The 72,089-nt window shown below is 43.4% G+C and overlaps 3 protein-coding genes across 3 annotated transcripts; 2 read left to right on the top strand and 1 right to left on the bottom strand.

Moving 5' to 3' along the window:
* The first annotated feature begins 16,098 nt into the window (after positions 1–16,098).
* On the top strand, positions 16,099–23,730 carry LOC129857462 (transmembrane protein 106B-like). The gene is made up of 8 exons (XM_055925726.1): positions 16,099–16,239; positions 17,042–17,252; positions 17,486–17,549; positions 17,687–17,846; positions 19,684–19,824; positions 20,312–20,361; positions 20,448–20,501; positions 22,169–23,730. Exons 2-8 carry the CDS (start codon positions 17,048–17,050, stop codon positions 22,287–22,289), a joined length of 795 nt encoding a protein of 264 aa, XP_055781701.1. The 5' UTR covers positions 16,099–16,239; positions 17,042–17,047; the 3' UTR covers positions 22,290–23,730.
* Positions 23,731–35,469: 11,739 nt separating this feature from the next.
* On the top strand, positions 35,470–37,890 carry LOC129857461 (von Willebrand factor D and EGF domain-containing protein-like). Its single transcript, XM_055925725.1, has 5 exons — positions 35,470–35,881; positions 36,089–36,184; positions 36,425–36,529; positions 36,817–36,912; positions 37,554–37,890. The coding sequence occupies exons 1-5, from the start codon at positions 35,641–35,643 to the stop codon at positions 37,661–37,663; spliced, it is 648 nt and encodes a 215-aa protein (XP_055781700.1). The 5' UTR covers positions 35,470–35,640; the 3' UTR covers positions 37,664–37,890.
* A 181-nt stretch (positions 37,891–38,071) lies between these two features.
* Positions 38,072–68,712, bottom strand: vwde (von Willebrand factor D and EGF domains). The gene is made up of 31 exons (XM_055925723.1): positions 68,255–68,712; positions 62,903–63,093; positions 55,558–55,789; positions 55,037–55,102; positions 54,070–54,302; positions 53,540–53,629; positions 53,211–53,361; positions 52,784–53,001; positions 51,977–52,050; positions 51,559–51,832; positions 51,021–51,223; positions 49,794–50,662; positions 49,430–49,566; positions 49,124–49,288; positions 48,666–48,770; positions 47,686–47,800; positions 46,872–47,134; positions 46,179–46,398; positions 45,774–45,908; positions 45,379–45,642; positions 44,681–45,112; positions 41,262–41,357; positions 41,003–41,098; positions 40,660–40,755; positions 40,412–40,507; positions 40,203–40,298; positions 39,936–40,031; positions 39,644–39,739; positions 39,432–39,527; positions 39,214–39,311; positions 38,072–39,139 (listed from the first exon to the last, which is right to left on the bottom strand). The coding sequence occupies exons 1-31, from the start codon at positions 68,325–68,327 to the stop codon at positions 39,125–39,127; spliced, it is 5,391 nt and encodes a 1,796-aa protein (XP_055781698.1). The 5' UTR covers positions 68,328–68,712; the 3' UTR covers positions 38,072–39,124.
* Between the last annotated feature and the right edge of the window lie 3,377 nt (positions 68,713–72,089).

Below are 72,089 nucleotides of genomic sequence, written 5' to 3'. Positions count from 1 at the left end.
TTGGCACGTCTAGCCACTGGGATTTTTGCCCATTCTTCAAGGCAAAACTGCTCCAGCTCCTTCAAGTTGGATGGGTTCCGCTGGTGTACAGCAATCTTTAAGTCATACCACAGATTCTCAATTGGATTGAGGTCTTGGCTTTGACTAGGCCATTCCAAGACATTTAAATGTTTCCCCTTAACCACTCGAGTGTTGCTTTAGCAGTATGCCTAGGGTCATTGTCCTGCTGGAAGGTGAACCTCCGTCCCAGTCTCAAATCTCTGGAAGACTGAAGCAGGTTTCCCTCAAGAATATCCCTGTATTTAGAACAATCCATCAATCCTTCAATTCTGACCGGTTTCCCAGTCCCTGCCGATGAAAAACATCCCCACAGCATGATGCTGCCACCACCATGATTCACTGTGGGGATGGTGTTCTCGGGGTAATGAGAGGTGTTGGGTTTGCGCCAGACATAGTGTTTTCCTTGATGGCTTAAAAGCTACATTTTAGTCTCGTCTGACCAGAGTACCTTCTTCCACATGTTTGGGGAGTCTCCCACATGCCTTTTGGCGAACACCAAACGTGTTTGCTTATTTTTTTCTCTAAGCAATGGCTTTTTTTCTGGCCACTCTTCTGTAAAGCTCAGCTCTGTGGAGTGTACGGCTTAAAGTGGTCCTATGGACAGATACTCCAATCTCCGCTGTGGAGCTTTGCAGCTCCTTCAGGGTTATCTTTGGTCTCTTTGTTGCCTCTCTGATTAATGCCCTCCTTGCCTGGTCTGTGAGTTTTGATGGGCGGCCCTCTCTTGGCAGGTTTGTTGTGGTACCATATTTTTTTCCATTTTTGAATAATGGATTTAATTTTTGAATAATGGATTTAATGGATGTTCAAAGTTTCAGATATTTCTTTGTAACTCAACCTTGATCTGTACTTCTCCTCAACTTTGTCCCTGACCTGTTTGGAGAGCTCCTTGGTCTTCATGGTGCCGCTTGCTTGCCCTTGCTTAGTGGTGTTGCAGACTCTGGGGCCTTTCAGAACAGGTGTATATACACTGAGATCATGTGACAGATCATGTGACACTTAGATTACACACACATGGATTTTATTTAAATAATTATGTGACTTCTGAAGGTAATTGGTTGCGCCAGATCTTATTTAGGGGCTTCATTGCGAAGGGGGTGAATAGATATACACACACCACTTTTGCGTGTTTTATTTTGGAGAATTTTTTGAAACATGTTATTTTTAAAATTTCACATCACCTAATTTTGACTATTTTGTGTACGTCCATTACATAAAATCCAAATAAAAATCCATTTAAATTACAGGTTGTAATGCAACAAAATAGGAAAAAACGCCAAGGGGGATAAATACTTTTAAAAGGCACTATATAAAGTATACATGAGCACTGAACATACAAACAGATACACACGTGTGTGCACACCGATACTGTATACATTTGTTTGCACACACTCTAACACACAAACAAACTATGCATTATGCATTATGCACATGCACACCCACTCACACTCTCGCTATCGCTCTCTCACACATCTCCCTCACACTCAAACACAACCTCACACACACATGCACACCCCTCCTGCAGAGAATTGTCCAGACTGTGCGATGCATGTGAGTAAGATACTGCACCTTGGAGTGCACTAGAGTCCCAGCCGTGTCCTCCCAGTGAGGCAAGGAAGGACTTCAGGAGATTAAGAGCTTACCTCATCTGCCTCGACCACTCTCAGCTGTCCTCATCTACTGACCATGGGCCAAAACCAATTAGTCTGATGACAGGCTAGCGTCACAACACACACGCAGTATGCTGGGCAGATTTTTTTCCCAAAGCCTGCTGCTGCTGCTACTTCAAAATAGCTCCACATTAATTAATGGACTGTTTGACTAGACTTTCAACTCATTGATGCGACTTTGATCAGTGCCCTCACTAAAAGCTGGGGTCAAACAATCAATTACATAATGGACTACTCGACTAATCAATGGCAGTCGAGTCACATCCATTTTTTAACTAATCTAAATGAATCTATTGATTAATCAAAATTACAAATATCTATTTTGTCAATGAATGATAATTAATTGGAATTAGTTGTACTGTAACTACCAGTGAGATCATAAATGACAGTTGTGATCGACATATCTGTTGATCTTCTAAAATGTAAAAAATATGAGCATATGAAAGATAAATGGTTCTATTGAGAATAAAAAGCACCTTCCATAATTATTTTCATATAGATGCTCAGATGGAGTCAAAGTAAATATGGGTCAGTAGCATTGAAAAACAAGCCAAAAGAAGCCAGGAAAGAACGAGGTCAGTTGCAGTTCTTTTTAGTGGCCTCCCAGCCAATCCACCCAAAATAGAGGAAATGACCCAGATGTCATATCACAGCCTCCACTTCCCGTCATCATGTTGAGCACCTGCATGGCTGGCCGTTTAGCAGAGGTTCAATAATGTACGGAACATATCATGGAGGACGGAATCATCAATAATGTAGGTTTCTCAAAGTTTGCAGGTTGAATAACTCAAGTTTAACCATTAACACCATGCAAATGGTGAACAAAGTGAAGGGGTTACATGCTTTTACGATAAGGATATTAGTAATTTTGAGTAATACTATAACAGCAGGAGCCTGCATATGCTCTTTTTGGTGATAGTAATGCTTTCTAGGAATATAATTCTGACACCGCTGACTTGTGGCTGGTTTTTCTTTTGAAGGCGCAGCCTAGAGGACAGGCCTACAGCCAGACACTTTTCAATGAGTGCTGCCATAGCAACGGCGACGAGAGCAACTAGACCCAATGGTAATGTACTGTGACAAGCAGACAGGATGGCAGTGTGTGTGTGTGTGTGTGTGTGTGTGTGTGTGTGTGTGTGTGTGTGTGTGTGTGTGTGTGTGTGTGTGTGTGTGTGTGTGTGTGTGTGTGTGTGTGTGTGTGTGTGTGTGTGTGTGTGTGTGTGTGTGCATGCCAGTTTGTGATGCTCATTAACTACTCAACACCACTCATTTGTCTTTGCTGTTCAGAAGGAGAGACTTTGGAGCAGGGATACACTATAGCTAGTCCTGAAGCACTCCTACAGGGCGTGTGTGGGTGTGTGTGTGTGTGCACGCGTGTACGTGCATGTGTGCGTGGCGTGTGGCGCAGGAAGGCACGGCCAAGGTTCTGCCCCCACAGGCATCACATTGGGCCCCTGGGGGACTCCTTAGTGAGTCCAAACAGAGAGAGGTCCAGTGGGTCAGGTTCACCAGGCATTACCTCGACCTACAATCACACAGCCTGCTCTATTTCCATCTCCTGCCACTTCCTTATACTCTATCGGTCTCAAAACACACCGCAATTTGATCTATTAAAATGCCGTCATGGAGATTAGAGCGACTTCAATCACATTCCACCCCCCCCCCCCCCCCCCCCCCACACCAGCCTACTAGTCGAAACATGGTATCTGCCTTGCACAGTCGTACATAACACAAAAAGAATCACCGAAATAATATAGACTGTAACCTCAAAACCCTCGTGATGCCCAATAACCTACTGGCTAGATCATCCACATCTGGCCGAAGTCCTCCCCAAGGCACCAGTCAGTTCCTCTCCTATAGTCTCAATCCCAACAGGAAGCTAATGCTACAGTCTAGCAGCTGTGGTGAAACACAGATAGCGTGGCATGTTAATCCAACCTCTGGCCTGACGCTCCAAAAAACGTGATTAATGTGCAGCCCTCCAGATTGTCCGGCTAAGTAATTGAGCGTGGACATGTCGGGACCAATATTACACCCCTTAGAATGTAGGTGATCAACAGCAACAAACAACATCTCAGCAAATATTAAAGTAGGTAGTGTAGTATGTGTGTCAAAGGTCACCGTAGCATGTAAACAAATACAGTTAAGTACAACAAAAACATATGAGGGCAAAAGCATTTTTGGGGAAGGTTAATGTGTTAACTTAATGAGCCATGCTGAGCATCAAGCATTAGTCGAAATCCCAATAGTCCAGGGGGAAAGTCTGCATTGGCCATGACCAAACCCTCTGAGGAATCGCAGATCTAAAGAGTCATATTCTAGGAGAGAGCAAAGCAAACCAAATCAGGTCAGCACTACAAGGAGTGTCCCATTTCATTCATTCAAAGAAGGAGGGCAAGAAAAAGAAGGGCAGTAAACGAACCATTTAACCACACACTAAAAGCCTCATGCAAACCACGCTCTAATCCCACATACACCCAAACACTGTCATAAAATCTCTCCCCAGCTTTTCTCAATTTGGTCAGAATGTGATTGGATGATCCTCTATGGAAACAGATGTACTGTACTGTCATTAACCAAGATCAATCTAGGGTTAGCTATGTCTGACAACAACCTCAACACACACTGTATTCTGAACAGTTTATACTATATAGGACACATTTCAATACAGAGTTAAACTGTTTCAATACTGTAGATCCCCTCAAGATTACCTGTCTCCTTGTAGTTGACTCCTTGATCCCTAAAACAACATTTTACATTGATAATCTACAATTCTGTAAGTGGTGTTGTAGTTATTTGAACCACAGTACAGAACTGTGCAGCAATAGCCTTTTTGATTGAAAAGCCAGTGAATATTCTCTGAGATTGTTGAGAGATGGGGTTGAAAAAAGGCAAAAATGCCCCCAGGACTCATCTGAAAACTGTATGATTGCATGTTGAGTAATCACAGTTTATCATAATTATTAGGAGGATTCAACCAAGAGGACTAATATTCATGCTTCCTGAATTTCCGAGGGCTCTGTATCTTGGAGGCTTTTGACTTTGCCTGCAATTACCAATTCATGTAAACTTGTTCTAACCAATCGCAGAGGGAATGGCAATGTTAATATTTCATTGCAGTTCGATATTGATAACTTACAGAGCAATTAAAAACAAGCACATGGCAATTCAAGTGAGGATATTGTTTTAGGGAAAATGTAGGAGTTCTTCCTCGTCCCTAACGTACCATCGCTAATACCAGTTTAAGCTTGACTATTCATTTTTAACCTCACTGCGTAGTTTATAGAATTGCAACGGCTTATGGATGGGATTGATAACGTCCAGACCTCTTAAGGCCAATTCCAGAAATGTAAAGAGCGAAAGCATGCTGTCACGCCCTGACCTTAGAGAGCCTTTTTATTTCTCTATTTGGTTATGTCAGGGTGTGATTTGGGTGGGCATTCTAGTTTGTCTATTTCTTTGTTGACCGGGTATAGTTCCCAATCAGAGGCAGCTGTCTATCATTGTCTCTGATTGGGGATCATACTTAGGCAGCCCTTTTTCCCACCTTCAGTTGTGGGATCTTGTTTGTGTGTAGTTGCTTTCTGCACTGCATATAGCATTACGTTCGTATTTGTATTTTGTTGTTTTCGGTGTCATTTTAATAAAGGAAAAATGTACGCTTACATTTTTGGGGGGAACACACGGGTTGGTCGGCGAAGCCGAGGGGTGAGTTTGAGAGCGAAGAGGAGTATTGGGATAGACTGAGCGAGGAGTATTTTGAGATGGTTGAGGGGAGTGATGAGGTAGAGTGGGTGGTTTAGTGTCTGTAGCAAGACAGTCGCCGTGAGGAGCGTGGGACCAGTCAGGCACCATATTTTGCGGAGATACGCAATGTGTCTCCAGTGCACATCCACAGCCCGGTACGTTCTGTGCCAGTTCCTCGCACTTGCCGTGCGAAAGTAAGCACCCAGCCAGGACGTTCCACAGTCCGGAACCTCCAACGACGGTCCACAGTCCGGAACAAACTGAGACGGCTCACAGTCCGGAACCTCTTGAGACGGCCCACAGTCCAGAACCTCTTGAGATGGTCCGCAGTCCGGAACCTCCTGGGACGGTCCGCATTCCAGAGTCTCCAGCGACAGTCCGCATTCCAGAGTCTCCAGCGACGGTCTACAGTCCAGAGTCTCTGGCGACGGTCTGCAGTCCAGAGCCTCCGGCGGCGGTCTGCAGTCCAGAGCCTCCGGCGGCGGTCGGCAGTCCAGAGCCTCCGGCGGCGGTCGGCAGTCCAGAGCCTCCGGCGGCGGTCGGCAGTCCAAAGCCTCCGGCGATGATCCACGGTCCGGTTCCTCCGGCAACGATTCACGGTCCGGTTCCACGAAAGCGGAGGGATCAGCGTGCGGAGCGGGGGCTATGTCCCGAACCGGAGCCGCCACCGAGGATAGATGCCCACCCGGACCCGCTCCTATAGAGTCAGGTTTTGCGGCCGGAGTCCGCACCTTTGGGGGGGGGAATACTGTCCCGCCCTGACCTTAGAGAGACTTTTTATTTCTCTATTTGGTTAGGTCAGGGTGTGATTTGGGTGGGCATTCTAGTTTGTCTATTTCTTTGTTGACCGGGTATGGTTCCTAATCAGAGGCAGCTGTCTATCGATATCTCTGATTGGGAATCATACTTAGGCAGCCCTTTTTCCCACCTTCAGCTGTGGGATCTTGTTTGTGTGTAGTTGCTTTCTGCACTGCATATAGCTTTACGTTCGTTTTTGTATTTTCTTGTTTTTCGGTGTCATTTTAATAAAGGAAAAATGTACACCTACCGCGCTGCACCTTGGTCTCATTCTAACGACGGACGTAACACATGCTTGGTATTTACATGATTAAATTCCACATTCTTATTACGTGGTTGATAATTTCAATTAACATTGGTTGCCTAATGCCCCGTTACTGATTTATGATTGACAGTTGAAATTGACAGGTGCAAATGAACTTAGCAACAAATGGACTGAAGGGACTGCAAAAATCACCTTTGCAATATGGATTTCATCCGCACCCTCTGCACAGATGCTGATAGTTTGCTGACACCGGGAGAGGGCGGATGTGTCTACAAGGCTCTCCCTAAGGTCTTATCAGAGACACACAGGCAGCCTCAGACTGTAGCCTGTCTGGAATTGCAGTGCCAGAAGACTCTTAACTCTCCACCTAAGACTGGAACTGAAGGGTTTTCCATACCCCTTATGGTAATCCAGAGTAAATTGTGTACAAATATGATTGTGTTTGTGGTGGGAGCTGAGTGCTTAGGATGCTGTAGTCGTACGGTAACAGGAAACTCAGACTTAGTAAGAGGAAGCCACCTCTCTAATAAGAGGTGGAGGAAAGTAGGGCTTGCTCCCCTTACAAAAAAAGACAGCAGTCAGAGTGCAGTATAGCTGCAAATACTGCATCCAAAATAACACAGTTTTTTTAATACAGTAATTTTGCAGTGTAATTGCAGTTTATGTGCAGTATAACTGCATTTCAAGTGCAGTACACTGCAGTTATTCTGCAATTACTGCGCCCAAAATACCACAGTTGACTGCTGTTACTGCACTTTTACTGCAGTTTCAAAACAGCTATCTTTTTTTGTAAGGGTCTCTCTGGGCTTGTTAAATCTGTACATGTAAATATGTTTGAGCACCTCAAGACTCCTTCTACATTGGTCTGCATTTTAAGAACATTTTGTACATTATACTCATTAGCATCGACTGATTTCAGGAACATTTTGTACATTATAATCATTAGCATTGACGGATTTCGTCATGCTTGGAGCTGCCTCTAATTTACTTAGTGTGGGCACAATGACGAAACTAGTGGCAATAGCAAGTAGGCCACGGCTAAAACACTGTTAGGGCAAAGTATTTTGAAATGTTTCTACTTGACAGTTGTCCTAATTCACAATTTTTTCCACATTATTTAGAATAGCTCATGGGAATAAGTACAGAGATTGGAATAAATCTATCGTTCCAATTATGTGCTGAGGAATCATCCAGTCATCTGCAATACTTAACAGTATACTGCCCTCCTGTGGTTATCAAAGACAATACTCCTCCTCCTGCCAGGCAATTCTAGAAATGTAAAAAGTGTGTATTACCTCATGTGTCTTCTTATCTGAAGGAATAGTGAGTTATCTATATGTCTATCATCATCCTCTAGTCTAGCTAATACAAATAAATGCGCACTGTCTACCAAATTATTTGAGTCTCAGATCATTTCCATAATTAATTTTCAAGAGCGTCTGTCTCTAAAAAGAAACTTCTCGTTTTGAAAAACGGTCCATGAGGCATCGACATCAGTCCGAAACATTCATTCAAGTGTCAAAATTTGATAAAAAGTTTAAATAGGATTTTTTTTGTCATAAAGTCAGTCTCGTCCAAAAGTAAGTTTTGCGAGATGATAGGAAAAAATTGTATGTCACAGAATGAAGGGTATTTAAATCCTGCCTACATGCCCACAGCTGGCCGCACCCAAGTAATCATGCATTTACTGCAATTCTACACATTTTGCCATGTTAATGATGTCTGAGTGAGAGTGACTAACAAAATCAATGGGGGCCCCCTGGAGGTCAGAGTCCCTGGGCCTGGTCGGTTTTGGCCTTTAGAACTACAAGTTTAGATAGCTGGCTAGACTAACTTACCAATAAACCTTTTTTCGCTTATATGGCTAATTGAATGACTGTTAGTGACTGACATAACAAGATAAAAATTGCTGATGCACAAACAAATTTCAAACATGAACCTTGTATATTCTACCCCTAAGTGCTTTATTATTTAAACAATTCTTATTTACAATGACGTCCTACACCGGCCAAACGTGCGCCGCCCTATGGGACTCCCAATCATGTCTGGTTGTGATAGAGCCTGGATTTCGACCCAGGGTGTCTGTAGTCACATCTCAAGCACTGAGATGCAGTGGCTTACACTGCTGCACCACTCAGGAGCCCTGAAACCATGACTGAGTTTTTGTTTTTTTACAAAAAAATGTTGCAGTTTTAAAGCAAGTTTTCTGCAGTTCTACACATTTTGCCATGAGGCAGAGAGAACATTTAGCAATTTTATAACAAATTCAATTAAATTCTACTCATTTTGCCAAGTGTTGGAGATACATTTTTTTCAGTTTTAATGTTGATTTTCCCTACAATTGTACACATTTTGCCAAGACTAATGCCACGTTAATGACATCTGACTGAAAGTGACTGACAATATCAATGGGGGCCCCCTGGAGGTCAGGGCTCCTGGGCAAGTTACCGGTCGGTATTCAGCCATGATTACTACAAGTTCAGATAGCTGGCTAAACTAATTTACCAATCTAAACATTGTTAGCTGACATGGCTAATTGAGTGACTGTCAGTGACTGACATAACAAGAGAATTTAACCATCTAACCATCAGTGGGACATGGGCTCCTTCAAGGAGTACACACACTGTTTTCATTCCATTGACACCATTCCTGTATTTATCTCACTGACACAGCTGTCTGAGACTGAAGTGATTGGTCCACACCTTCATTACCGGTCATCTGCTCTTGGCTTTCCTATTCTGTTTTTTACTGAGTCTAAACAAATTATTTTTCTTCTAGAATTGTCAGTATTGAACTGTCAGTATTGGAATCATGTGACAAACTTGTAGTCCGGTTACAATGCTGGCATTTGTAGAACACCTGGAAAGCCAAGAATTACAGTAGGTTAATCTCTCCCATCAGGTGACATAAACTACCAGGAATCTGACAGTAGAACTACAACCTAAAGCCATGCTAGAATACTAAGTATGCTCTAAATGTCCCACTCCCATCTGATTTGCCTGTTTGTTCTAGAAACATGTAGTATACAGACTACATAATCAATATGAGACACAGCAACCAACATATTTGAAATACAAAATCGATGTAAGATTATTTAGATTATCACACTAGTATTGTAAACACATTTCATGTAAGATCTAGGCCTATAATTGTCACACAATTACATAACAACAAAGTCAGTCCAATGAAGATAATGAGGGCGCACGTACGAATATCGTTCTCCTAGCAGCAGGATATTTTTCTAGCAGCACGATTGCGGAATGTTTCTTTCAAAATAAGAGTCCCCTTGCAAAATGCATACTAAACTTTGGGAATATAATTTTTTTGAACTCTAGTGCAGTGCAACTGTTTTTCACAGCATTGCAACCACCTTTGATTTTTTTTTAAAATACACTGAATAAAATACAAATATATGTTATTGGAATTACTCAAAAGACTCTGCAAAACTGAAATGGTTCTTGTGCTGAGCAACCAATGTAGTGCATAGTACTCCAATCCACTCAAAAACGTTTTTACCTGACTCAGCTAAAGTGAGGTGGGAAATACTCAGTAGGGTCTCTACTCAGTGGTGGAAAAAGTACCCAATTGTCATACTTGATTAAAAGTAAGATACCTTAAGAGAAAAATACTCAAGTAAAATTACTCAAGTAAAAGTCACCAAGTAAAAGAATACTTGAGTAAAGGTCTAAAAGTATTTGGTTTTAAATATACTTAAGTAACAACAATAAATGTAATTGCTAAAATATACTTAAGTTTCAAAGTTCTAACTCTTTATATTAAGCTAACCCCGGCACCATTTTCTTGTTTTTAAAATGTACGGATAGCCGGGGGTACACCAACACTCAGACATAATTTTCAAATGAAACATGTATGATTAGTGAGTACTCCAGATCAGAGGCAGTAGGGATGACGAGGTATGTTCTGTTGATAAGTGTGTGAATTGGACCATTTTCCTGTCCTGCTAAGTATTCAAAATGTAACCAGTAGTTTTGGGTGTCAGGGAAAATGTATGAAGTAAAAAGCACATTATTTTCTTTAGGAATGTAGTGAAGTAGTGTACGGATACCCCAAAAGTAGCACTTTAAAGTATTTTTACGTAAGTACTTTACACCACTGTCTCTACGAACCAAATATGGTTACTTTTGGAGGGGGTCTGTGTTGCACGGCCTGCTGCTTGATTTTCACTCCGTCCCCTCTGTAGTCCCTAATGCAATACACTGTAATAAACTGTATATGGGAAACATATTGGCTTGTAGAGATAACTTTTCCAGCTTTCTCAGCTAAAGTAAAGTGGGAAATACTCAGTAGGGTCTCTACTAACCAAGCACAGCTTTAAATCACCTGCCACTATCCATGCTCTTGAAATCAATACACACTCAAAAACAACAAAAATTAAATACAAAAGCTAAACGTTTTTTATCAAAACTAAATTTAATTTATTTACGAGTTAAATGTAATGAATATTTACCAGGCTATTAGGACACAGCATAATCACACTTTCTGAACAGCAATGGACAAAATTATTTACAAGTTGTAGGCCGATAAGTGCTTCTAATCTATCAAGGTTTGCAGTAGACAGTAAAGACCCATTACCTAGTTTAAAAGCATTATAACAAAGACAAGATTATTTACATGATTATTGATCAAGGTCAGCAAAAGCACCTTTTGTAGAGATTAAAATGTAGTACAAGAGACAACAATGTTACAAGGCTAACAGTGCACAGTCTAATCAAGCTTTCAGAACAACAATGGAGAACATCATTTACAAGTTATAGTGTAGCGGAAGAATGAGAGAAGGTGATACTCGCGACTAGCGACTGGCTGGCGTGGGAGCACAGCGTGAGCACAGTGTGATGACTCAATCCCGATTTATAGCATTGTTCGCATGACAGGTTTCATGCATGTTAACATAAGAAGCCGCCTCCATAAGTTTGTTTTATTCACTGCTTTAGCAGACTCCGCCAACCCGGATGTCCTAGCCATGTCTGAATCCTGGTTTAGGAAGGCCACCAAAAATCCTGAAATTTCCATCCCCAACTATAACATTTTCCGACAAGATAGAACTGCCAAAGGGGGCGGAGTTGCAATCTACTGCAGAGATAGCCTGCAGAGTTCTGTCATACTAGCCAGGTCTGTGCCCAAACAATTTGAATCAAGGAAATTAATGTTACTGTGTGAATTAAATTGTCATGTTTGGATTGTATCAAGAGTTCATAAAGAGCTATGCATTTTGATATGTTTCATTCTCCTGATGCACGTTAGTATGTCATAGTGGGGAATTGTCTATGCTGTTAAGACTTAGTATCTTTTGTATTATTTTTTATTGTTAGATATCTGGTATGTTGAATAAAAAACATGAGCTGGCGCACAACAAGAGAAAATTGTTTTGTGTAGAGGCGATGACTAACGGAAAATAAACTATAAGCTATAAAAATAAAGAAAGTAGCACACTCTATATATAAACTCCCAGTAATTTATTGGGTAAATCACCAACGTTTCGGCATCACTGTGCCGTCTTCAGGGTAATGTCATGAATGCTTGAACCAGGTTATGTAGACAAACAGTGCAATAAGTGCAACCAATGACAATAGTGAGGGGTGTGTCATAATTATTAAGTTAATTAGAATTAATTGAGTGAAACTGTTTAATAACATTTGTTTATAGCATATTGAATATATTAGGCGATTTTATCTTATGAAAACATTATTAAATATTGTACATAATATTAGGGATATCCGGGATGGAACGATAGGGCCCTGATGGACCAATATCGCTGCAGTTTGCGCGAGGACGTCCGTCGGGGGTTGGCCTGGTGGACCTGTCCATTCGGCTGGATAACCTGCTGGCCACCCATGGACCGGGAGCAGTTGGCTGTCATCAAGGCTCTGAAGGTGTGGAGACATTGTCTTGAGGGGGCTAAACACCCTTTTCTCATCTGGACTGACCACCGAAATCTGGAGTACATCCGGGCAGCGAGGAGACTGAACCCTCGCCAGGCAAGGTGGGTCATGTTTTTCACCCGTTTTGTTTTTTCGCTTTCCTACAGACCAGGTTCCCAAAACGTGAAAGCAGACGCATTGTCCCGACTGTATGACACAGAGGAGCGGCCCATGGATCCCACTCCCATACTCCCGGCATCCTGCCTGGTGGCGCCGGTAGTGTGGGAGCTGGACGCTTATATTGAGCAGGCGTTACATGCAGAGCCCACTCCCATCCAGTGTCCCTCTGGGCATCTGTTCGTTCCGTCTGCTGTCCGTGACTGGTTGATCTATTGGGCCCACACGTCACCCTCCTCTTGTCATCCTAGGATTGGTCGGATGGTGTGCTGTTTGGTTGGGAAGTACTGGTGGCCTACCTTGGCCAAGGACGTGAGGGTTTATGTTTCCTCCTGCTCGGTGTGCGCCCAGTGTAAGGCTCCTAGGCACCTGCCCAAAGGGAAGCTACACACCTTACCCGTTCCACAGCGGCCTTGGTCGCACCTGTCGGTGGATTTTCTTACCAACCTCCCTCCTCACAGGGAAACACCACGATCCTGGTCGTTGTGGATCAGTTCTCTAAGTCCTGCCGTCTCCTCCCTCTGCCCGGTCTCCCTACGGCCCTACAGACTGTGGAGGCCTTGTTTACACTTGTCTTCCGGCACTACGGGGTGCCTGAGGATATAGTGTCTGATCGAGGTCCCCAGTTAACTTTGAGGGTCTGGAAGGCGTTCATGGAACGTCTGGGGGTCTCAATCAACCTTACCTCAGGGTTTCATCCCAAGAGTAATGGGCAGCTGCAAACTCTTGGAGTTAGATTTGTGCCTGGCCACGCAGTCGTGGGTGAACAGGGAGTACAGGAGGGGACTGAGCATGCACCCCTGAGGGACTCCAGTGTTGAGGATCAGCGTGGCGGATGTGTTGCTACCTACCCTCGCCATCTGGGGGCGGCCCGTCAGGAAGTCCAGGATCCAGTTGCAGAGGGAGGTGTTTAGTCCCAGGATCCTTAGCTTAGTGATGAGCTTTGAGGGTACTATAGTGTTGAACGCTAAGCTGTAGTCAATGAATAGCATTCTCACGTAGGTGTTCCTATTATCCAGGTGTGAAAGGGCAGTGTGGAGTGCAATAGAGATTGCATCATCTGTGGATCTGTTTGGGCGGTATGCAAATTGGAGTGGGTCTAGGGATTCCGGGATAATAGTGTTAATGTGAGCCATACCAGCCTTTCAAAGCACTTCATGGCTATGGACGTGAGTGCTACCGGTCTATAGTCATTAAGGCAGGTTGCCTTAGCGTTCTTGGGCACAGACACTATCGTGGTCTGCTTGAAACATGTTGGTATTACAGACTCAATCAGGGACATGTTGAAAATGTCAGTGAATGCCAGTTGGTCAGCACATGCTCGGAGCACACGTCCTGGTAATCCGTCTGGCCCCGCGGCCTTGTGAATTTTGACCTGTTTAAAGGTCTTACTCACGTCGGCGGTGGAGAGCGTGATCACACAGACGTTCGGAACAGCTGATGCTCTCATGCATGCCTGTGTTGCTTGCTTTGAAGCAAGCATAGAAGTGATTTAGCTCGTCTAGTAGGCTCGTGTCAATGGGCAGCTCGCGGCTGTGATTCCCTTAGGTGTCTGTAATAGTTTGCAAGCCCTGCCACATAAGACGAGTGTCGGAGCCGGTGTAGTACGATTCAATCTTAGCCCTGTATTGGCGCTTTGCCTGTTTGATGGTTCGTAGGAGGGCATAGCAGGATTTCTTATAAGCTTCCGGGTTAGAGTCCCGCACCTTGAAATTGGCAGCTCTACCCTTTAGCTCAGTGAAAATGTTCCCTGTAATCCATGGCTTCTGGTTGGGGTATGTACGTACAGTCACTGTGGCAAACATGTTCCAGTCAAGTAATATATTGACGTTAACGGCAGCTTTCCCACTCGCCTTCTGTGGATCCTTGCGAGGCACCCCGCTCTGTGTCCTCTGTACCTGCGTCCCTTTCTCTTGCCAATGATGGGGATGTTGGCCTTGTCGGGTGTTCGAAGTACATCCTGTGCGTACCTTGCAGTCGGAGGCCGAGCAGTTGCCTTACCAGGCAGTGATGCAACCAGTCAAGAGGCTCTCGATGTTGCAGCTGTAGAACATTTTGAGGATAATAATTCATAAAAATATATATTATACAATTATTTTACGAGGAAAGTCAGTTAAGAACTAATTCTTATTTACAATGACAGCCTAGGAACAGTGGGTTAACTGCCTTGTTCAGGGGCAGAATGACAGATTTTTACCTTGTCAGGTCAGAGATTCAATCTAGCAACCTTTCGGTTACTGGCCCAATGCTCTAACCACTAGACTACCTGCCACCCCCCTAGATAACTCCTGCTGTGTCCTGCATGTTTGTAGAGTCTATAGAGATTATCTCTATAGAGATAATCTTAATCTAAAAAGAGTCAAATATAAAATGTGCCTTGTAGTGTCCTTTTTTGGTATTTATCCCTGAATGACAGATTGCTGAGCTCAATATGTAGGTCAACCTCTCATTGCGAACTGCTGAAAGATCAATAAAGCGAGATAGGGACACAAGGTTTCACATTACTGTGGATGACTTTTGACCTTACACGAGAAACATAAAGTACAAGAATATCTGTAGTGCTGGTCCAAATAGTTTGTCTACTGAGTACGGCTGCACATTTACTGCATGTGCGTGAGGCTTCTCCCTTTGCAATCATTTGCTTGAAAAGAATGCCAAGCGGGCCTTTTTATGTTTGGAAGTGAAGTTTCTAATAAGGAGAGATGTGCTGTGATCCATGAATCAGTCCAAAACCCAAATCCAAGAGGCCAGCCTTTGGATTGATTGCGACCGAGGTGGGTTCAAGAAAATCGTTGGAAGGCTATGCATAATTGGGGTGATATAAACCTATAGCAACATGATTTTATTAGGATACTACCTAAAAAATAGTTTTATTTGTCAGGCCAAGCGATTGAGCTGATGCATGTTTTGGCACATGTCAAGGTTGGTCTTGGGCTGATTTAAATGTGTGAAATTGCAGCCATTACCATCACATTAGGTTAATCTAGGTCTTTAACAGGTATGCCAGTCCATCATCGCTTACATTGTGTCTTTGTCTTTGTTTAAATTTTATTTCACACCGGAAACAAACAAGGCAGTTTTCTTTCTACAAGCCAATATGTATGCCATGTACAGTCTATTGCATTGGGGGCTATGGAGGGGGTGGAGAACGAAGTGCTGTATGACACACATATGTATGACACAGTCCCCCTCCAAAACTAACCATATTTGGTTGGTAGAGATCCTATTGAGTATTTTCTACCCCACTTTAGCTGAGACAGGTGGAAATGTTTAACGTTTTCTCTTTACAGTCCAATATTCTCAACATACTAGTGTCAACATTGTATTTTCATTTTTGGTCTTACATTTTTTTATTTACATTTGTTTTCATAAATTACTTATTGCAATTTCTTGTTGGCACAATAAAAGTGGCCATAGATTAAAATTCAATACAATTTGAATTAGTTATACACATTGACATAGATTTTTTGAAATGCGGGATTTTATTTTGAAGGTTTCTACATTACCATACGAAAGTGACGTCATCGTTGGAGCTGCTGGCAGAATATTAGTGCGTGTATTTATGTCAGTACTATATTGACATAAACAGCGGCTGTTCGTGACCAAGCATATGTAAAGCAATTCTGCGTGAATATATGCAAAGGTAAGCAGACGAAACCAATATCGAATGTTGCCATTTTGATCATATCCGTAGTGCGTGTGTAATACCGCACAGTGATGCTTTGACATTGTCACAGGAACCGGGCAACATTTTGCAATATGGAAACATTTTATCCATGCTAACAATGCCCTATGCTCTGCAAGTATTCTACGCAAACATTCACATCAATAACTTGACACCAAATAGAAATACAACAGAATACCGGAGCAAATACGCAACAATGTATTCGTGAGTTTTGGATTAAAATGGCAGTCGGCGAACGAGTTTGTCTGGAAGGAACATGGTGTACTGTGTAGTATAATGGTCGTCTGCACGTAATCACTGTACCTCGACCATTGGCGCACAGTGTATAGTAGGAGCAGAAGACAAGATGTGATGTGTTTTGCTGACTAGGTTACATATATTTGGTCCATACGAAACTTTGGTCAGAACAAGTGTCTTTTGTTGGACAATAATTGTTTCAAGCACGCCTGAATTACATAGATGGTGCGCACTTGATAAGAGCTTTTGGGGAATTAGTGTGTAAACTGGTCTAAACAAAACCAAAATAATCTATGCAAAAATGGAATAGGAGAATGGTAGCCTGTGTACAGTATAAATTGGCTTTAAAACCTGTATTTACATGGTCATGACATAGGCAGGTACATTGTTATAGTACAGAAGTAGTATAAAACAATTTGTGTAAACTGACCATAACTACCATGTAAATATCAAATGAAAATGTGGCATGAGTTTACACTACCAACCACACCTACTTATTAGATCTTAAATGTTTTATTCACAGAAAGTGATGGGGAAGTCACACTCCCTCTTGTCGAAGGGGAAAGACGACCGTGGCAGTCAGAGTGGCCTGACGACCGGTCCAGAGTACATAGATACACAGAGTGAAGAGGATAGAAAGAATGGAGATGTGTCTCAGTTCCCCTATGTGGAATTTACTGGCAGAGACAGTGTCACATGCCCCACATGCCAGGGCACTGGCAGAATACCACGGGGTAAGGGGATAAACATAAAAACAAATACATTCCTACACAGTAATAAACATGAACTCTCACTCACTCACACAATACACCTACATCTGTTCTAAAACTCCAACTCATGAGCTGCTAATCAGATAGGCCACTGAGAAACACTGACTTCACAACATTCACTGAAAATGAAAAAGACATAAGTTGAACCAATATCAGTTTCCTCTGTAAATGGCTTTGTCATCACATCTCTAATGCAGGCCAAGAGAACCAGCTTGTGGCTCTGATTCCATACAGTGACCAGAGGCTCCAGCCAAGGAGAACGTAAGTCTCTCATCTCACTCAGCCAGATGTCTCTTTTTTTGAAAGCTGTGCAATTGAATGATTCAACGGTGGTTGATTGTGGTCTATATCCAACTTCTGTCTTTTTTTTAATGGCACTTCCTCCCTTTTTCTTGCAGAAAGCTGTATGTCACTGTGTCCGTGTTTCTTTGCCTTCTGCTGGTTGGCCTGGCTGTGTTTTTCATGTTCCCTCGTTCTATCGACGTCTGCTATGTGGGCGTGAAGTCTGCATTCGTCTCCTATGACCAGGACAAACGGATTGTCTATCTCAATATCACGGTAAGATCCTCTCTGTGGTGTTAGTTGCCTTTGTGTTTCCATCTAAGGGTTGACATGGATTCAAATCAAATTGTATTGGTCACATGTTTCGTAAAACAATGGGTGCAGACTAACAGTTGGAGGACCAAAAAAGCCGATACCGATTAATCTGACAATTTTATTTATTTGTAATAATGACAATTACAACAGTACTGAATGAACACTTATTTTAACTTAATATAATACATCAATAAAATCAATTTAGCCTCAAATAAATAATGAAACATGTTCAATTTGGTTTAAATAATGCAAAAACAAAGTGCTGGAGAAGAAAGTAAAAGTGCAATATGTGCCATGTAAGAAAGCTAACGTTTAAGTTCCTTGCTCAGAACATGAGAACATATGGTGGTTCCTTTTAACATGAGTCTTCAATATTCCCAGGTAAGAAGTTTTAGGTTGTAGTTATTATAGGAATTATAGGACTATTTCCCTTTATACCATTTGTATTTCATTAACCTTTGACTATTGGATGTTCTTATAGGCACTTTAGTATTGCCAGTGTAACAGTATAGCTTCTGTCCCTCTCCTTGCTCCTCCCTGGGCTCGAACCAGGAACACAACGACAACGCCACCCTCGAAGCAGCGTTACCCATGCAGAGCAAGGGGAACAACCACTCCAAGGCTCAGAGCGAGTGACGTTTGAAACGCTATTAGCGCGCGCTAACTAGCTACCCATTTTACTTCAGTTACACCAGCCTCATCTCGGGAGTTGATAGGCTTGAAGTCATAAACAGTGCAATGCTTGACGCATAACAAAGAGCTGCTGGCAAACGCACGAAAGTGCTGTTTGAATGAATGTTTACGCGCCTGCTTCTGCCTACCACTGCTCAGTCAGATACTTAGACACTTGTATGCTCAGTCAGATTATATGCAACGCAGGACACGCTAGATAATATCTAGTAATATCATCAACCATGTGTAGTTAATTAGTGATTATGATTGATTGATTGTTTTTTATAAGATAAGTTTAATGCTAGCTAGCAACTTACCTTGGCTTACTGCATTCGCGTAACAGGCAATCAGTCTCCTTGTGGAGTGCAGGTCGTTATTGCTTTGGACTAGTTAACTGTAAGGTTGCACGATTGGATCCCCCGAAATCTGTCATTCTGCCCCTGAACGAGGCAGTATGTGAACGAACACAGAATGTGTTCTTAACTGACTTTCCTAGTTAAATAAAGATTAAATAAAGGTAAAAAAAAAAAAAAAAAATGGCAAAATCGGTGTCCAAAAATACCGATATCCGATTGTTATGAAAACTTGAAATCGGCCCGAATTAATCGGCCATTCAGGTCGGATGCCAAGCAGTTGCCGGTGATCAGGCCTACCACCATTGTGCTGTTACCAAACTTAATGATGGTGTTGGAGTCGTGTTCGGTCACGCAGTCATGGGTGAACAGGGAATACAGGAGGGAAATTAACACGCACCCCTGAGGGGCCCCATGTTGAGGGTCATAGTGGTAGATGTGTTGTTGCTTACCTTCACCACCTGGGAAATATATATATATTTTTTTAAACCTAGGGGAAGTCCAGGAAGTCCAGGATCCAGTTACATAGTGAGGTGTTCAGTCCCACGGTCCTGAGCTTAGTGATGAGCCTGGAGGGTACTATGGTGTTGAACGTTGACCTGTAGTCGATGAAGAGTATTCTCGCATAGGTGTTCTTCTTGTCCAGGTGGGCGAGGGCAGTGTGGAGTGCAATAGAGATGGCATCATCTGTGGTTCTGTTGGGGCGGTATGCAAATCGGTCCTACGTAATGACTCTTTCCAACAACTGTTGTGCCGTATGTCTTTTCTTCTAGAACACTCTGAACATCACCAATAACAACTACTACACTGTATCCCTGACCAACATCACAGCCCAAGTGCAGTTCTCTAAGACGGTGATTGGGAAGGCCCGTATTAGCAATGTGACGACCATCATACCACTAGATAAGCAGCAGGTGGGTCTTTACCATGTGAATTTTAGAATAACATGCCTTGGTATAACTGCTTGTTATAAAGTGTATGACATGAGCATAGCTTGACAAGTGAATCAAAGTTGAACTTTCAACTGTCCTGAAGTGCTTTTCTATTGCTCAACACAGCAGCTCATTGTTTCCGCCCGCTTTGCTGCAAAATCTAGCAACAAAATCAGGCAACATTGATAATGAAGCTTGTTGTTGTTGTTGTTGTTGATGAATCCACATCTGTCCCTGTTCTGAGGGCATCAGTAGCAGCAAGGATGGAATAAGGCAGTAGCAGCAAGGATGGAATAAGGCAGTAGCAGCAAGGATGGAATAAGGCAGTAGCAGCAAGGATGGAATAAGGATGGCATTTTTGGACTGTTGCCCTCAAAAGTTACTCATTACTTACTCAGTCAGCACTCAACTGCCCTGTTCAATATGGGAGATAAATAACGGCTACATTACAACATATTGTTTATTTCAGATCGACTACATGGTTCCCACAGTAATTGCTGATGAGATGAGTTATATGTTGTAAGTATTTCACAAGTAATTGCATTTTATTGTGTGGTTGACAGCACAAATCGTGACATTTCTTTAATAAATGTTTTGTGTTGCAGCGACTATTGCACCCTGCAGTCCATAAAGGTTCACAACATTGTGGTCATGATGCAGTAAGTATACGTTGCATTCGGAAAGCATTCAGACCCCTTCCCTTTTTCCACATTTTGTTACATTACAGCCTTACTCTAAAAATGTTTGCTCATAAATCTACTCACAATACCCCATAATGACGAAGTGAAAACAGGTTGTTAGACATTTTTGGAAATGTATAAAAAAAAAAAAAAAAAAATCTTATTTACATTGGTATTCATACCCTTTGCTATGGGACTCAAAATTGAGCTCAGGTGCATCCTGTTTCCATTGATCAGCCTTGAGATGTTTCTACAACTTGATTGGAGTCCACCTGTGGTAAATACAATTGATTGGACATGATTTGGAAAGGAACACACCTGTCTATATAAGGTCCCACAGTTGACAGTGCATGTCAGAGCAAAAACCAAGCCATGAGGTCGAAGGAATTGTCTGAGAGCTCCAAGACAGGATTGGGTTGAGGGACAGATCTGGGAAGGGTAACAAAAGATTTCTGCAGCATTGAAGTTCTCCAAGAACACAGTGGCCTCCATCATTCTTAAATGGAAGAAGTTTGGAACCACCAAGACTCTTCCTAGAGCTGGCTGCCTGGCCAAACTGAGCAATCGGGAGAAGGGCCTTGGTCAGGGAGGTGACCAAGAACCCAATGGTCACTCTGACAGAGCTCCAGAGTTCCTCTGTGGAGATGGGAGAACCTTCCAGAAGGACAACCATCTCTGCAGCACTCCACCAATCAGGCCTTTATGGTAGAGTGGCCAGACAGAAGCCACTCCTCAGTAAAAGGCACATGACAGCCCGCTTGGAGTTTGCCAAAAGGCACCTAAAGGACTCTCATACCATGAGAAACAAGATTCTCGTCTGATGAAACCCAGATTGTTCTCTTTGGCCTAAATGCCGAGCATTACATCTGGAGGAAACCTGGCACCATCCCTACGGTGAAGCATGGTGGTGGCAGCATCATGCTGTGGGGATGTTTTTCAGAGGTAGGGACTGGGAGACTAGTCAGGATTGAGGGAAAGAGGGAGGGAGCAAAGTACAGAGAGATCCTTGATGAAAACCTGCTTCAGAGCGCTCAGGACCTCGGACTGGGGCAAAGGTTCAACGTCCAACAGGACAACGACCCTAAGCACACAGCCAAGACAACGCAGGAGTGGCTTCGGGACAAGTCTCTGAATGTCCAGCCAGAGCCCGGACTTGAATCCAATCAAACATCTCTGGAGAGACCTGAAAAATAGCTGTGCAGTAACGCAGAAACTCCCCAAATACAGGTGTGCCAAACTTGTAGGGTCATACCCAAGAAGACTCAAGTCTGTATTCGCTGACAAAGGTGCTTCAAAGTACTGAGTAAAGGGTCTGAATACTTCATGTAAATGTGATTTTTCATAAGTATTATATTCTTTTTTTGCAGAAATTTCTTGAAGCCCTTTTTTGCTTTGTCATTATGGGCTATTGTGTGTAGATTGATGAGGGAAAAACACAATTTAATCCATTTTAGTATAAGGCTGTAACATAACAAAATGTGGAAAAAGTCAAGGGGTCTGAATGCAGTGTATCTTTTCAAATATCTACTAATACATTGAGTTTACACATGTTACTGTACCTACTCTATTTATTTTGTCAAACCACACACGCCCATGTGGGCAGCCATTTTGGGGAAACTGACTACTGTCTATTGACTGGTTTTCAGGGTGACTGTGACCACATCCTACTTTGGGCACTCGGAGCAGGTCTCCCAGGAGATATACCAGTATGTGGACTGTGGGGGCAACACCACCTCACTGCATGGACATGTGAAGATGTATCAGTAAGGCAGTGAAAACACAGCTATATTGGAAGCCCATCGATCTAAAGGCAGACGAAAGAGTTTTACGGAGTTCCTTTGGGCACACGTCTACTGTAGAATAGAAGGAACCATGTCTCAGAGAAAGTGAAGTTAGCACGGTGCCAATGTACAGTTTAATGAGGGTTTGATGATGTCGCAGGTAGAAAATCTCTTGTGCAAATTCTTCCTAATAGAATGATCCAATCCAATGTGTACAGGCATTTGAGATAAAGATGCACTTTCGCTTTGTATGGGAAACGCAATCATAAGAAAGTATTTATACGGCAGAGTTGTTGATGTAATGTAATCTGTACCACTAACCTTCCCAGACCACTAGGTATGGGACATGCAATACAAATAAAGTAATAGGACAGCATCCTCATTTTGATTATCAGCAACACTAATCACCCCAGTCCACTTTTTTGATGGCATTTTATTCCATTCTTTTTTTTATAGCAGCCATTTTGTTTTCTTCAAGGATGTATTTTGATCAAAATAGTACTTCGTGATGTGTGTCGTTACTCTTACATTTTCATTGGTAATGATAGTTAGATTTACATCTAATTCTGAGGTGGCATATCATGTCGGGGTGAAGTCAGCGTAATTAGGATGACTACGGACCTTAATTAGATTGCAACATTTAGGTATCTAATGAGAGGAATCTTGTATTTTTATATCATTCAAATAGAGTAGCTATAATTATTAGATGTGTTGTTTTATGATGTGAATTACTCTTTAATTGTAAACCTCTGAATTGTTTGTTGTAATGGGAATGTTACAGTTTTCTTTCTGACTTGGGTAGTAGACGACTACCTATTTCGAAATATGATATTACATAAATACCCTCAATGGTGTTGTAAAATTTGGTTTTTATTTTCTCTTTGGGAATTGAATTTAGGAGGTAATTTTGTCTTTACATTTTTTATATCATGCCCTTTGCCCCTTTTTAATTTGTCATGATTGATCACTGAAACATGCAAGTAAGTTGTGCTTTTCGACTTTGTGTTTCTTTCTGAGTAGATTAAATGTCAGGATACAGTAAGTATCCATTTGTTATTTTCCTTAAACATTTGTTATAGCTTTTAACGTCTGTTGTGCGTGCACAGAATACTGAACCGAGGACAATAAAAATGCCCAAGAAAAAATATCAGATGTGTACATTGTTTATATTATCTGATATACTCTATGGAGGAACAATCACACCAATGTACTGTTGTATATGTCAATGTGCCATATTATGTACCAAATCATCCAAGAAGAAAATGTTCATCAGTTTAAAGTCAGTTCTGAATCCTCACCGAGGTGTGTTGACTGTGTACTACTGTGTAAATGTGGATACTGTCCATGTAAGCCACTGCCAATCATACAGCACATCTAACATAGTTTTTTCCTTGCATGAAACTGGGAATAAAAGTGGTTGATTTTGAGGTTTTTGTTTGGTGCATTCATTGATAGTTTGTTGTTGGGGGGCAATTCAAAGGTTGGAGAAATGTGCAATACCAATCACTATCACAGGGTGGCGCCTAATTTAACAAAATTAACTTCCAAATAAGTAAGTGTTTGGATGAAAATATGGTTTCTATAATGACCAATGGCCATATGCACAGGTTTGCATAAAAAGCTTACTTTACTCACTATTGAAGTCCCAAGTAATTAACAACACAATGCATGCCACTCATGTGTAAAACACACCAAGTCCAATATTTAGCATCTTAAAAATAGCATGAGGTTACATTTAAAGTCACACAGAATAGACAGGCTTAGGTATATTTGACAGGGTGCTCTAGTGAACACATGTGGTACTGTTATTCTAAATGGACAGTATACCGCATGTGTTTTCTGTCATACAGTATTGTGTCAATGTGGTACTCTGTTCTACAAGATCCTAAACAGGTTTGTATGCTGTATTGTAATGCATGTCTATTGTAATGCATCTGCTAGTCCTGTATGACCTTTGATTGTATTTGTAGACTGTTCTGGATGTGTGTCAGTGTGTTACTTTGTTTGCTTCCAGATGCTCACCGGTGCTTCAGGTCTCCAGTGTGTAACGGTTTGCTTACCTCACATCTGTTGCTGTCGTTTAAACGGCAGTTGATTTCCTCTCCAGGATTCAGGTCAGGGGACTTGGAGCGGTTCCCAATTAACCAGGGCCCAGTTTCCCAAAAGCATCTTAAAGCGATAGTTCACCCAAATTACAAAATTACACGTTGGTTTCCTTGCCCTGTAAGCAGTCTATGGAAAAGTTAAGACAGCAATCCATGATTTGGTTTAGTTTCCCTGGCACTGTTTCCACATGCTAACGTTCTAGCATTTGTGGTACAAATCCCATTCAAGTCATGGGACCAATATTAGCATTTTTCACGCACCATGTCCAAATCATCTGAAAGTATCTAAAATTGATTGTAAAGCTCAACAAAGTCAGTTATAGATGTTTTGAACATGATGCACAAAAAAATGCTAATATCGGTCCAATGACATTGAATGGGATTCGTGCCTCATTGGTTTCCTAAAACCATTGTTACTGAAGTTTCACTTGAAAACACAGCTAAGTGCGTTGTTAAATGCTTTTTTGCCCTTCCGCGTCACTTTATACACAGAAGATCTCTACTAAACACACAATAAGGATGTTTATACACCTCTGTGACCACAAAGTTCAATAGAAATACAAAGTTGCCAATGGCTGTGCAATTGTTACAAACAAGCAAAGGATACAAATATGCTTCAAATGAAAACCGAGATGACTGCATTAAAATGTAAATACAGTATAGGCTACATAGGCCTATGTATTTCAATCATATTGTGTAACATGTTCGCGACTTGTAAGCTTAAGTTCCATCTCTTGGGAAACCGGGTCCAGACACAGACAAAATGCAGTCACATGCTGTGCTCACTGGCACCATTTATGACCACCAACTCTGAGGGTGTAGAAAAGGCCCATGGAGTTGGTGGAATAATCCTTTAATTCATGGCCACTTACTCAGCTGGGCCAGAGCGCTTTAATTAGGTCAGGTGGCAATGACCGACAGATCTCATCCACATAAAAGGAGGAAAACGGCATCGCCTGATCTCGCTGCTTTCTCTTCCTTAACTCCGTCTGCTCGAAGTTCTGTGCGTCCATGAACACAGACTACTCAGTAAATATAGCACTTTATGGTTAAAGGAATTCCTGCCTCAGTCTCATCCATTCTTCAGTCACCTGACACGTGACCACCTGTTCACCTTCATTGTCAGTCATCCTACCTGTCCAGCTACCCACACAGATTCCACTAATCTTTCAGAGGGAGATTGAGTTTTCCTGTATTCAGAGTGTATTGAAACTAATGGTCAAGATCCTGAACTATTTGTAATGGTGTGCAGTCTACTGTGCTACCTCAGCATGATACAAGACATCTGGAAAATAAAGTAGACTGAGTGAGGATGTGAATTTGGTTTCAGACTTCTGGGTTAAGCAGTTCATGCAATGTTCACAAAATTGAGTTATGTTTGGGAAATATGATTGTTCTTCAGGGAGAAAAGGTACAAATGGTGAAAGTAACATGATGTTTTTACAGCTACTGAGGAAGTACATTAACCCAGGGATGTATGGATGCCAGTGTATGGGTTCATGTTTCAGGGATGTAGCCTAGACAAACAAGTGTGTGAAATAATGATCTAAATCCAATTGTGTTTCTACAAACAACATGAAATATCATAGCACACCGAAAAATACATTTAGATATCAGTGTAAGGTAGACTAGGAAGTTAGAAATGGGAGCAGACTAGACTAGTTTGGTTGTGTAAATGTCATTTCCTTCCCCATAGATCATATATACTTTCCCTTTTCCAGATGTAAGGAAATTACTTTTCCAGATGCGCTGTCGATGGACTTCCATTACAGAGAAAACCAACTGAACATTTATGTTCTACCACTACCCTATTCTCCCTTCCATGATGGAGAAATAGAGTTGCCTAGTACAACCTAAAATTGTTCCCAAATAACCCTTTTTGGTTCCAGGTATAACCCTATTGCGTTCCATGTAGAACCCTTTTTCCAGAGGGTTTTAAATGGAACCCAAAATAGTTCTACCTGGAACTAAAAAAGGGTTCTACCTGGAACCAAAAGGGTTCTCCTACGGGGAACCGATTTTTACTTCAAACTCAGTAGACTATACTTTACAGGCTATAGCCTACATTAGGCCTACATTCTGACTAATAACCATCACATCATGCATAGAACGTAATAATGAAGCCTTGATCATCTTTAAAATTCTATTTAAGTATATCATGTGAACACGTTAGCCAGGTTGCCGTCTCTGTTTAGCTATTACATTCCATTCCTTGCCACTTGTCATTTTCCAAAGAGACTGGCCTTTCGGCAATCTTCCAATATGAACATTCTATCATTAATGAGCTCGAAGAGATCAGAGGATTTGATCCTGATTCGATAACCCTCACAGCTATCCAATCACAATGTTTATGCAAATTAGATAGCATTTAAAAAAACTTAATTCATACATTTGATTGGAAGCATTCTAACATTCAGCATTCTGACATAAAACATTTAGTTGTAAACCGTAAGGAGCGTGGTACTGGTCAGGCACCGTGTTTTGCGGTAAAGCGCACTGTGTCTCCAGTGCGCTTCCATAGCCCGGTGCGCTATATGCCAGCTCTCCGCAAGTGCCACGCTAGAGTGGGCATCCAGCCAGGGCAGATCGTGGCAGCTCAGCGCGCTTGGTCTCCGGTGCGCCGTTTCGGCCCAGGGTATCCTGCGCCGGCTCTGCGCACTGTGTGTCTCCTGCGATGTGACTGCTCAGTGCGTCCTATGCCTGCGCAACACGGTTCTATGTGTTGGCCGGGTATGGTTCTCAATCAGGGACAGCTGTCTATCGTTGTCTCTGATTGGGAATCATACTTAGGCAGCATTTTTTCCTTTGGTGTTTGTGGGAAGTTGTCTTTGTTAGGGGCACAATAGCCCTTGTAAGCCTCACGGTCGTTTTTGTTATTTCTTGTTTTGTTGGCGACATTTTACTAAATAAAAGAGAATGTATACTCACCACGCTGCACTTTGGTCCACTACTTTCGACGGCTGTGACACACTCTTCATATAATTAATTAAAATGCCTTTATTTGTATGGCATGTTCAATGGAAACAAAGTTTTAAATATCCGACTCGTTTCGGCTGCATGGCCTTCGTCAGGGAGTACAAAGGAATTATAATACAATGCCCTCTTTTGAACAGCTTTTTCCAAACAGAGGATTTTTATGCCTTGAGACAATTGAGACATGGTTTGTGTATGTGGGCAATTCAGAGGGTGAATGGGCAAGACAAAAGATGTAAGTGCCTTTGAAAGGGGTATGACAATAGAAAGGGGCAACTCAATATTAGGAAGGTGTTCCTAATGTTTTGTACACTCAGTGCATTGGGACACACATTGTGCTAGACTACTGGTTCAATAGTTATAAGAGGAATAGAGAGAGGATGGATGTAAGAGAGGCCAGCGGAGATGCATGAATTGCACAATATTTTTTGTCTGACGCACGTTTTGTGCCAATGAACTGAAGTTGAACATCACCAAATGCATCAGTTTAATTAAATGTGCAATAAAAAAGTATAATGCCTAGGCCTATTTAATTAAACCCTGGCTGTTTATGTAGGCAACTGACAGGAGTGTCAGGGAGTGGAATGTAAGCTAAAAAGACTCGTACACAGACTTTGAACACGTGACATAGTAGCTATAAGTATTCAAATGTTTGTGTGAACTGGAAAAGGACCACAATTGGGTTTCTCTAACATCAAGGGAGTCCCTTGTTGACCTTTCACATTAGCTGGAAAAGTCTCGACAGAGTTCAGAGACAGCTGTCAATAAAATCCTTCAAAACAGTGAGTGACTTCTGTGCAATAGTAATTTCGTTACACCCAGAACTAAAGTCAAGTAATTTGTCTGCTGCCCACCCATGAGAGATGAGTGGGTTGAGTTACTGACGTGATCTTCCTGTCTGGGTTGGCGCCCCCCCTTGGTTTGTGCTGTGGTGGAGATCTTTGTGGGCTATACTCGGCCTTGTCTCAGGATGGTAAATTGGTGGTTGAAGATATCCCTCTAGTGGTGTGGGGGCTGTGCTTTGGCAAAGTGGATGGGGTTATATCCTTCCTGTTTGGCCCTGTCCGGGGGTATCATCGGATGGGGCCACAGTGTCTCCTGACCCCTCCTGTCTCAGCCTCCAGTATTTATGCTGCAGTAGGTTATGTGTCGGGGGGCTAGGGTCAGTTGGTTATATCTGGAGTACTTCTCCTGTCTTATCCGGTGTCCTGTGTGAATTTAAGTATGCTCTCTCTAATTCTCTCCTTCTCTCTTTCTTTCTCTCTCTCGGAGGACCTGAGCCCTAGGACCATGCGTCAGGACTACCGGGCATGATGACTCCTTGCTGTCCCCGGTCCACCTGGCCTTGCTGCTGTTTCAGTTTCAACTGTTCTGCCTGCGGCTATGGAACCCTGACCTGTCCACCGGACGTGCTACCTGTCCCAGACCTGCTGTTTTCAACTCTCTAGAGACCGCAGGAGCGGTAGAGATACTCTTAATGATCGGCTATGAAAAGCCAACTGACATTTACTCCTGATTATTATTTGTGAACATTTATGAACATTTGAACATCTTGGCCATGTTCTGTTATAATCTCCACCCAACACAGCCAGAAGAGGACTGGCCACCCCTCATAGCCTGGTTCCTCTCTAGGTTTCTTCCTAGGTTTTGGCCTTTCTAGGGAGTTTTTCCTAGCCGCCATGCTTCTACACCTGCATTGCTTGCTGTTTGGGGTTTTAGACTGGGTTTCTGTACAGCACTTCGAGATATTAGCTGATGTACGAAGGGCTATATAAAATAAACTTGATTTGATTTGATTTAGTGCAATGGTAAATATGTTGTAAATGTTCAGGCTATCTCAATTCTCTAAATCAAGAAGTCTTCTGAATGGCAGGCATTCCTCTCTGCAGAACCACTTAACAGAGAGGTCCCGAGAGGAAATTGAGGCCACCTTCAAATTCCCCAATCCCACCCTGTCCTCACCGATGTGAAGCTAGCCACAATAACTATTAGCCACAATAATGGAATTTGCGAGTTGCCTTCAAAATAAAAGTTCCACATTGAAAGTGATGCAAACGGATACAAATAGTGGAACTATGCCATATTTGGACTAGATCATGCTAAACAAGCCCTGCTTGTGGTTCTATAATTCTAAATAAATACAATATTTCATTAATTTGAAAATAAATAGTAAAACAAATGTTTTAATCCCACTGTGGATGTATTTGACTGCATAATTGCATTTGGGTCATACATACAGTATATGCACTGTACAGCTTTACACCACTGTCTGTGAACCCATGGAATGGGGTCTCAGCCTATTCAGTGACACCCGCAAATTACAACTGTAGAGTTTACACATATTTAAAAAATCGAATCAAATGTTATTTGTCACATGCTTCGTAAACAACACGTGTAGACTAACAGTGAAATGCAGAGTTAAAGATACTAGATAAAATACAAAATATAAATAGTGACATGAGGAATAAATACAGAGTGAATAACAATAACAATGACAAGTAAAAATAACATGGCTATATACAGGAAGTACCAGTACCGAGTCGATGTGCAGGGGTGCGAGGTAATTGAGGTAGCTATGTACGTATATATAAGTAGGGTTACTGTAAAGTGACTAGGCAACAGTATAGATAACAAACAGTAGCAGCAGTGGGTAACCATTTGATAGGCTACAGTGGCAAGAAAAAGTATGTTGAACCCTTTGGAATTACCTGGATTTCTGCATAAATTGGTCATAAAATGTGATCTGATCTTCGTCTAAATCCCAACAATAGACAAACACAGTATATCTAAACTAATAACACACAAATTATTGTATTTTTCTTGTCTATATTGAATGCATAATTTAAACTTACACAGTGTAGGCTGGGAAAAAGATGTGAACCCCTAGGCTAATTGTAGTCAGGAGTCATCTACCCTTGAGTCCAATCAATGAGACGAGATTGGAGATGTTGGTTAGAGCTGCCCTGCCCTATAAAAAACACTCACAAAATTTGAGTTTGCTATTCACAAGAAGCATTGTCTGATGTGAATCATGCCTTGAACAATAGAGATATCAAAAGACCTAAGATTAAGAATTGTTGACTTGCATAAAGCTGGAAATGGTTACAAATGTATCTCTAAAAGCCTTGATGTACACGGTAAGACAAATTGTCTATAAATGGAGAAAGTTGCTACTCTCCCTAGGAGTGGCCGTCCTGCAAAGATGACTGCAAGAGCACAGCGCAAAATGTTCAATGAGGTTAAGAAGAATCCTAGAGTGTCAGCTAAAGACTTAAAGAAATGTCTGGAACATGCTACCATCTCTGTTGACGAGTCTACGATACGTAAAACACTAAACAAGAATGGTGTTCATGGGAGGATACCATGGAAGAAGCCACTGCTGTCAAAAAAACCCATTGCTGCACGTCTGAGGTTTGCAAAAGAGCAGCTGGATGTTCCACAGCGCTACTGGCAAAATATTCTGTGGACAGATCAAACTAAAGTTGAGTTGTTTGGAAGGAACACCCAACACTACGTGTGGAGAAAAAAGACACAGCACACCAACACTCCAACATCAAAACCTCATCCCAACTGTAAAGCATGGTGGAGGGAGCATCATGGTTTGGGATGCTTTGCTGCGTCAGTGCCTGGACAGGTTGCTATCATCGATGGAAAAATGAATTCCCAAGTTAATCAAGACATTTTGCAGGAGAATTTTAGGCTATTTGTCCACCAATTGAAGCTCAACAGAAGGTGGGTGATGCAACAGGACAACAACAAAAAACACAGAAGTAAATCAACAACAGAATGGCTTCAACAGAAGAAAATACGTCTTCTGGAGTGGCCCAGTCAGTCCTGACCTCAACCCGATTGAGATGCTGTGGCATGACCTCAAGAGAGCGGTTCACACCAGACATCCCAAGAATATTGTTGAACTGATACAGTTTTGTAAAGAGGAATGGTCCAAAATTCCTCCTGACCGTTGTGCAGGTCTGATCCACAACCACAGAAAATGTTTGGTTGAGGTTATTGCTGCAAAAAGGAGGGTCAACCAGTTATTAAATCCAAAGGTTCACATACTTTTTCCACCCTGCACTGTGAATGTTTACACCGTGTGTTCAATAAAGACATGACAACGTATAATTGATTGTGTGTTATTAGTTTAAGCAGACTGTGTCTATTGTTGTGACTTAGATGAAGATCAGATATCTCAGCTTGGATGTCGATCCACCCCCTCAAGCTCTGTCCTCCAGGGGAAGGCCTGCCCGCTCCAAGACTTCTCCATCATGGTTGACAACTCCACGGTCCCCCTCCTAGAGTTCAAAGAACCTTGGCGTGACCTAGGACAACACCCTGTCCTTCTCTGCAAACATCAAAGCAGTGATACACTCCTGCAGGATCATGCTCAACAACATCCGTTGAGTATGATCCTACCTCATACAGGAATGCGGCGCAGATTCTAATCCAGGCACTTGTCATCTTCCGTCTGGACAACTGCAACTCGCTGTTGGCTGGGGTCCCCGCTTTTGCCATGAAACCCCTGCAACTTATCCAGAACGCTGCAACAGACCTGGTGTTCAACCTTCTCAAGTCCACCATGACACCTTGGTCCTCTGCATACCCCACTGGCTTCCAGTTGAAGCTCGCATCCACTAAAAGACCATGGTACTTACCTACGGAGCAGCAAGAGGAACTGCCCCTCCCTACCTTCAGGCTATGCTCAACTCCTACACCCCAACCCGAGTACCCCGTTCTTGCCACCTCAAGTCTCTTGGCCCTCCCACCCCTACGAGAGAGCAGCTCCCGCTCACCCCAGTCCAAGCTCTTTTCTGTGCTGGCACCAGAATGGTGGAAACCAGCTTCACCTTGAAGCTAGGATAGCAGAGTCCCTGCCCATCTTCCGAAACATCTGAATCCCTACCTATTCGAAGAGTTTCTTAAATAATCCCACAGCAGAACCCCTCCTCACCCCCAACACAAAAAGCACTTTGTGAACTAACACTTGCACTTTACTTTCTTCCCCCTTACTAGCTCTGACTTTTCTAATAATAAATTTTTCCCCAATAAAGTAGCTATGTGATATGTGGTTGTCCCACCTAGCTATCTTAAGATGAATGTACTAATTGTAAGTCGCTCTGGATATGAGCGTTGGCTAAATTATTAAAATGTAAATGTCAAATGTTTCAGACTTACTGCTTGCCATGTGGTGGCAGAGAGAACAGTCTATCAAATGTATTTATAAAGCCCTTCTTACATCAGCTGATATATCAAAGTGCTGTACAGAAACCCAGTCTAAAACCCCAAACAGCAAGCAATGCAGGTGTAGAAGCACGGTGGCTAGGAAAATTTCCCTAGAAAGGCCAAAACATAGGAAGAAACCTAGAGAGGAACCAGGCTATGAGAGGTGGCCAGTCCTCTTCTGGCTGTGCCGGGTGGAGATTATAACAGAACATGGCCAAGACGTTCAAATGTTCATAGATGACCAGCATGGTCAAATAATAATAATCACAGTAGTTGTCGAGGGTGCAACAAGTCAGCACCTCAGGAGTAAATGTCATTTGGCTTTTCATAGCCGATCATTGAGAGTATCTCTACCGCTCCTGCTGTCTCTAGAGAGTTGAAAACAGCAGGTCTGGGACAGGTAGCACATCCGGTGAACAGGTCAGGGTTCCATAGCCGCAGGCAGAACAGTTGAAACTGGAACAGCAGCAAGGCCAGGTGGACTGGGGACAGCAAGGAGTCATCATGCCCGGTAGTCCTGACGCATGGTCCTAGGGCTCAGGTCCTCCGAGAGAGAGAAAGAAAGAGAGAAGGAGAGAATTAGAGAGAGCATACTTAAATTCACACAGGACACCGGATAAGACAGGAGAAGTACTCCAGATATAACCAACTGACCCTAGCCCCCCGACACATAAACTACTGCAGCATAAATACTGGAGGCTGAGACAGGAGGGGTCAGGAGACACTGTGGCCCCATCCGATGATACCCCCGGACAGGGCCAAACAGACAGGATATAACCCCACCCACTTTGCCAAAGCACAGCCCCCACACCACTAGAGGGATATCTTTAACCACCAACTTACCATCCTGAGACAAGGCCGAGTATAGCCCACAAAGATCTCCGCCACGGCACAACCCAAGGGGGGGGGGGGGGGGGGGCACACCAACCCAGACAGGAAGACCACGTCAGCAACTCAACCCACTCAAGTGACGCACCCCTCCTAGGGACGGCATGGAAGAGCACCAGTAAGCCAGTGACTCAGCCCCTGTAATAGGGTTAGAGGCAGAGAATCCCAGTGGGGAGAGGGGAACCGGCCAGGCAGAGACAGCAAGGGCGGTTCGTTGCTCCAGAGCCTTTATTACTTTAGTAGCTGGAGTCTTTGACAATTCTTTATGCCTTCTCCTGACACCACCTGGTATAGAGGTCTGTACTCACCACCCTCTGTAGTGCCTTGCATTGCAGTTGACGTACCAAGCGGTGATGCAGCCAATCAAGATTCTCTCAATGGTGCAGCTGTACAACTTTTTGAGGATCTGAGGGCCCATACCAAATCTTTTCAGCCTCTTGTTGTGCCCTCTTCACAAATGTGTGGGTGTGTGTGGATCATGTTAATTCCTTAGTGACGTGGACGCAGAGGAACTTGAAGCTCTTGACCCGCTCCACTACAGCCCCATCGATGTGGATGGGCGTGTGCTCGCCCCTCCATTTCCTGTAGTCCACAATCAACTCCTTTGTCTTGCTGATGTTGAGGGAGAGGTTGTTGTCCTGGCACCACACTACCAGGTCTCTGATCTCGTCCCTACAGGCTGCTTCATTGTCATCGGTGATTAGTCCTGTCACAGTTGTGTCATCAGCAAACGTGATGATGGTGTTGGAGTCAAACATATTAGCGTCATAGCTCTTATTGCAGGACTTTGACCATGGCAAATCCCCTCCCCAGCCAATCTATTGTGCGTATTGAACATTCATATTGAACTGTATAGTCTTACCTATGAAGTGTGCACCCATGAAATGGGGAGGGGATTTGCCACAGTCAAAGTCCTGCGATGAGAGCTATGAAGCTAATATTTGCCAACTCTACACAGTTTTGTTCTGCGCGTGTCACTGAGTAGGCAGACACCCCATTTCATAGGTGCACACCATAGGTAAGGCTGTACAGTGCATATACAATACCTGGCCAAAAGAATTTGGACATCCTTTCAAATGAGTGGATTTGGCTATTTCAGCCACACCCGTTGCTGCCAGGTGTATAAAATCGAGTACTCAGCCATGCAGTCTCCATAGACAAACATTGGCAGTAGAATGGCCCATACTGAAGAGCTCAGTGACTTTCAACGTGTCACCGTCACAGGATGCCACCTTTCCAACAAGTCAGTTTGTCCAATTTCTGCCCTGCTAGAGCTGCCTCGATCAACTGTAAGTGCTGTTATTGTGAAGTGGAAACATCTAGGAGCAACAACGGCTGGGCCACAAAGTTGTAGGCCACACAAACTCACAGAACGGGACCGCTGAGTGCTGAAGCGCGTAGAACGTAAAAATCGTCTGTTCTCACTACCTACCGAGTTCGAAATTGTATCTGGAAGCAACGTCAGCACAATAACTGTTCATCGGGAGCTTCATGGAATGGGTTTCCATAGCCGAACAGCCGCAAGATCACCATGCGCAATGCCACACGTCGGCTAGAGTGGTATAAAGCTCGCCACCACTGGACTCTGGAGCAGTGGAAATGCATTCCCTGGAATGATGAATCATGCTTCACTATCTTCACAGGACGAATCTGGGTTTGGCGGATGAATCTGGGTTTGGCGGATGCCCACGTTCGTTCATTGGAATTGTCCATCTATAGCAGCAAAAGGGGACCAACTCCATATTAATGCCCATGATCTTGGAATGAGATGTCGGACGGACAGGTGTCCACATACTTTTGGCCATGTTGTGTATGTATGCCCCCAATGCAATAATTGTATAATCCAACCTTTTATTAGCATTAGCTAGTTCAAATATGTCACGAAAACCACTATTTCTATCCGTTTGCGTCACTTTCAACGAGGGACTTTTATTTGAAAGCCAAACCGCAAATTCCACTATTGTTGTTAATCGACATTGTGGCAAGCTTCACATAGGTCCCGTCCTCTCCGTATCCTTTCTCTCGACTGACTAACATCTGCTGTAGTATCTCTGTCCATCAGTGGGGGCGACGTGGAGAGAAACCTTGAGGTGTCATTGTTCGAAGAACTTCGTTTCAACCCCAGTTCCCATTGTCCACTAAGTGAAGAGGATGGTGCTCGCTCGCTGCTGCTTTCCTGCGTCGATAAAGATGAACGTCGCGCTGCTGGCCTGCTTGGTTGCGCTTGTGGGCATCTGCTTTGCGCGCTCGGACGCTCCGCGAGGGGTGGCGGTGCCCTTTGTTTTTGACCTCAAAGCGACGTGTGACCCTCCGTGCCAACATGCTGGCATCTGCATCCGAAACAACACCTGCTTCTGTTCTCGCGGCTATGAGGGAGAGACCTGCCAGTATGGTGATGTTACAACTTTATATTTACCTAGAAAGGAGACAGTAAACAAAATAGCCAAACAAGAAAAGAAAAGTGATGCATTGGAGAGTATATGAAATATGTATATCATATATTTTATGATATATATTTTATTTTATATACATGTGATGCAAAAGTTGCATGACTTACTGAGTGAGTGCTGATGAATATATTGTCTGTTGTTTTGAACAGCTAACTGCTATCCCAAATGTAAGAATGGAGGAGAGTGCCTTCGCCCTGGAAAATGCAGATGTCCTTCTGGATTTGGAGGAAAATATTGTCATAAAGGTACTTATCTAATTCTGTTAACCTTTTAGATATACAGTATGTTGGTTCTTGGTTAATCTTAAAAATCGGATTAAATATTGGTAACTACAGTAGGCTAGTAAAAGTAACCTAATATGTTTTATTTAGAGATAGTGTGGTTTGAAAGGGGTGGGGAGTTAAGTCTTAGTACTATAGTATAGGTTATGAACATGGACATGAAGAGCTAAGTGGATGATTTGATTTTATGTCTATCTTTTCCAGTGAAATGTGATAGTGGATGCTGGAACGGTGGCGACTGCATCGCTGTGAACGGAGTGGCCAAGTGCATCTGCCCCTCCAGCTGGACTGGCTCCAAATGCCAAGAGGGTTTGTTTACCTCCTTAATTAGCCTAATCCACACAGAGGTGAAACCAGCAGTGAGACTGGTTGCTCAGCTGGCCTATTAATCAACAGTAGCATATTAATCCTCTCCGGAACCCTCTGACAACTTCATTGAAATGCTAAGATGCCTTCACACATACTAAAACAATGAAGAATAGTTGATTCAATTACGACCGAATGGGACAAAGAAAACGCTTCACATGGCCAAAGGTATAATGGTGATTTATTGGTTCCCAGAATGTTGAGAATGCGTTGTTGCGATGTTTCCCCAGCGATCTGTCCCCAGGGGTGCAGGAACGGGGGCAGCTGTGTGGCCCCAGGAATCTGCAGCTGTCCAGAGGGCTGGCTGGGTGGAGCCTGCCACACTGGTGAGTGAGATCTTAAGATGAATGCACTAACTGTGAGTCGCTCTGGATACGAACGTCTGCTAAATTACAAAATGTAATGTAAAACGTGAGAATCATACACAGTTCACTCTTATACACTCTCATATATTTGGCACACAACCAACATACACTATACACATTTTCAGACATGCACTTTCTTACTCTGACCCCAACAGACACACAACCACGGTAAATTATGCACACACTTGCAGACACACTTACACAGATACAGGCAACAGGCCAAATAAATGTATAACCCATAACTGGAGCCTAATCACTGATCTGTTCTGGATGTGTGTTATGTGTGTTAATTTTTATCACACTGACACACTTGGGTCAAACAATAGATAGCAGAGAAATTAATCAGGCATGCTAAATAATAACAAGTATAAATCTGACTGTCCTTTATCCTGAAAGAATCTACTGAGTGAGAAACATGTCAATATGAGATACCTGTTGAAAATTACTGTTTTGAGATTTTGTTCTCAGAGCTGTCTTTCCCCAGATGTGAAGAGGCCACGAGACTACATAGTGAGCCCTCCTTCCTCTCTTTCTTAATGTAACATCCCTTTTTCTCATTTCCCCCTCCCTCCGTCTCTCTTCCCTCTCTCTCTATCTTGCAGCTGTGTGTCACCGGCCCTGTCTGAATGGAGGCAAGTGTTTGTCTCCCGATTTGTGCCGCTGTCGCCCTCCTTACTCTGGACCACACTGTGAGGAGAGGAAGGTGTTTTAAACCCTTTAGGGGTCAGAGGTCAAAGAGGACCAGTCAGAGGCCATGTAGAACCGTATTCATTCCAAATCTGGTGCTTTAGATATCGTCTCTCTGCCTTTTGTAAAAATGTTTTTTTTATAAAGAACCACAGATTTTTGTGTTAACAATAACATTTGACTGTTAACTTAATATCTACTATACAATTTTGGGTTTGTGCTATATAATGAATAAAATGTGGATAAAAGGTTTATTGTTATTTTCTTTTGAAATCATTTCTTATCATGCAGTCAGATGATTTACAGTAAAACAACACTCAGCGAACTGCTTTTACTAACAATATACTGTAGCCAATTAATAGTATAACTAAATTGTTACAAAAGTGTACTTCCATCCCTTACCGTATTGTATTTCAACCATTCAACGTGTTACTTAAAGCAAATGACACAATAACTTTTTTATTTTGTTTCCATATGCGTGATTTACAACAATGCAGTGTAAATGTTAAAATAACAAATGTTTTGACCTATGTACAGTATAATGTACAAAATTGATCAAGTATATCTGAATTGATACTTACAACAGATCTCGTCAACAGTTACAAAACAATTGCAGACAAGTGGCCCTAAATATCAAACAAGCTAATAACATTTCCAAGGCAGGTGTGATGTATAAAGAAGAATGGTGTTATTTCTCAATACATATTAAGTATGAAACAGTGCACAACAGCTTAGGCAACAAACAAAAAAAACTTTCTGTACCACAATAAACCAGAGCTGAAAAAACTTTGGTCAAATCAATAACAAGAAACAACAAAACAAAAAGAAAAGTGGGTATTAATATCTTATAAAGCCAGATTGTTTTTCAATAAACCATCAACTAGTTTTTCATCTGATTCTCTTCTCTTACTCCAACATAATACTGTGTGCAGTAACACTTTTGTATAAAAGCCTTGGATAAGGACTATAAAACACATTTGTATGCATTAAAATACATGAATTAATGTCTATGTTAGATGACATAGTTTGGCTGCATTTACACAGGCAGCACATTTATGATATTTTGCCCAATTATTGTCAAACGAGCTGATCTGATTGGTCAAAAGACCAATTCGTGGAAAAAGATCAGACTTGGGCTGCCTGTGTAAACGTAGCTTTTGAGACATCAACACGATTGGCATAAACATTTCTGAATTGCTATGCAGTGTTTAAGACAGTATTATGCATTGTTTATGAATATGTTATGCATTTCTTATGCAAGGGCTTTACATCAATGTGCTACCTTGAGCATTGAGGTAGTAACAAAACAGGGACAATTAGATACGTGCAATATATCCAGTCCCCCTGTTAATGTACAAAGATACACACACACACAAGCACACACACACATACAGGCACACACACTCCACAATCACACACTGCCTAATAAGGACTCTCTACTTGCGTTGTGTATTTTGTAAAACTTCTGCATCTTCAGTCATTTCCCTTATGCAAGAGCGGCCTACAAAAGAGCAAAGAGATTTTACAGTACATAATCCCCCAACAATAAAAAAACAACTGTGGCCCATTGCTCACCTTTAACCCACAGGTGACACCAGTGTACCCGTTGCGGCAGTGGCAGAAGTTGGGCAGGACACACCTTCCCCCATTGAGGCATCTCTGCTTACAGATGGCTGTCCGTCAGGCAGAAGGAGGAAATAGTATAGAACTCAATATAAGTACAGGATAAAAGTATATAGCTATGTATTGAAACTTGGCAGCAATATATCATATTGAATGAGAGAAAGACTCACCAGACTGACACTGTAGGCCTTCCCATCCTGTGGAACAGTGGCAGGTGTTGGGTCCCACACACTCACCACCGTTCTTACACTTCTGCAGGCACACGGCTAAATACACGCACACAAACACACGCACACACACAGAGTTGCTTAGCATTGTAAAGGCATCTTTACATGGTGACAGGTTCAGGTTAACAGTGGTTGCACATTATGTTGTCACTCACGAATGTTACACCTCTTTCCCCTCCACCCTGAAGCACAGGAGCAGGAGTTGGGCCCCACACACTTCCCCTTGTTCATGCACATGGGGTCGCACACACCTGAAAGACACAATGCAACATGCATTTTTTGGCTCAATTAACATAACTGCATGTACATACTAGCTTGCTACAGGGTTATTACAATTAGGTAATTTCACATGTATTTACGTTGGTATAGGGCCTATAACCATTTAATACTACATGGATAGACAGTGATGTGGGGTGTTTGGTTGTGTTGGGTGGCAGTGGCTCTTACTCTTCTGACACCGCTTCCCTGTGTAGCCCCCGGGGCAGGAGCACACGTTGTTCCTCATACACTGACCTCCGTTCTTACAGGGATGACTGCACACAGCTGGAGTGCACGGCACACAGTGACACAGCTACAGTTATACCTCACTAAACCACAGTACCACCATGCAATGGACTTCTGTGCAAATTGACAGATCAATCGCTAATAGGGGAACAGTAGAATGTGTCATTATCAATTGAGGTTATTGATTGTCAGTGTGACACCTATTCTTACCAATCTGACATTGGGAGCCATAGAAGCCACTGGGACAGGCGCAGATGTGGGGTTTGATACAAGTCCCACCATTCAAACACACTGGATTGCAGACAGCTAGAGGTGAAGACAATGGAATATTTAGACCATAGCTAAACATACTGTTGTCGAAAAGAGATATATTCGTCATGGGCTTCTAAGTAGAAACATGTGGTGTTGATTGGCGTTACCTGAGTTACATGTTGGTCCGTACCAGCCAGACTTGCACTTACACACATCGGGAGAAATACACTCCCCTCCGTTTTCACAGTGCCTGTTGCACACCACTGAACAGAGACACACATAGATACAGTTAACACACACAACTCCTAACCCCTATACACACATTCCATTTTTTTAGGAATCAGACTGGTTTCGATAATTGTAGGGAAACATGATACATGCCAGAAAGGGTCATATGGATTGAATTATCTCTCACTGATTTCACATCTTGGTCCCACGTAACCGTAAGGACAGGTGCAGAGATTCCTGACCAGACATGTTCCTCCATGCTGGCAAGATGGCTCACAGTTAGCTACAAACACAGCAACCAAGGGGTGTACAGAGCATCCAGTAAGAAAAGGAGAATATATACAATATTTACAATGGAGAACATATAGCCTGTACCCAGATCTGTTTGTGCTATCTTACCAACTCATATTACGTCATTGTCAAGCCACACAATGAGTGACAATGAGTTGGCAAGTTAGCACAAACAGATTTGGGGCCAGGATATAGAGTACATAGTTAGAGTTCAAATATGTGTGGGATGATATGTTTACCTTCCTCACATGTTGGCCCGCTGTAGCCCATGGGACAGACACACACATCTGGGTTGACACACTTCCCCTGGTTCTTGCAGTCCGGTCGGCAGACAGCTGAGAAGGTAGAAGGTTAATAGAACTTACAACTTCTATGTGTAACTGAAAAGAACTTATTCTAATTTACAGACATTTTTGCAGAAGTTACTTTGTAACTCTCATAAAGAGCCATAAGAATAGAAACTCAGCTGTCTCGTCCAACCCTGACTGTTGTCCCCACCTATGTGGCAGTTATATCCGGTATAGCCTTCTTTACAAGTGCAGGTATTGGGTAGAGAGCACTCCATATTCCTTCCACATGGATACCGGCACACAGCTGGAAAACACCACAAACAGTTTCATTGGAACCTACAGTATACAGTGGCTTGCGAAAGTATTCACCCCCCTTGGCATTTTTCCTATTTTGTTGCCTTACAACCTGGAGTTAAAATATATTTTTGGGGGGTTTGTATCATTTGATTTACACAACATGCCTACCACTTTGAAGATGTAAAATATTTTTTCTTGCGAAACAAACAAAATAAGACAAAAAAACGGAAAACTTGAGCATGCATAACTATTCACGCCCCCAAAGTCAATACTTTGTAGAGCCACCTTTGGCAGCAATTATTACAGCTGCAAGTCTCTTGGGGTATGTCTCTATAAGCTTGGCGCATCTAGCCACTGGGATTTTTGCCCATTCTTCAAGGCAAAACTGCTCCAGCTCCTTCAAGTTGGATGGGTTCCGCTGGTGTACAGCAATCTTTAAGTCATACCACAGATTCTCAATTGGATTGAGGTCTGGGCTTTGACTAGGCCATTCCAAGACATTTAAATGTTTCCCCTTAAACCACTCGAGTGTTGCTTTAGCAGTATGCTTAGGGTCATTGTCCTGCTGGAAGGTGAACCGCCGTCCCAGTCTTAAATCTCTGGAAGACTGAAACAGGTTTCCCTCAAGAATTTCCCTGTATTTAGCGTCATCAATCATTCCTTCAATTCTGACCAGTTTCCCAGTCCCTGCCGAAGAAAAACATCCCCACAGCATGATGCTGCCACCACCATCCTTCACTGTGGGAATGGTGTTCTCGGGGTAATGAGAGGTGTTGGGTTTGCGCCAGACATAGCGTTTTCCTTGATAAGCAATATTTTAGTCTCATCTGAACAGAGTACCTTCTTCCATATGTTTGGGGAGTCTCCCACATGCCTTTTGGCGAACACCATAACGTGTTTGCTTATTTTTTTCTTTAAGCAATGTTTTTTTTCCGGCCACTCTTGGGTAAAGCACAGCTCTGTGGAGTGTAGGGCTTAAAGTGGTCCTATGGACAGATACTCCAATCTCCGCTGTGGAGCTTTGCAGCTGCTTCAGGGTTATCTTTGGTCTCTTTGTTGCCTCTCTGATTAATGCCCTCCTTGCCTGGTCTGTGAGTTTTGATGGGCGGCCCTCTCTTGGCAGGTTTGTTGTGGTGCAATATTCTTTCCATTTTTGAATAATGGATTTAATGGTAATTCGTGGGATGTTCAAAGTTTCTGATATTTTTTTATAACTCAACCCTGATCTGTACTTCTCCTCAACTTCGTCCCTGACCTGTTTCGAGAGCTCCTTGGTCTTCATGGTGCTGCTTGCTTGGTGGTGCCCCTTGCTTAGTGGTGCGGCAGACTCTGGGACATTTCAGAACAGGTATATACAGTTGAAGTCGGACGTTTACATACACTTAGGTTGGAGTCATTAAAACTCGTTTTTCAACCACTCCACACATTTGTTGTGCATGACACAAGTAATTCTTCCAACAATTGTTAACAGACAGATTACTTCACAATGGGTGGGTGGGTCAGAAGTTTACATACACTAAGTTGACCGTGCTTTTAAACAGCTTGGAAAATTCCAGAAAATTATGTCTTGGCTTTAGAAGCTTCTGATAGGCTAATTTACATCATATGAGTCAATTGGAGGTGTACCTGTGGATGTATTTCAAGGCCTACCTTCAAACTCAGTGCCTCTTTGCTTGACATCGTGGGAAAATCAAAAGAAATCAGCCAAGACCTCAGAAAAAAATTGTAGACCTCCACAAGTCTGGTTCATCCTTGGGAGCAATTTCCAAATGCCTAAAGGTGCCACGTTCATCTGTACAAACAATGGTACACAAGTATAAACACCATGGGACCACGCAGCTGTCACACCGCTCAGGAAGGAGATGCGTCCTGTCTCCTAAAGACGAACGTACTTGGTGCGAAAAGTGAAAATCAATCCCAGAACAACAGCAAAGGACCTTGTGAAGATGCTGGAGGAAACAGGTACAAATGTATCTATAGCCACAGTATAACGAGTCCTATATTGACATAACCTGAAAGGTCGCTCAGCAAGGAAAAAGCCACTGCTCCAAAATCGCCATAAAAAAAGCCAGACTACGGTTTGCAACTGCACATGGGGACAAAGATCGTACTTTTTGGAGAAATGTCCTCTGGTCTGATGAAACAAAAATAGAACTGTTTGGCCATAATGACCATCGTTATGTTAGGAGGAAAAAGGGGGATGCTTGCAAGCCGAAGAACACCAACCCAACCGTGAAGCACGGGGGTGGCAGCATCATGTTGTGGGGGTGTTTTGTTGCAGAAGGGACTGGTACACTTCACAAAATAGATGGCATCATTAGGAGGAAAATGATGTGGATATATTGAAGCAACATCTCAAGACATCAGTCAGGAAGTTAAAGCTTGGTCACAAATGGGTCTTCCAAATGGACAATGACCCCAAGCATACTTCCAATGTTGTGGCAAAATGGCTTAAGGACAACAAAGTCAAGGTATTGGAGTGATCATCACAAAGCCCTGACCTCAATCCTTTAGAAAGGCCTACAAACCTGACTCAGTTACACCAGCTCTGTCAGGAGGAATGGGCCAAAATTCACCCAATTTATTGTGGGAAGCTTGTGGAAGGCTACCCGAAACGTTTGACCCAAGTTAAACAATTGCAATTGCAATGCAACAAAATACTAATTGATTGAATGTAAACTTCTGACCCACTGGGAATGTGACGAAAGAAATAAAACCTGAAATAAATCATTCTCTCTACTAATATTCTGACATTTCACATTCTTTAAACACAGTGGTGATCCTAACTGACCTAAGACAGGGAATTTTTACTTGGATTAAATGTCAGGAAACGTGAAACACTGAGTTTAAATGTGTTTGGCTAAAGTGTATATAAACTTCCGACTTCAACTGTATATACTGAGATCATGTGACAGATCATGTGACACTTAGATTACACACACATGGACTTTATTTAACTAATTATGTGACTTCTGAAGGTATTTGGTTGCACCAGATCTTATTTAGGGGCTTCATAGCAAAGGGGGTGAATAGATATGCACGCACCACTTTTCCGTGTTTTATTTTGTAGAATTTTTTGAAATATGTTATATTTTTCATTTCACTTCACCAATATGGACTATTTTGTGTATGTCCATTACATGAAATCCAAATAAAAATACATTTAAATTACAGGTTGTAATGCAACAAAATAGGAAAAACACCAAGGGGGATGAATACTTTTGCAAGGCACTGTACGTTCATGTAAGGATTTGAATGTTAAAAAGATATGAAAAAAAGAACAAAGACCATATGAATGAAAAACAGACAACAAGAGTGCTAACCGCTAACCTTTGCAGGTGACCCCATCTCCAGTGTAACCATACGGGCAGCGGCCACACTTGAAGAAGCCTGAGACAGTGGGCTCGCAGGGCACACCGGAGAAGCAGGGCGAGTCCGCACAGGTCACTATGGGAGATGATGACCCCCACCTGACCCCGTGGCTGAGGTCAGGAGTCAGGTCCACCTTGCTGCTCTGACCTCGGTTGTGATTGGATGGGGTGGGGACTCTGGTGATAGTTTGATCCTGGGGGCTAATAGATGTCTTTCTCTCCACGGAGGGGACTCTCTTGCTACCCAATGAAGGCCCCTCAGTTTTTCTCCTGTTCTGGGAGGAGGAGGTAGAGGAAGAAGAGGAGGAGGTGGTGCCATTGATTTCCCTACTGGAGTCTTCCGTCACTTGGGGACGTCCATCTTCTCTGTTGGTGGTAACTGGCCTATGTCCTGTAAAACACTGGAAGTTAGAGGACAGAGCTTGAAAAGGAACTCAAATGGGATTTGTATCGAGCTATTATAACTCAATCGCCTCTATCAACTTACCCTGAAGACCTGCTGGCATACAGTTATCTTTGCTAGGAGCCAGCTATGAGCCAGCTATAAAACTATGAAATAAGCCCATATAAGCCCAGATATTTAATAACCTTATAATAAACACCAAAACACACAAACCCCTTTAGTCATCAGCTAAGTGATAAGGCGACCCTTCTCACCTGTTGTGGTGCTTCTACTACAGGTGTGTCCGTTGCCATGGAGCCCAGGTGGACAGGGTCCACAGATGTACCCTACTGACACGTGTTTGCTCTCGAAGCACTGCACCCCTGGGTAGCATGGTTGTCTGGAGCAGGGGGCCTGGCTTGATGGTTTAACCGTGCCAGAACCCTGGTGCCCTCCTGTGGGTACAGCGGGTACAGGCACGGTCACTCTATGAATAGGCTCATAGTCATCACCCTTACCACTGGACGGCTCCGATTTAACTACAGGAGAAGAGGTAGAATATAATTATTCACAGTCAATAGAAATATATTGATAAAATAATGAGGGGTGGAGGTGAGAGGATATGTGTAGAGAAACAGAGAGAAACAGAGACAGGGAGAGTGGGACCCACTGCAGCTCTTCCCGTCCCCAGTGTAACCCTCTGGACAGGAGTCACAGGTGAATGAGCCCAGTGTGTTTTTGCAGCCCACCCCAGGGAAGCACGGCTCTGCGGCACATTCATCCACATCCTCTCTACAGGTATGACCTGGAACACAAAAACAACATGAATGACAACTCAGCCTTCCACACACACAGATTGTAATCTACTAACAAAACATCAAAATCGAAATTCACTGAACTAGATAAGGAAATCTGGCAATGCTTGTATCCAAACACTAAAAGAGTGGTCATAAGGAGTATGGTTCATAGAATGGTTCAAAGCATGCGAGACCCACAAATGAGCTGCAGTATTAGCATGGACAGCATGTACAACGTACAGTGTGTGTTGTAATTCTTTTGCTGTCATGTACAGTACCTGTCATTCCGGGGGGACAGATGCAGGAGAAAGAGTTGGGTCCGTCTATACACTTGACCAGACGGCAGGGGTTGGGTTTACAGTCGTCTATGTCCACCTCACACCGGTCCCCTGTGAAGCCAGCGGGACAGACACATAGGTACTCCCCGCTGCTAGAGGGGAGGTTGATGTTTGTAACACAGGAAGCTCCGTTCAGACAGTCACAGGGCCGCAGAGAGACCTGGACACACACACACACACACACACACACACACACACACACACACACACACACACACACACACACACACACACACACACACAAACACACACACAAACACAAACACGCATACACAAAGGAGTGGGAAGTGTTAGTAGAGCTTTAGTTTAATTCGCAAGCACTTTTAAATGGACATATAAGCATGAGGAAGAATGATTGACAATCCGTGAGTAATTACTGCATTTTAGTTTTGAATGTCTTGCTAACAGACATATCAAAGCAACAGACGCAGAAAGACTAGTACAGCGGCAGGCTGGACAATAAGGATTGTACATCTAGAGCTCCCTCTTGCGGTAGAAAAGCTGACAATCAAGGGAAATCTCTAGGAATCCCCATTCACAGAGTTAACAGAATCAAGTCAAGGAATTCGCATCCCAAGTTTCTTATTTTGGGAACATCCTTATTCAACAGTGTTCTCATCTTCTGAAACCTACCTGTACAGAGGCAAGCGTCTCAGCACTACAATCGTCTTTGATGGTGAACTGAAACGTCTGCTTGGAGGAGGCGGCAGCAGTGTCAGTAGCCTTCCAGATGAGCAGGCCAGTGGGGGAGAGGGAGGCGTCACTGGGGCCTGACTCCAGAGTGAACAGCACCACAGAGCCTTCTGGGTCCTGAGCCTGCAGCTGGTACACAAAGTTCTCTCCCTGGAACGTCTGCAGATGCCCCTGGACTGACTGAAACACTGGTGGCTCATTCTCTTCCAGGAGCAGAATAGTAATATTTAGTAATAACGTTAATAATTTCATCATTAAAGTCCATATCATTATCTGAGGTACAAAATATACAATAATTTTCCCTTTATTTCAACTTGTTTATTGATATGTTTATCTATCTTTGTAAATTGTTCTATTCCTAATTTGAACCAGTTGTATTCATTTCTATAATATACTCTGATTGATCTGGAGTGATTTGGCCTCATTTTGTATAAGCACTCAAATCAAAACACAGCACAAAGAACACATTGAGTCAACCACAATTACAGTACCCAGAGTCCTGATGTTACTATAATGAGTCTGACCCCATTAACACCCTGTTCTCTATAGCATGGCCAACGCTGAGCTGTAGACATATTGCAGAGACCAATGCAGCCATATGTGTTCTCTGTGACTGTGTGCTGTCGTCAGTAGTGGGTGGCAGCAAACACCTTTCAGTTTGCGTGGTGTGAATTTGTATAGAGATGCTGTTGTATAATGCAAACAGCAGCTGTAGAGTAAAAGTACGTTATAAGTAAGAGGATATTGTACTTACTCTCAGCGATGGACCATGTGTATTTGGAGGAGTCTGGTCGGCATATCAGGCAAGGGCTGCTGGGATTGAGGTCTCCCTCTCCATAACACACACTGTCAATGTTGCATGTTTTCTCCTGGGAATTGATTGATACACAGTAACAAAATTGGCATGTATCTGTCTGCCTTTTAGAAAAGATAAAAACATCTGTTCTTGCCATTGAAATAGGAACCAGGAACACTTTTCGGGCCAACAAGAGAACAAGGGCTGGCAATGTCTTACTGCATACACACACAAGTGAACCTTGACAATCACACTGTACATGTGGATTGGGCTAAAACACCTAATTGTTTCCTGTGTTAAGAGATGCCAGAGAGATAATCAATCAGAGCATTGGCCACTTTTCGTTTGGGTGATAAATGTTCTGTTTGAGTTCTTCAGAAGAAACTGTTTGGCACGCATAACGAGGAGGAGTGGTGCTCGTATAGCACATGGGGATGTGTGAAACGTACTCGTCAGCATGAAGCGTCTCCACTTGCGCCACATAGCTAGCTTTTTGTGTGGCGCAGACTGGTAAGACGCTTCGGGCTGAGGAGTACGTTTCACACATCCCCATGTGCTACACTCACAGTTAGTTTTAAGAGGGTCCGGGCCCATGTGCTGGTTTTTCCTGGTGGGAAAGGGGCCTGAAATTTGAGCTAGCTTGAACATCTGTTGAATGTCCCACAACATAATGTACAGTATCTGTTGAATGTTAGTGGCTGAAAAAGAACCCAAACTACAAAAAGCTGATTCATGCATCCTCAGGCTGAGAACATGTTCTCAATCAACTTGGAAAACACAAGGAACAAGGACATGAAAAAAGGGGGGGGAAGTTACCTTAGTTACAAGTATTGAATCATTTAAAGTCAGATTCGAATCATTAAACAACACATTCTGATCATGCTACCAGAAACGTTGATACAATTAAAACCCTGAGAAAAACCCCAAGGGAAACCCACCCTGGAGGTACAGAGAACGTCAGCATTGAGTGTGCAGATCTGACAGGCTCCATCGAACAGGGTCAGGATCTTGGCGTTGCTGTAGCCGTAGCCGTCGTTGGACACCTGCCAAGACAACATTAATGACTTATTATCAGTGACTACTGGTAATAAACATTTACAGAAGCTACTACAATAAGTACGGGTATCTTGTCCAGGTTGCACCTTCTTGAAAACATCTGGTAGGTGTGCAAACAAACCATATTACAACACTAGGCCAGAACCTTGCCCTGATGCCAACAGTACTATTGTTTAGGGCTCTCTTACCCAGCTGTATTTTATGGGGGATTTGCCCATTCACAAATGAGTCTGGACCCATTGGTGGGTTGGGACCTTTTGGGTAACAGCTTAAGACTGGCTCCTGGTTAGAAACGGTATAAACATTAATGCGATGTGCTGCATAGTGTTGTTCCACTAACTTTGATCTGCCAGCGAGCGAGGGGTCTGTCGGTGGCCGTATCCAGGTCCAGGCCTGCAATGGCTTGTCTGTACTCCAGGGGGAGCTGACACTCCAAAACTGACACATCCAGGAAGGTAGCCAGGGTAAATTGAGGTTCGTCCAGGGTCCACTCACCATCCACAAACTGGACACACGCAGACAGAGACAGGTGGGGACACTTGGGTCAGAAGTACTGTGCTACAGAAATTAATATCACAAATATGGAGGTGTGTGTGTGTGTGTGTGTGTGTGTGTCAGTGTGTATGTGTGTGATGTAGTATGGTACCTTTTCCTTCAAAAATTCACACTTGAGTTCATAGGAGTCTTTGAAGCCTTGTCCAAAGACCTGTACAGTGGAGCAGTCACTCTGCCTGACATCACACAGTCCCTCGTTCTCCAGCTCTGTGATCTCTGGAGTCTGGTCTTCACCATCCCAAACGACACCAAAAACAGACAGAAATGACAAGCAAAAAAAATGTCAGCAGGTTTAAAATATATAATTTCACTAGGATTAGTAAATTACTGTGATTTGTCTTTCATTTTGATGAACTAACTATGAGCCAAACCCTGGTCTAGTGTTGACTTACAATATGTATGATTGACTTAGAGTATAGATGTGTGTTACAGATCCAACCCTACCCTCTTCTTACCAGAGATAACGCTGCAGTCGTAGGAGCCGAACCCGGGGAAGCACACACACCCCCACTCGGAGCACTGCCCATTCCCATTGCATAGATTAGGACACTTGAGGAAGGAAAGCATATCCTGGTGCTCTTCCTCTCTCCCCCTCTCCTCCACTAGCCTCCTCTCACACTCGTTCTCAAGCAGAGGCAGAGTGGCGCCCACCCAGGCCTGGTCGTCCTTTAGCTGGAGGTCGCTGACGCACATAGCCACCGCCTGGCTCACTATGGCCGGGCCTAAGAGCTGGCCGCAGCCCAGAGCCACGCTGGAGTTAGCCACGGCCCGCTGGCACTGAACCCTGGCCTGGAGCTGTGTCAGCCCAGACAGGGTGGGCCAGGTGGGGGGAGGGGAGGACTCGGGCCGGGCCGTCAGCTCGTGGTCCTCTGGGAAGAAGTAGGTGAAGCCCTCCAGGTCGGACTGGCTCAGGCTCTGGTAGGGCGTGTCGGGGAGGAACTGGTAGGACTGGCGCCTTCCACGGCTCCTCTGGTTGTTGGCTCCATGGCTGGAGCCTGTTAGAGTAGAGCCTCTCTCTACAGGCTGGGCGGCGGTGTCCTCGGCCCGGCCATGCTCTTTGGAGTTTCCTGAGAGGTGGTCGTGGTGGCCTTTGAACAGCTCTACTGAGTTGATGTATTCGGCAGTGACATCCAGAGTGGGGATGATACTGTGGAGTCTCACGTTGACGTGGTGAGAACAGGAGGAGTCGGAGCCAGGGATTGGCTGAGACCTGGTTCGCGGGGACGTGGGGCGGGACTCCTCTTCACAGTTACAGTACCTGCGAGGGTTTGAGGTGCTCTGATAGGATGGAACGGTGTCAAACAAGCTGCCACCAGGAGGGAGTCTGCCAGAAGAGAAATACATCCTTATCAGTTAGGATCTCGACGGAAATACATTCAACAAATAATAACGTAACACAACCACAGCTGAAAGAGCTCATGTAAAATGTTCAAAATGATTAATATCCATCGTTTAAAAGAACAGTCTCAGGTCCAGACTTGGTTGTTGCACTTGGAATGGGACAAAAGCCCGCTCCCGCTTTGCAGATCTAAAGAAACTGTATAGGCATAGGAATTACAATGAAAGCTGCAGTGCAATCACTGATAGGCTGGTTAGAACCATCACCACATATCTTCTTCAGATCTGCAAACTCCATAGCGTTAGGGGCTAGAGGTTGATTTGAGACTTGGCATCAGACTAACTTCCATTCAGAGATGAAGGCTGCTACGTCTTCGTTGTCCAGCACTGCGCCCCCTGCTGTGTGGAGGTCATTGTGGGTCTGTCCGTCATACGTCCCACACAGGCCCTGGGTTTGGCTCCAGTCGGAGCTGGGGGCCCTCAGGGTCAGACTCATGCCCCAGTCAGACACATCGGCACGCACAAACGCCCCAGACGAGAAGGTCATCTAGACAGAAAGGGGATTAGATCCTATTGTATTCTGTTGTATTTCATTTGATTTTGCCCTATTCCATTACAACTAAATGATTTTCTGCTTTCCAGTGCGTCGCTATATCATCACAGTCTGTGTCATATCATAATTAGCATAAACAATTGAATACCGTCTTTGCACTGTAAGTTTACACTGCCTTTCTCAACACCCTATTGGCTAATGACTACTACCTGTAGGCGTGGGCTTCAACTCTGTGACCTTTTCTTTTTCCTGCCACCACCAACTCATCGGAAGACAACTTTAATTGAATTAAATTTTTAATGTTACACTTTATTTATTTATTCACTCACTGTGACTTTGCGTCCTTGGTAAGACTCAGTGATGCGGATGCCGCTCTTGCCCACGTCCCTGTTCTTCACCGACAGGTGCGGCCTGGTGTGCCCCAGCTCTCCGTTGCACATGTCGAAGGCTATGACGTCACTGCCGTCTCTCGCCACGAAGCCGCACATGCACGAGGCGCCGTGGACAACGCTCCCACACTCCCACTGGCGCACATGGACCTCGAAAGGCTGCCTTGTGCTCTTGTACAACACAAACGTCCCGATCTGATAGTTGTCATACTGCCTGAAAGGAAATGCATGAAATGCATTAAACTACAGTATCAGTTACGGTAATGTGTATTCTTGTGATTGTTATCATATTTGCAGGCTAACATTGCCTTGAGTGCATCTATCATTTATGCTGACTATAAAGGAGTGACTGAAGTACCTGCCATCAAACGTGATGATGTGAGGATCAGTGAAAGAGTAGCAGTATGCAGAGGGAACATCTGTCACTGTGATCTGAAAACACAGAGAAAATATCACATATCAGATATTATTTATTTCATTTTCACATTCAGCTATCTAGTTGAGAAAATAAAGTGTGTACAGTGCAGGCTTATATGAGTGTGTTGGCAACTTACAGTTTGTGTATGGGCACTGTTGTAGTGAGCAAATGTACACTATACAGTGTATACAGCATCATTGTATATTGTGCATTGAGCGAGTTAAGTGTAACAACCTAGACTGGCCCCAGATCTGTTAACAACATAGGCTGGTGTCTCGCCTAATCCTGCTCCCTCCCTCCGGTGCTCGACTTTGTCAGTTTACTAACCTCCGGTCCTGGCTTCATTATTACGCACACCTGTTCCCCATCAATACGCACACCTGGTCGTCATTCCCTCCTTGATTACTCCCTCTTTATTTAGCCCTCAGTTGTCTTCAGACACTAGGTGTTATTGTTTTCTCTAACGTTCAGTACGCGCCTCATGTTTGTTCATCTGTATCGGTTCTTTATTAAACTCCCCTTCTGCACCTGTTTCCTGACTCCCAGCATATGCGTTACACCCAGATCTGTTAACAACCTAGACTGGTCCCAGATCTGTTTATGCTGTCTTGCAAAGTTTTATGGCAAACAGTGTGACAATGACCATAGGAGTTGGCAAGACAGCACAAACAGATCTGGGACCAGGCTAATGACAACCGTCACTCTCCTCCCAACCCATCACAAGGGTATTTTTTCCAGTTCCAGTACCTGCACACTCTGTGGTGTGTAGCCGCTCCAGAGGAAGTTGGATGTGACGATGGGTTTGACAAAGATCTGCGTTGTCCTGTCCCCGTCCCTGAGGAAGTCTGTGACCGCGCTGAGGTGAACCAGGGCCTGGCTACACACCCCGTTACGACACCCCAGGCTCTGGGAGAGATCCACCCGGCACGACGACAACACCACGTCTGGACCCAGCAGATCGTCTCCTACGGAGTAATAGATAATTTAATGGTTGTTGTCATTGGCTTTGTTTTTGTCTATTTCGTAGGGATACCAACATGTCAATATGCGTTCTCACTGGAGAATCAAGACGCTATGGAAATCAAACGTATTGCCAATTAAGAATACATTTTGAAGAATAAAACTTTACTGTGGTGATACTGTGAGTATGCAGGATTACTTACGAAGCCTTTACCTTGATTGCTTGTACTCAGGTGTAAGGAGAGAGTACACTGCTCTTTGGTGGAGGAGGAGGCACTGTCAGGGCAGGGGACAGGGATGGTACTCTCCACAGTCAACTCATAGTCTTTCCCATCCTCAGACACAGTAGTCACCTCTGGTCTCAACTGCAGAGACAAATCACAAGAGAAATTCTGATTAACCAGTGACTATTTAAAACAAAAAGGAGACATACAAACCCAGACCCAGAGAGAGAGACAGACAGACAGGCATGCACGCACACACAACTTACACACACTCAAACACCAAATCCTTGAAATAGTGTTCTCTATCTCTTTGACTTACCCTGATCCCGGCGAAGAACTCTTCGCTCTCCGCTGGGGTTCCCTGGATGTCCGGCGAGTCCAGAAAAAAACTGGAGCAACTGCAGTAAATCTGACAGAGAGGGAAGGACAGCCACAGCCGATCAAGAGGAAGAGAGAGGCTACAGTTCAGGATGTAGAAAAGCCTTTATAGTTGAAGCCAGGTAATATACATGATACCACAGGAAAACAAAACAACATGTCTGACAAGAGTTTCATAAAAGGATGACACGACAATATACTGTATAACTTTGATGGTTTTCAACAGGTTTTCAACACGGTCAGCTCGATTGCTCTATATCCTCATTTGTAAAAGAAATTCAATTCACTTTTGAGAGAGAGCTCGGAAGCTAGCCTTATTTTGGGCGTTTGACTGTTTTACAAGTGAAGTAGAAGCTACCCGTAACCACAAGTCTCGGATCAAATGACACCACCCCCGATCTTAACCTTAACCATTAGAGAGAGGAAAAATATCTGACCCTGCGTCAGTGGTTAGGGGTAACTTCTACCCACCTTGTCCCCCAGTCGGAGGTTGATCCCGTCCAGCTCGATGAAGGCAACGGTTTGGACAGTAGTCTCTTGTTTCAGTTCTTCTTTGATGCCTTGGGGGGAGAGGCGAGACCAGGCAACCACATAGCCTAGGGAGCTGTTCACGCTATGGCCCTCGAAGCTGCACTTCAGGTAGACGATGCTCCCAGAGAGCTCTGCTACTATCACAGGTACTGCTGGAGAAGGAGGCTGTTTGGCTGGAAGGGATAACGGAGTCGTGTTCAGTAGGGTACACCGAAGCAAAATGTTTAACAACATATTTTATTGGACAAAATTAGACAAAATGTCTTATTGGACAAAATGGGTAGTTTCACCCAGTTTTCTTCCTACTGAACATGTAACATGAACAAAGCCGGTAATAATGTATACAGTATTTGGGTGATATGAGATGATTGTGTTATAATAGAAGCTTGGCTGAATGTTTTTGTCCTGTGACCCATCAAGTAATCAAAATCTATATTTCAGGCAAAGATCCAGTCATCAGCTACTGCTTTCCGGTGGGTCCCAATATTTTGGTCTATTTCTGTAACTCTAATCAGGGAAAGGGGTCAACCATAACAAACCAAAAGAGTAGGTACCTAAATGGTAGGTACCTTCTCCTATTTATAGTATCCCTTCCAACTTGATAAAGTCTCTTGTGTGAATAAAAGTTAATTAAACCATCCACCTATGTCCCCAGCCCCCCTCCTCCTTCGCGCTAAAACCGGCAGGGGGATAATTCACGACCTCGCCGAGAGATGTCGTCATGGAGACGGGGCGAGGGAGGCAGGACACACATGCTTAGCTCATTAAGAGGACCTGTGAGGGGCCTGTTGCGCTGCATTCCACACCGCATGGCAATTCTGACGCGGATTGTTGTGGTGTCTGACTTTACCAAGGGCCTCCTATAGAGCCAGACAACACACAGTCAGGAGGCAGAGAGCTCACTCACCTTTACACGCTCCATCAACCTCCACCTCGTCAGGACCACACACCACCGCCGCAGAGTCTGACATCTCTACATGGTGAATGATAGCAGGACAATTAACAGACAATTAACAGTGGTGGTCTTAACAGTTAACACTACAGAGGTCTGAGTCACAAGCACATAAATAACAGTTTAATGAGTTACATGTGGTTAGTGCTGATTCTTTAGCGTTTTTACAGTTGTATCATGTCACCTTTACGCTATGAAAGTGATGCAGCACTACATCGTACTGTACTTCCGAGGTCAGCCCTAATCTTTTGAATGGGCTTGACGATTATATCATAAAATTAATGAAAACACGTTCATTTATACAATTATATTTGTGTTTGTGGATGAATTGCCTTTTATGACATTTTGGCGGTGAAGACCATTGCGTTACGTTTTTGCCCATTGTAGAAGAAAAAAACAATGCAGCCTCAATTTCATAGCATATGGAGCTCCTCATTGCCTCCACCTAAACAGACTATCGTAAACAGCTGCTGTACCCTGTGCGCAGTAGCCCATGCAACCCTGGGTGGGCTGGAGCAGGTAGACGTAGAAGTCTCCACAGTTGCGCACGGTGACAGGGATGCGGAACAGGCAGCAGTCCTTACTGCTGCTGAGGAAGAACTGCCAGGTGGCACAGGCCGTCAGATGCGTCACCTCCAGGGGCCGCGGAAGGCTCTCGCCCTCCCCCAGAGACAGCCAGACTGGGGCCTGGGTCCCACAGTGGTTCACCTGGTGGACACAGATAAAGACAATGGAGAACAGAATAAGACTACTTTAGCCTGGTTCCAGATCTGTTTGCGCTGTCTTGCAAACTTCTAGTCACTCAATGTGATAATAAGCAAGACAGCACAAATATGTCTGGGACCAGGCTAGTTTATACTGGGTGGTAATAATACAACCACATGGGTAATGATTGGTAGGGCGACACTTTGCAGGCAACAACTGCAATATGACACATGACAATGCCCTGGGAAGAAGAGGAACCTGACACCTCTGATGGATCCTTCAGTCTGCAGCACAGCGGGCAGCCCAGGGAAAATGAGGAACATCTTTCTCTCTCTCTCTCTCTCTCTCTCTCTCTGTCTAACCATGTCTCTCTCTAACCCTGTCTCTCTCTTTCTAAACTTGTCTCTCTCTCTCTCTCTCTAATTCTGTCTCCCCGTCTCTCTCCTGTCTCCCCGTCTCTCTCCTGTCTCTCGTCTGTCTCTCTTCTGTCTCTCTTGTCTCTCTCCTGTGTCTCTAATATCTCTCTCCTGTCTCTCGCTCTCTTTGGTCCTGTGCTTAATGCTGATACCATCCCAGGGTCCTCGGAACAAAGAGCCTATGTTCACTTCAAAGGGCAAGACTAGCACTCATGTTACCATTGCAATGACTTGGCTACTCACTGAAAAGTACTCAAGTGCAAGAAGAGCTGCTTAAGAAAAAATGTACAAAAAAAACTATGGTAAATTGTTTTATAAAAAGTAACACAATAAAATAACAATAATGAGGCTATATACAGGGGGTACCAGTACCGAGTCAATGTGCAGGGATACAGGTTAGTTAAGGTAATTTGTACATGTAGGTAGAGTTATTAAAGTGACTAAGCATGAACAATAAACAATGAGTAGCAGCAGTGTAAAAACAAGGGGGTGCATTTGATTAATTGTTCAGCAGTCTTATGGCTTGGGGGTAGAAGCTGTTAAGGAGCCTTTTGTACCTAGATTTGGCACTGTGGTACCACTTGCAGTGCGATAGCAGAGAGAACAGTCTATGACTTGGGTGAATAGAGTCTTTGACAATTTTTGGGCCTTCCTCTGACACCCTGCCTAGTTTATAGGTCCTGGATGGCAGGAAGCTTGATCCCAGTGATGTACTGGACGGTACTTGCTACCCTCTGTAGCACCTTACTGTCGGATGCCGAGCAGTTGCCATACAAGGCGGTGATGCAACCGGTCAGGATGCTCTCTATGGTGCAGCTGTATAACTTTTTTAGGATCTGGGGACCCATTTCAAATCTTTTCGGTCTCCTGAGGGGGAAAAGTTGTTATCATGCCCTCTTCATGACCTTCTTGGTGTGTTTGGACCATGATAGTTTGTTGGTGATGTGGACCTGCTCCACTACAGCCACGTCGATTATGAATAGGGGCGTGTTCGGCCCTCCTTTTCCTGTAGTCCACGATCAGCTCCTTTGTCTTGCTCAAGGTTGTTGTACTGGCACCACACTGCCAGACCTCTGACCTCCTCCCTATAGGCTGTCTCATCGTTGTCGGTGATCAGGCCTACCACTGTTGTGTTGTCAGCAAACTTAATGATGGTGTTGGAGTTATGCTTGGCCACGCAGTCGTGGGTGAAACAGGGAGTACAGGAGGGAACTAAACACGCACCCCTGAGGGGCCTCAGTGTTGAGGATCAGTGTGGCAGATGTGTTGTTGCCTACTTTTAGCACATAAGGTGGCCCGTCAGGAAGTCCAGGATCCAATTGCAGAAGGAGGTGTTTAGCCCCAGGGTCCTTAGCTTAGAGATGGGCATTGTGGGCACTATGGTGTTGAACGCTGAGCTGTAGTCAATGAACCGCATTCTCACATAGATGTTCCTTTTGTCCAGGTGGGAAAGGGCAGTGTAGAGTGCGATTAAGATTGCGTCATCTGTGGGTCTGTTGGGGCCGTATGCGAATTGGAGTGGGTCTAGAATTTCCGGGATGATGCACTTCATGGCTACAGACATGAGAGCTACTGGGTGGTAGTCATTTAGGCAGGTTACCTTCACTTTCTTGGGCACAGGGATTATGTGGTCTGCTTGAAACATGTAGGTATTAAAGTCTTGGTCAGGGAGAGGTTGAAAATGTCAGTGAAGACACTTGCCAGTTGGTCCGACCATGCTCTGAGTACATGTCCTGGTAATCCGTCTGTCCCTGCAGTCTTGTGAATGTTGACCTGTTAAAAGGTCTTGCTCACATCGGCTACGGAGAGCGTGATCACACAGTAGTCCGGAACAGCTGGTGCTCTCATGCATGCTTCAGTATATAATATATACGAAATGCTTCAGTCTGGTTTTAGACCCCATCATAGCACTGAGACTGCACTTGTGAAGGTGGTAAATTACCTTTTAATGGCATCAGACCGAGGCTCTGCATCTGTCCTCGTGCTACTAGACCTTAGTGCTGCCTTTGATACCATCGATCACCACATTCTTTTGGAGAGATTGGAAACCCAAATTGGTCTACACGGACAAGTTCTGGCCTGGTTTAGATCTTATCTGTCAGAAAGATATCAGTTTGTCTCTGTGAATGGTTTGTCCTCTGACAAATCAACTGTACATTTCGGTGTTCCTCAAGGTTCCGTTTTAGGACCACTATTGTTTTCACTATATATTTTACCTCTTGGGGATGTCATTTGAAAACATAATGTTAACTTTCACTGCTATGCAGATGACACACAGCTGTACATTTCAATGAAACATGGTGAAGCCCCAAAATTGCCCTCGCTAGAAGCCTGAAAACATTCTACTTTTAAACTCAGACAAAACAGAGATGCTTGTTCTAGGTCCCAAGAAACAAAGAGATCTTCTGTTAAATCTGACAATTAATCTTGATGGTTGTAAAGTCGTCTCAAATAAAACTGTGAAGGACCTCGGCGTTACTCTGGACCCTGATCTCTCTTTTGACGAACATATCAACTGTTTCAAGGACAGCTTTTTTCCATCTACGTAACATTGCAAAAATCTGAAATTGTCTGTCCAAAAATTATTTTTATGGAATGGTCTGCCTACCCATGTGAGAGACGCAGACTCGGTCTAAACTTTTAAGTCTTTACTGAAGACTCATCTCTTCAGTGGGTCATATGATTGAGTGTAGTCTGGCCCAGGAGTGTGAAGGTGAACGGAAAGGCTCTGGAGCAACGAACCGACCCTTGCTGTCTCTGCCTGGCCGGTTCCCCTCTCTCCACTGGGATTATCTGCCTCTAACCCTATTACAGGGGCTGAGTCACTGGCTTACTGGTGCTCTTTCATGCCATCCCTAGGAGGGGTGCGTCACGTGAGTGGGTTGAGTCACTGACGTGATCTTCCTGTCTGGGTTGGCGCCCCCCCTTGGGTTGTGCCGTGGCGGAGATCTTTGTGGGCTATACTCGGCCTTGTCTCAGGATGGTACGTTGGTGGTTGAAGATATCCCTCTAGTGGTGTGGGGGCTGTGCCTTGGCAAAGTGGGTGGGGTTATATCCTTCCTGTTTGGCCCTGTCCGGGGGTATCATCGGATGGGGCCACAGTGTCTCCTGACCCCTTCTGTCTCAGCCTCCAGTATTTATGCTGCATTAGTTTATGTGTCGGGGGGCTAGGGTCAGTCTGTTATATCTGGAGTACTTCTCCTGTCTTATCCGGTGTCCTGGGTGAATTTAAGTATGCTCTCTCTAATTCTCTCTTTCTTTCTCTCTCTCGGAGGACCTGTGCCCTAGGACCATGCCTCAGGACGACCTGACATGATGACTCCTTGCTGTCTCCAGTCCACCTAGCATTGCTGCTGCTTCAGTTTCAACTGTTCTGCCTGCGGCTATGGAACCCTGACCTGTTCACCGGACGTGCTACCTGTCCCAGACCTGCTGTTTTCAACTCTCTAGAGACCGCAGGAGCGGTAGAGATACTCTTAATGATCAGCTATGAAAAGCCAACTGACATTTACTCCTGAGGTGCTGCACCCTTGACAGCTACTGTGATTATAATTATTTGACCATGCTGGTCATCTATGAACATTTGAACATCTTGGCCATGTTCTGTTATAATCTCCACCCGGCACAGCCAGAAGAGGACTGGCCACTTCTCATAGCCTGGTTCCTCTCTAGGTTTCTTCCTAGGTTTTGGCCTTTCTAGGGAGTTTTTCCTAGCCACCGTGCTTCTACACCTGCATTGCTTGCTGTTTGGGGTTTTAGGCTGGGTTTCTGTACAGCACTTTGAGATATCAGCTGATGTACGAAGGGCTATAGAAATACATTTGATTTGATTTCAGTGTTACTTGCCTCAAAGCGAGCATAAAAGGCATTTAGCTCGTCTGGTAGGCTCGCGTCACTGGGCAGGTCGCGGTTGGGTTTCCCTTTGTAGTCCGTAATAGTTTGCAAGCCCTGCCACATCTGACGAGCATCAGAGCCGGTGTAGTAGGATTCAATCTTAGTCCAGTATTGACACGTTGCCTGTTTGATGGTTCGTCTAAGGGCATAGCGGGATTAGTGTCCCGCTCCTTGAAAGCGGCAGCTCTAGCCTTTAGCTCGGTGTGGATGTTGCCTGTAATCCATGGCTTCTAGTTGGGATATGTACAGTTGAAGTCGAAAGTTTACATACACCTTAGCCAAATAATAAATAATCCTAGTTAAATTCCCTGTCTTACGTCAGTTAGGATCACCAATTTATTTAAAGAATGTGAAATGTCAGAATAATAGTAGAGAGAATTATTTATTTCATCTTTTCTTTCTTTCATCACATTCCCAGTTGGTCAGAAGTTTACATACACTAAATTAGTATTTGGTAGCATTGCCTTTAAATTGTCAAATGTTTCGGGTAGCCTTCCACAATAAGTTGGGTGAATTTTGGCCCATTCCTCCTGACAGAGCTGGTGTAACTGAGTCAGGTTTGTAGGCCTCGTTGCTCGCACACGCTTTTTCAGTTCTGCCCACAAATTTTCTATGGGATTGGGGTCAGGGCTTTGTGATGGCCACTCGAATACCGTGACTTTGTTGTCCTTAAGCCATTTTGCCACAACTTTGGAAGTATGCTTGGGGTCATTGTCCATTTGGAAGACCCATTTGCGACCAAGCTTTAACTTCCTGACTGATGTCTTGAGATGTTGCTTCAATATATCCACATAATTTTCCTACCTCATGATGCCATCAATTTTGTGAAGTGCACCAGTCCCTCTTGCAGCAAAGCACCCCCACAACATGATGCTGCCACCTCCAGGCTTCACGGTTGGGAAGGTCATAATGTCCAAACAGTTCTATTTTTGTTTCATCAGACCAGAGGACATTTCTCCAAAAAGTACGATCTTTGTCCCCATGTGCAGTTGCAAACCGTAGTCTGGCTTTTTTATGGCGGTTTTGGAGCAGTGGCTTCTTCCTTGCTGAGCGGCCTTTCAAGTTATGTCGATATAGGACTCGTTTTACTGTGGATATAGATGCTTTGTACCTGTTGCCTCCAGCATCTTCACATGGTTCTTTGCTGTTGTTCTGGGATTGATTTTCACTTTTCGCACCAAAGTACGTTCGTCTCTAGGAGACGGAATGCATCTCCTTCCTGAGCGGTATGACAGCTGCGTGGTCCCATGATGTTTATACATGCATACTATTATTTGTACAGATAAACGTGGTACCTTCAGGCATTTGGAAATTGCTCCCAAGGATGAACCAGACTTGTGGAGGTCTACAATCTTTCTTGGCTGATTTCTTTTGATTTTTCCATGACGTCAAGCAAAGCGGCACTGATATGTAAACTTCCGACTTCAAAAGTACAGTATGTACGGTCACTGTGGGGATGAAGTTGTCGATGCACTTATTGATGAAGCAGGTGACTGAGGTGGTATACTCCTCAATGCCATTGGATGAATCCCGTAACATATTCTAGTCTGTGCTAGCAAAACAGTCCTGTAGCGTAGCATCCGCGTCATCTGACCACTTTAGTTTTTACTTGTAAGCAGGAATCAGGAGATAGAATTATGGTCAGATTTGCCAAATGGAGGGTGAGGGAGAGCTTTGTATGCGTCTCTGTGTGTGGAGTAAACGTGGTCTAGAGTTTTTTCCCCTCTGGATGCACATGTGACATGCTGGTAGAAATGAGGTTAAATGGATTTAAGTTTGCCTGCATTAAAGTCCCTGGCCACTAGGAGCGCCGCTTCTGGATGAATATTTTCTTGTTTGCTGATGGCCTTAGTGGTCTTAGTGCCAGCATTGGTTTGTGGTGGTAAATAGACGGCTACGAAAAATATATATTATATAGTATAGTATATTATAGTATATTAGTATATTATTAGTTTCGTTGTTTAACCACAACTAGGTGAAACATAAGATATTACAGTTTTTAATGTCCCGTTGGTAAGATAGTCTCAAACAGAGATCATCCAGTATATTTTCCAGTGATTGCACGTTGGCCAATAGAACGGATGGTAGAGACAGGTTACAAACTCGCTGACTAATTCTCTCAAGGCGATCTCCGCCCCCTGTATTTCCATCTTTTCTTCACGCGAATGATGGGATTTGGGCCTGGTCTCAGAGAAGCAGTATATCCTTCGCGTCGGACTCATTACATTAAAAAAAATCTTCATCCAGTTCGAGGTGTGTAATCGCTGTTCTGATTTCCAGAAGCTCTTTTCAGTCATAAGCGACGGAAGCAGCAATATTATGTATAAAATAAGTTACAAACAATGCAAAAAAACGACACAAAATAGCACAGTTGGTTAGGAGCCCGTAAAACGGCAGCCATTCACTCCGGCACCATTGTAAGATCTTATATCATGGGGACACTATTTTTCTATACTGTTCTGACTGAGGCATGGCATTTGCTATGAAAGACCACCTAAACCAGGGGTGTAAAACACATTTTTCTCTGGGGGCCACATTCGGTCTTCAACAGAGTTCGGCACTGATATTTAAAAAAATATTTTCTCAGCGTCAAAATAAAATAAAAATAGTCCTGTATCCATGGTTTTGGAAATGTTCAATGCTTCCTGACTGTCTAGCTTCCATTTCGGTGATTATTAGCGAGCTGGACACAGTCAAGAAATAATAGCGACATGTAGGGGGATGGGGTGAACTCCATACATTGTAACATGCTTTGAGACCTAGAGAGAAAAAGTACTATAAAATAAAATGTATCATCAGTATTTACCTCCACACATTGTGTGGGCATGCTGGCAGGCTTGTCAAAGATCTGGAACTGGTACCAGCCTGGTATGAGGGAATGGTCACAGATGAAGTCCTGGAGGGCTGACTGCTGCAGGCTGCGGGAGCTGAAACTGGTGCTGCGGTATGGGTTCTGGAGCAGAGAGTGACCCCCCGGAGCACATTCTGGGGGCAGCACTGAGGATAGACACAAGCAGTCAAACATGTGGCACAAACATGAGTCAATAAGGTGCTGCTGTGTTTTCACTCAAAGCACACGCACGCATATGCACACAATTTGATTTGAAGTTACCGATCCCAAGTTACCCCCCCAACACACACACACACACAAAATCAACTGAGTTAGCAACGAAACATTGTCAATACTATGTTGCAACCATGTAATAACTAGGCCTAAACTGATAATAACAATTGTAAAATAGGAGTTATGGAATTATGAGACAAATTAATGTTGAAAATATGTTGATCTTGGTGATCTTGTTTGCATTAAAAAAAATATTTATTTGGAAAAATGAAACTCTTAACAAAACAACAATTTTCTTGAGTTGGAACGTCTAGGAGTTGTGACTAGAGGGAATACAACTACGACTGGAAGTTACTTTTCGCAGCAGGTTAGGAGAGCATTTTAGCTAACCCTAAACTTTTTCTAACCTTAACCTAAGTCTCGTAACCTGCCACAGTAATTATCCTAACCTGCTGCGTAAATTATCCTAACCTGCTACGAAAAAGTACCTTCCGGTCGTAGCTGTACACCCTCTAGTCTGAACCAAGTCAAAAATGGTGACATCATAGAGAGACACCGACATTCTAGGTGCATCAATCAAACAATTACTTGACTAAACAACAAAGTACTTTCAAAAAATATTGTGTTAAATTAGTTAAAATAACTGTTTATAACTATGGAGGATCATAACCCTTTCCAGAGTAATGCCTGCACACCTGACTCAACACAAGGTAAGCATTTTATGTTCAATTACAATTCAAACCTCTCAAAAATGTCTGTTAGCTTTTCAGCTCTCTAACTATCTATGCGTTATGCTTTATTCTAAAGTTAGCATGAAATTATCATTTTGATTTACAGAAATTAACAAGGCATAATGACTTTACAAATGCATTTATTCATAACATACTGTACAAAATATTTTGTGAATCAAAAAATTATAATTTGGTTTCCTTTCAGGAAACAGTTTACTGGCAGGACAGATAACTCTGGTCATAGATCACAGCACAAACCCTCCGGTTGTAACAGCCCATTTCCAGCAGCCTCCTAATCATCCCAATCTCCTTCATCACCATCTTCATCATCACCATCAACCCCTTCTTTCTCATCCTCAAACCCATCAACATGAGATCTATGGCACATTGTTGTCTACCAAAGATCAGCCCGCTCAGCCACCACCAGTGCCACAAATCTGGGCAGTATGCCCCCCACCAGGGTACATCTGTGTGGCTGCACCAGCACCAGCAGCTGCAACCAACATTACCATGGCACCTATTGACACAACAATGAACACTGACAATCCAGTTGTCCCATTGGAGGAAGCTGCAGGAAGCCATGTGATGGAAGCTACTAAAAAGAAAGAGGAGGATGCAGAGCAGGGAAGAGGGGAGACGACAAAGAAAACGGCCATCATTGGAGAGGTTGGTGACAGTAGTGATGGCGTGAACAGTGAAAAGATAGAAGGTGAAAAGAGGGATGGAGAAAGAAGTGTAGAGGAGAGTAACCCTAGTCCTGTGAAGGAGGTGGTCCAATGTGCAAGGAGCGGTGCTGCAGATGGAGGTGGGGACAGAACAGGTTCAGACATTTCCTCATCCAGGAAGCAGAAAGGTACTGTTAAGGGTGCTAAGTTAGGGGCGCGGCCTACCCCAAACGCTCCCCAACCTTCAAAGAGCCGTCTGGGTCATCAGATGATGCAGTCTGTTCAGGTTTTCCACAAACTTGGGGTAAAAGCCCAGACATCCAATCAGTCCAACCAGTCCATTCCCAATGAACAAATGACAGAAGAACAAGTCATTTTGATGGACCAGGACCTGCTAGACTTTGAGACGATTCATGTTACCATAGCAAACAGTAACTCCGCAGTGGTGGAAATAAGAATACGAGATGATGTAGATACCATTGGAGCATCCCAAGCTGAACATCCTTCGTCTGAAAAACCAACTGTCTTTGACAACCCAATAACACTTGACAACCTTTCACAGAAGTCTGCTAGCTCCACAACCAAGTCTGTCTCCCCATCCTGTCAGAGTAGGCAACCAACTTCAGCAGGGGGAACAATCCGCAGCGACCCCACACACTCCCAACCCTTCGCACCACCCATTACCCAAAACCACCCCCCGTTCAAAGCCCCCAACCCTCAACCAAGGAGAAGGTACCGTGGTTCTCGCCATCAGTTTCCCAACACGTGTCATCACCCAACCCCTCCTGGGCAGTACGGGAGGTTACCCCCTCCTGATTCCCTCTACTTTCCCAGCCCGTGGCAGGCCTCGGTGCCCATCTCTCTGTGGCAGAGGGAGGAGAGGGAGGACATGAAGTGGAAGACCCAGCAGCAGAGAGAAAGGGTGTCCCGGATCACCAAGCAAGGCTGGGACCACAACGTGTTCATCAACAGGGACCAGTACACTCTGGAGAAATACCTGAGTAGTCCCACAGTACCCATGCTGAAGGGCACCATGAGCGCCTGGAAAAAGCTAATGGAGATCTGGAATAAATGAATGGCATTTTGGGGGGTTTGCATGTGTTTAGTGTATCTTTTCGGAAACTAGTGATGCATGGGGTATACTACAAAAGGTGGTAAAGACGGTTCACTTCTATGTTTTCTACACTGACTGTCACTGTACTGTATGCAAGTTACGGACAGTCGTGTTTCACTAATTGAATGTGATTTACAGGGAAGTGTGATTGTCAAATCCACTATGCACAGTGAGGAGATCCACTTTGTATGTGATTGTCATCTACTTCCCCTACATCTATGTTGTAATTTAATGTATCCAATGACAGTCCCAGCTGTGAGCAGTTAGAGTGGAAGTGTTTAGTATGAAAGGATCCGTTATCAAACATGGCGTCCCCAAACATGGCGTCTCTTTGGCTACGGAACTAAGCCGTAGCCAAAGCTAACAGCCTTATTATTTATAGGCTTCCAAGTCAAGTAGAGACACTTCAGCCTTGGCAGGATGTGACTGCTAATGTCCATATGGTCCATTTTAATATATGCCTTCACATGAGAGGTATCATAAAAGGGGGAAGGAATATGAGGTACTTGCTATTCAATGGCATGTGGTAAAAAACTGATGTGATCAGAATGTTGCTTACGATAAGCATGTTTAAAGCAGCTTCAAAGACAGTCCGACTTCTCAGTTTAGGGTGAAATGTGTAATTGAAACAGGAGGGAAAGTATTTATTTGGAGCATACCGAAGCAAGACCCTCGGGTGTTGGACAGAATCTAAATGAAAGACATCCTCTTGAAACTTTGCTGAGAGGGAAAGTAGGCCTACTGCAAATACAGCTGTTCTGAAGCAGGAATGTTTGGTAGTTGCCACAGTAACACCAGCTGTGTTCCCCTGAGTAACAATTCTGACATCACAGTCAGGTAATGGTGGAGCAACATTCTAAAAACATTCTAAAATGTGCTTCTGATGCTCTTGATTTTATGTAGGTGTGTCCGTTATAATGTATCTGGCATAAGAGCAGAGGATAAAAATGAACTTTCAGTACAATTACCAACAACACTTATTACAACAAGATCATGGTAAGTGTGTTGCTTGAACATCTTTTAATTGCATAACCACAAAACCAAAAATGTTGAAACAATCAGAAATTGCTTCACAAAGAAAAAGTGTACTTAGGTTGTACTAGCATCAAATATGATTACTATTAATTGCAAGCCTAACAAAAATAGATGGTCATGATTTATCAAATATTTAATATATAACTAATTTGATTGTTTCCAATATTCAGGACACCATTCAAAAATGGGCCTAGATTCTGCTGTTCTTGCAAACATTTCCACAGAGGCCTACACCTCTGGAGGTATCATCCAGCCATCTACTCCATTGATTGATTATGTCTACACTCCACACCTTCAGCACCTTCCGATGATGCCTATTGGACCAGCCTGGCCCGCACAGCCATACCACTGTGTTCCAACCATGGTGGGTGCTGCTATACCTCCCGTGTCTGTGGTTGATCCCAGCATCCCCTCTATGGTGATGAAAGGAGAGAAGGATAAAAGGCAACGAGCTGTTAGGTCGAGGGCAAAAAGAGACCCTAACAGTTTCACTCAGAAATATAGGAGACTGATGACGGTGATGGGCAAGACTGTAACCAAAATTGACGACACCTCTTATACAAACTGTCAGAGATGGAACGCTACTGATATGTTGAATCTTCCAAGTCAGGCAACTGAGGCCAAAACAGAAGAGGTGGGTACCTCTGACAGAGACTTATATATGCTAATGGTTAATGAAGAGCAGAACAGCATGAGGGAAAATAAAGACGAAGACAAGATGAATAGAGAGAAAGATGGAGAGAAAACTCCAAAAGTGAGAGCTGTGGGACTTAAATGCCAACATGAGATGAGCATGAGGCAAAGGTTTCACAGCCAAGTGAAAAGTCATAGCCCAACTAACTATGACACAGTGACGACAGTCGGACAAGTTGTTGCAGGTGACGACAGGATCTTTCAGAGCTACCCTATCATCGTTCACTCTCAGCAGCACCTGGTCAGTCCATCTCTCTTCCGCCAAGACGGGAACTCTCATAGTCAATGTCCTGAGATACCCTTCAGCACCATATCTCTGTCCGAGTGGGCGGCCCTCATGGACACGCGTCTCTTCCCAACTTGGCCGCAGGGGTCAAATGCTTGTGTGGTTGGAGAAGACACAGAGACAGGCTTGGCCCCTACTGTCTCCAATGACAGGTCAACAGACTGCCATAGCAATGAGAGTCGTAGGTATGTGCCCTTGGATGACAGCACCTTGATTGATGAACTTTACTATCAGTATGCACGCCACAGATTTACACCATTCTTACCAGATGGACAGGACTAACGGAGAGAGCAGATACAAAATGTTTATCTGGCTCTAATAAATTATATATTTTCAGCATTAAAAACGGTATTGTCAACTTTTCTTCCATAGCTATGCTACATTTATCCCCCAGTTCATAATAGTAGGCTTACTGTGTTCATAATATTCATCGTAAACCATGTCCGTTTAAAAAAGACGGTTGAAACCCATTGGTAGGCTACAGGTAATTTTCGCACATCATTTTACGGTCTACATACAATTTAGTCCCAATTTGGCATTATCAATTAATAACATTGGCATATCACTTACCTGTTTGACAAAACATTGTATTAGGGAGTAAAATGAGGAAATACAAATGCTCCAAAACTATGTTACGTTTCATCGTTCACGAGCCAATGTGAAGCCTTCCAAAATGACCACTGACAGACCGCGGTTTTACAAAGGTCCTTGGCTCCCCAAAAGGTACGCTCAGTTCAGCTGCCTTCGGTTTTCCAGTAGCCTAAAAAAAGAGTAGGGATAGGCAGAAATAAACGACAATCAACGACACCGCCGAGAGTCAAAGAAAGTCCGTTTCTAAGAGGTTCGCAAGAGCTGATAAAAGCACTTCCCCGGCACACCGGACTGCGGCGCGTGACCACAAACTCCAAAAGCAAAAGCAGCAACATATTAGGAGGAGCGTCCACGAACCTTATCTCGACCGAATCTACAGCGACGACTGTTTGGACAAGGACAAGTGACAAAAGGATTAAAGTCGGGGACTATCCAGTTGCATCAACAGGAAAGTGGTCGTCATCATGATTGTGGTCATTCATTCGCGTAGAACTGATGCAGCTTTCAATTTTGAGCAAATGTAAAAATGGTAGGCCTAAATCAATTATGAAATAAAAGGTAGAATTTATGTTTTTTTGTTGTTTAAAATAATGGACTGTTATTACAATGTTTGTTCTTGGTACAATGTTATTAGTCATGATTGATTTTTCCTCTGGACTATAATTGCGACCCAACAAACTGTGAACTCTACCAAAAACACATCATAATTTTGTCACCGTTGTTGCTGCTGAGTGGATGACGTTGAATACTATCATATTTACAAATGCATAATAAACAAAAACAACTATGGAAATTAATATTCACACTAAAATGTATGACAATACCATTAGTTGATTGAACCTGACTATCATTGACCGAGCTTGGCAGGTTATTCGCCTTCTAATTATTCTGCAGTATACAATAATTATACATTCCATACACCCATGCAGGACCAGAACAGTACGGTTAAACTGAATTTACCACAGGCAAAGATGTGTACAGTCTATGATTTTTTCTCTCTCCCCCTAGTCATCTTAAAAATGTGTTGATTTCTCTCTATTTATCCAGCGACAATCTAGGCGATAATGATTTCCATTCACTATGCAGTCATGGTTTAGTCACTACTCCAATCCACTAAACCAGATGGTCATACTGTATCTTTCAGGAAAATGACTCAGCCAAAGAGTGAGATTTTGGATAGGCCAGATATCACGTAGGCCAAACAATTCAAACTGAGCGATCATTGTCGGTTCAAATCCAAACACTATACGGTTGCACAATACACTTTCAAATTAAATGAGAATGGATAGATACCGTCTAAACAGATACCGTCATTTAATTTGAAAGTGTATTGTGCAACCGTATAGTGTTTGGATTTGAACCGACAATGATCGCTCAGTTTGAATTGTTTATACACAGATGTAGGATCTTAATTTGAGCCAGTTTGCTACAGCAGGAAAATAATCCTGCAGCAACATGTTGATTGTAATATGGAAATGTTTTGTAGGGGCTGATACATTTGTTATGGCAAATCAAGTCTGACATTTTAAAGTGGAAATTACTATGTTTATTATGATGTTAGAAGATGTTTTTAAACCTTCGAATACACTACGTTTGCTTTTCCTGATGTATGGGGAAATTCTCATCAACAATAGTGATCAAAATAAGATCCTACATAGGGAAAAATGTGAAATGCTATTCATTGCTGAGCCGCAGTTTAACCTATGATATAAAGGCAAATCTGTTCAGTGATGTGTGTGAGATATAAAAAGCAGTCAGATCACCAGAAACCAGCTGTTGAATTGTGTTTATAAAGACTGAAATTTTACTATAGCTGTGGACATCATTCAATAACACATTGACATCCTGTTAGAATTACATAACACAGAATTACGCTATAAAGACAGGACTGATATCTTAATGGGGATGATTTTTAGTGGGCTCAAAGAGCTCTTGAAAAACTAACAAGCCAATCAGATGAGTGATCATTTTTTCTGAAAGTCATAGAATGGTTTTCACATGATGACCTTTATATTCTGCTGGATAAAGGTTCCCTAACCATCTTGTCCAAGACTTTCTCCTTTTGACTCTCAGGCAGAGGGAGGCACAACCTCTCGCTCGTAAATCTCCTGGACCATCAACCTGTGAGAGTCTGGAAAATCTATCAGGTAAAACACAGATATTCCCCTCATGCAGTTTCTTTCCCATAACAAGTAATTAGGTCAAATCTCGATCGTGCATTCCTAATCACTGAGTTTTTCAACCATGTAAACACTATATACAATCATGTATAAATCTATTCTTGGGAAAGAATAAGTGATCTGACCCATTAACAAATACAGGTAATTGACAATTTCATAGTTTAATCTAAACACTTGACCTCATTTTGTGCAATTTTCCCTATTACAATCAGTTATGCATGGGTGGAGTGAGGAGAAAATACTACTTCCTATACCTCCTGTGGGAAATCTAATATCAGCTAATGGAATACTGGTGTGTAATTACTTTGACCTCCATTTACAAACCCTGACTGCAGAACTTCATGTACACACAACATGGTTTGGTATTTATACTTTTAGCCCCTAATTTGTACAACACAAAACACGGCCCTCTCACAAACAATATTTACAAAACAGTGTAAAGCCAACCACTAAAGCACACACAGTTTTAACTATAATTACCAACATAACAAAACAAAAGAAGCAAAATACAAAAGATAAAGACAGAACAGGCTACATGATTTATGTCAGTAGGAAAAGTAATTGATAGCTCTAGTGACAGGCCTTACAGGGCCATTACCGGACTGACCTTGTCCATGTAGCCCAGTGGCGTTGCAACAGGGAACCACTTCAGAGGCCAAAGCCATACAAGTGTCCAGACATGTGCTCACATGCCCAGCCCACTTCTGCTTATTGATAGAAAGATGGCACTATGGAGAAAGTGCTGTTCATTATAATCAGTTGCCAAGGAGGAGATACTGCTGAGCAGATTGGCATATTGACATGGTCAATTGTTACACAGACGAAAGGATGGGAGGCTATTAGATAACATGGTAACATGCAGTATTAAAGCTGTCGGTATACATGACCTTGCTTCTGGTGGCCTAGCTGTACAGGAAATAAAAAATAACCCACACACTGCTTGTTGTGCTCCAGAAACAACCTAAAATATGAGGTCTTCATCAAGTCTCGAGTCAGTTGCTGACCTCTGACCTTTTTAGATATGCATTCAGTGTTCCACCCTTTCTGACATGACATCTAAATATGACATTGACCCAGCACCCTGATTTACACTGCAATCTGTTCACTTTTTTCTTTCTAAGACCAAACATCCTGTTTCCAAAGATAAAAGTAGGCCTACCTAAGGGAGGAGGGGTGAAAGGGTAGACAGTTGACAGGATGGGGGGGAATGGCTGGATCTAGGACCCACAGTCGCTTTCGTGACCGAGCTTAAACAACGGTAAAAACAGACGTTGGGTCCTGGAACGTGGTCCTGGCCCAGGCAGACGGGGGCGTTGAGCTGAAGGAGAATGGCTGGGGAGGAAATAGGAGACATGCAGCATAGTAATGAACCCAAGCAGCTAATGGAAGAACCATTTCCACAGCCCACCTCCACAGTCCACACATATACTATTGGCTGCCATTTGTTCTTTGTATTCTCCATCTGTATTTAGCTTTGTGTGTTTCTTTCTTTCAATACACCTACAGCTACCAGAGATATCTCTCTGTTTCACAGTGTGATTTGTCTGGGCTATTCACTTGTTTGTGTTCAGACAATATAGTAATTAGGCACCGCTGACAGTTCTCTGCTTTGGCACTCTCCACTACACTTACTG

Source organism: Salvelinus fontinalis, chromosome 6, assembly GCF_029448725.1.
Source record: "Salvelinus fontinalis isolate EN_2023a chromosome 6, ASM2944872v1, whole genome shotgun sequence".
Taxonomy (NCBI): Eukaryota; Metazoa; Chordata; class Actinopteri; order Salmoniformes; family Salmonidae; genus Salvelinus; species Salvelinus fontinalis.
The sequence above is the reverse complement of the archived record's forward strand: the minus strand, read 5'-3'. Positions and strand labels throughout refer to the sequence as shown.

What these genes read in the sequence shown, in the direction of transcription:
- LOC129857462 (XM_055925726.1), top strand. Translation starts at nt 17,048, where the DNA reads ATGGGGAAGTCACACTCCCTCTTGTCGAAGGGGAAAGACGACCGTGGC. An exon ending in TTGTCTATCTCAATATCACG is followed by an intron (nt 17,847 to 19,683) that starts GTAAGATCCTCT and finishes CTTTTCTTCTAG; the next exon opens with AACACTCTGAACATCACCAA. An exon ending in TACCACTAGATAAGCAGCAG is followed by an intron (nt 19,825 to 20,311) that starts GTGGGTCTTTAC and finishes TGTTTATTTCAG; the next exon opens with ATCGACTACATGGTTCCCAC.
- LOC129857461 (XM_055925725.1), top strand. Translation starts at nt 35,641, where the DNA reads ATGGTGCTCGCTCGCTGCTGCTTTCCTGCGTCGATAAAGATGAACGTC. An exon ending in GGGAGAGACCTGCCAGTATG is followed by an intron (nt 35,882 to 36,088) that starts GTGATGTTACAA and finishes TGTTTTGAACAG; the next exon opens with CTAACTGCTATCCCAAATGT. An exon ending in TGGCTCCAAATGCCAAGAGG is followed by an intron (nt 36,530 to 36,816) that starts GTTTGTTTACCT and finishes ATGTTTCCCCAG; the next exon opens with CGATCTGTCCCCAGGGGTGC.
- vwde (XM_055925723.1), bottom strand. Translation starts at nt 68,327, where the DNA reads ATGAAACGTAACATAGTTTTGGAGCATTTGTATTTCCTCATTTTACTC. An exon ending in CATGGGCTACTGCGCACAGG is followed by an intron (nt 55,103 to 55,557) that starts GTACAGCAGCTG and finishes TTCACCATGTAG; the next exon opens with AGATGTCAGACTCTGCGGCG. An exon ending in TAGTAGAAGCACCACAACAG is followed by an intron (nt 45,113 to 45,378) that starts GTGAGAAGGGTC and finishes AGTGTTTTACAG; the next exon opens with GACATAGGCCAGTTACCACC.